The sequence below is a fragment of the Mauremys reevesii genome, linkage group 1 (assembly GCF_016161935.1).
Source record: "Mauremys reevesii isolate NIE-2019 linkage group 1, ASM1616193v1, whole genome shotgun sequence".
Taxonomy (NCBI): domain Eukaryota; kingdom Metazoa; phylum Chordata; order Testudines; family Geoemydidae; genus Mauremys; species Mauremys reevesii.
The window spans coordinates 283426295-283498383 of NC_052623.1; positions in this window are offsets into that span (position 1 = coordinate 283426295).

The following is a 72089-nucleotide window of genomic DNA, read 5'->3' on the forward strand; positions in this document are numbered from 1 at the left end:
TTAAGGATTAGACTCAGTGAGAAACACATGACTATATGGAAAAGGTGTGTGGGGAAGGAGAGGAAATTTGACATTTTCTTTCTAGGAAAGAAACCACGGAGGGGCCTGCAGGAAGGAGCCTGCGCCTAGAACCTCAAAGGAGCCTAAATACTTTTGCGGCTGTGGTTGATGAGGGATAGCTCAGTGGTTCAAGCATTGGCCTACTAAACCCAGGGTTGTGAGTTCAATCCTTGAGGGGGCCATTTAGGGATCTGGGGCAAAAATCTGCCTGGGGATTGGTCCTGCTTTGAGCAGGGGGTTGGATTAGATGTTCTCCTGAGGTCCCTTCTAACCCTGATATTCTATGATAGTGGTATCCTTAAAGTGCAGTCGCAGCAAAGGACTATCCTTAAAGCACTGCCGCAGCAGTGCTTTTACATTGCTGCCCCTTCGCCCTGTCTCCCCACCCCCTCCGTCAGTGGTAAAGACATACAACACATTTCCGCTCTGCACTTCCTGTCGATTTCTGCCAGTGAGTTAGTGAGCAAATCTGTAGCGCTACATAGCAAGTTCCTGTACTGCATGTTAATGAGTCTCATGTGTTAAATAGGTAACACTGGGAGCCATGGTGCTACCACGCATTAAGTGGATTCATGCATAAACGGGTCTGTACTGTACTACTGCTACAATTTTAATTAATATACACAAGCTAAACTAAGAAATACAGGCCTCAACTATAAGTAGAACTTTTTGTACAGGGGTTGGGTGGAATTGGTCAAATAACTTGTGATAGCAGTGTCTGCTGCTCCCTAAACAACTGCTGTTTTTATACTGCTGTAGCTTTCTCTGTTTTGATTTTTTTTTTAGCTTTAATGCTGTGAGTACCTGGTCTTTTTCTGTGCTATCCAGAAGTAATCCTGCCACAGTGCTGCTAATCAACATGCTATAACTATAATGTGCTGGGAATATCCTGCCCAGATCCTTGTTCAGGTATTTGCAACCCCCTCTGTAGTCCCCTCCCCACAGGTGTCCCTAGAGAATCATTCCTAAGTTTTTCACTGTATATAGTGCATGCTGAGATGACACTTCAAGGGATTTGTCCATGACAGGTGAATACCTCAATATGGGAGACAATTTCATTAAGCTTATAATTATAGACCTTGCTACCAAGTCTCAGGCCTTATCTTCATTAGGAAAAAGTGTGGTTATGTGTTAGCTAAAACATGTTAACAAATATCTATTAAAATTCTAATATAGACAAGGCAGCTGTAGTTTTAACTTGTTAAGAACTTCAGAATGTCCATGCTGTAGCAGACCAGTGGTCCATCTAGCCTAGTATGCCATCTTCTGACAGTAGCTAAGGCCAGAACCTTCAGAGGGAATGGAACAGAACAGGGCATTTATTGCGTGATCCATCTTGCCATCCAATTCCAGCAACTAATAGTCAGAGGCTTAGGGACACCCAGAGAATGGGGTTGCATCCCTGACCACTTTCGGCAATAGCCATTAATGGACATATCTTCCATGAATTTATCTAATTCTTTTTTTAACCCAGTTATACTTTTGACCTTCACAACATCACCTGGCAACGAGATCCACAGACAGCTTGACTATGCATTGTGTGAAGAAATACTTCCTTTTGTTTAGTGTCAGAGGGGTAGCCGTGTTAGTCTGGATCTGTAAAAAGTGACAGAGTCCTGTGGCACCTTGTAGACTAACAGACATATTGGAGCATAAGCTTTAGTGGGTGAATACCCACTTCATCAGACGCATCCTTTTGTTTGTTTTAAACCTACTACCTATTAATTTCATTGAGTGACCCCTGGTTCTTGTGTTATGTAAAGGGGTAAATAATACTTCCTTGTTCACTTTCTCCACACCATACATGATTTAATAGACCTCCATCATATCCCCCCTCAGTCATCTCTTTTCTGAGCTGAACTTTCTCAGTCTTTTTAACTTCTCCTCATAAAGAAACTGTTCTATATCCCTAATCATTGTTATTGCCCTTTTCCAATTCTAATATATCTCTTTTGAGGTGAGGTGACCACAACTACACTCTGTATTCAGGCATACAATGTATTTATATATTGGCATTATGCTATTTACTGTCTTATTATCTATCACTTTCCTAATGGTTCCTAACATTGTTAGGTTTTTTGATTGCTGCTGCACATTAAACAGATGTTTTCAGAGAATCATCCACAATGACTCCAATATCTCTTTCTTGAGTGGTAACAGATAATGTAGACCCCCATCATTTTGTATGTATAGGTGGGCTTATGTGTTCCAGTGTGCATTACTTTGCATTTACAAAGTTGAATTTCATCTGACATTTTGTTGCACACTCAGCTCTGTGAGATCCTTTTGTAAGGATCTTCAAAGTCTGCTTTGGACTTAACCATCTTGAGTAATTCTGTATCATCTGCAAACTTTGCCACCTCACTGTTTACCCCATTTTCCAGATAATTTATGAATATGTTGAACAGCACTAGTCCGGGCCCAGATCCCTGGGTGACCCCACTATTTACCACTCTTCAGAAAACTGGCCATTTATTCCTACTCTTTGTTCCCTATCTCTTATCCAATTACTGATCCATGAGAGGATCTTCTCTCTTATCCATGATTGCTTACTTTGCTTAAGAGTCTTTGGTGAGGGATCTTGTCAAAGACTTTCTGAAAGTCCATGTACACTATATCCACTGGATCACACTTGTCCATGTGCATGTTGACCTCCGCAGAAAATTCTAATACATTGCTGAGGTCTGATTTCCCTTTAAAAAGGAATATTGGCTCTTGCCCAGCACATTATGTTCATATATGTGTCTGATAAATCTTTTCTTCACTATAATTTCAAACAAGTTACCTGGTACTGAAATTAGATGTACTGGCCTGTAACTGCCAGGATTGCCCCTAGAACCTTTTAAAAATTGTAGAATAGTTAGAGTGACTCCAGTCATGTGGTACAGAAGCTGATTAAAGTAATAGGTAACATACCACAGCTGGTAGTTCTGCAATTTCATATCTGAGTTCTTTCAGAACTCTTGGGTGAATGCCATCTGGTCCTGGTGATTTATTAATATTAAATGTATCAGTTTGTTCTAAAATCACCTCTATTAACACCTCAGTCCAGGATGGTTCCTCAGATTTGTCACCTAAAAAGAAAGGCTCAGATGTGGGAATCTTCATCTGCAATGAAGACCAATGCAAAGAATTCATTTAACTCTTCCACATTGGCCTTGTCTTCCTTAGGTGCTCCTTTAGCACCTTGATCATACAATGGCCCCACTGATTGTTTGGCAGACTTCCTGCTTCTGATGTACTTACATTTTTTTTGCTGTTTAGTTTTTGTGTCTTTTGCTAGATGCTCTTGAAATTCTTTTTGGCCTGTCTAATTATGCTTTTACACTTGACTTGCCAGAGTTTGTGTTTTTCTATTTTCCTCGGTAGGATTTCACTTCCAATTTTTAAAGGATGCTTTTTTTGCCTTTAACTGCCTCTTTTACTCTGCTGTTTAGCCATGGTGGCAATTTTTTGTTCCTCTTACTAGTTTTTTTTAATTTGGGGTCTATATTTTAATTTGAGTTTCTATTATGGTATTTAAAAAAAAGTTTCAATGGAACTTGCAGGCATTTCACTCTTGTAACTGTTTCTTTTAATTTCCATTCAGCTAGCATCCTTATTTTTGTGTAGTTCCCCTTCTTGAAATAAAATGCTACGGTGGTGTGCTGCTTTTTGGTATTTCCTCCTCCCCACATAAGGATGTTAAATTTAATTACATTCTGGTCGCTATTATACACTGGTTCAACTATATTTACCTCTTGGATCAGATCCTGTGCTCCACTTAGAACAAAGTTGAGAATTGCCCCTCCCCTTGTGCCTTCTAGGACTGTTAGCTGGGCAAGGTATCCCCTAGGATCCTGATAGTTTATTTTGACTAGCTAATGTGTTAAAACCAGAGCTGGGTGAGACTTTTTGGTCAAAACTTTTTTTGGAGAAAAATGCAGATTTGGATATATCAATTTTGCCTAATTGTGTGTCGGGGGGTGATTTTAAAAAATGGAAAAAAGTTAATTTATTTTGAGGATTTTGAAATGAAACATTCCACTCCTTTCCTTTCCTGGAACTGTTATACAGCTGCAGAAATGTAGGAAAAACTTGAAAAAAGGAGGGTCTTTTTGTGTTCTCCTCCAGTTTCTGTCCAACCTGAAACCTGGTAGTGCAGATGTGCTGGGGTTCTTCGATTCCTTCATAAATGGAGATGGAGAAGGTGAAGGCTTAGCAAAAGAGTTTCTTTACTGAGGTATTGATTTTTTTCCTATGTCTTTTTGAAACTCACTGGTTCTACAGTTTCACAAACAGTTACTTTTGTGTGGAGGGGGTAAGGGGATCATTTGTTTGGCAAGAACACAAAAAATATTGGATGATGCTATCACATGGGCAGTAAAAACCAGAGGAATGATCAGGATTATAATACTGTTTGGGGGAGCTTTCTGTATGAGTTTAGTATTTTCATTTTAATTCTCCTACTAACATGGTTTTTACTTACATACCCATGCAATTTATTGGCAGGTCATTGAGGCAAAACTTGATTTCTATCGAGTTTTGCTTGATGAAGAACCACGGAATTTAGCCCAGAGCTATTAAAATCTCATGCTTCAGTGCAGAGGCTAATCACTGCAGAGGTAATGGAAGGAGTTGTTTTCCATCCATGAACAGTATTTCACAATTACCTAGGTGTAGCATGGAGTCATTTCTTTAAAAAATCAAGTACTGGCCGCAGATGTAGGCATGTTGCCAGACTAGATGGATGAATGGTCTGATCACTATGGTTATGTTCCTAAATGGACTAAAACAAGATCAACCACAGTCTTTTTCATTTAGTTGCTACTCCGTCCCATGACAACAGCCTATGGACTGACTCAAGGAAGTAGTTCTAATGCAAAGTGTAGCAGACACAGGGCAATAGGAAAAGAACAAGCCCATTATATCTTCTTGCAGCTGTTGAGATGGGTAGTGTCAGCACACTTTGTTGTTCTCGTTCTGCCTTGCAACATAATCTGGATTTTTAGCAAACTGTTGAGCTATATAATGACTGCCTATGTATTCCCCTTCTTTCTGTAGGTGATGCTTTTTCCCTCTGTGAGCAGAAAAAGAAAATATCACTTCCAAATCAAAAGATATTAGAAAAAAGTCAATTGTAATTGGCTACTCTTTATTGAGAGAAGTGAGCAAACAAGACAATCCAAACACCTCCAAAGCAATATCCTGTTGCAAATTATGAGAGAAGACAATGTCATAGTTTTTATCTGGGTTGTGCATACATGGCACCCAAAAATAAGAACAGACAAGTACAAAGTGTATGATCTTTTGTAACAGCTGTGATGGAAGTGTGAGCTAGCTACTTTTAGCATCTACTATGGTATATATAAAATTTTTGCTTTGTCTGTTGTGGACAAGCTCATTTGTCACACTAGCAAACTTCTAACTCCCTCAATTGGATCTGGATTATAAGAACATAAGAATGTCCATACTGGGTCAGACCAAAGGACCATGTAGCTCAGTATCCAGTCTTCTGACAGTGGCCAATGCCAGGTGCCCCAGAGGGAATGAACAGAACAGGTAATCATCAAGTGATCCATCCCCCGTCGCCCATTCCCAGCTTCTGGCAAACAGAAGCTAGGGACACCATCCCTGCCCATCCTGGATAATAGCCATCGATGGACTATCCTCCATGAAATTATCTAGTTCTTTTTTGGAATACTGTTACTGTCTTGGCCTTCACAACATCCTCTGGCAAAAAGTTCCACAGGTTGACTGTGCATTGCGTAAAGAAATACTTCCTTTTGTTTGTTTTAAACCTGCTGCCTATTAATTTCATTTGGTGACCCCTAGTGCTTGTGTTATGAGAAGGAGTAAATAACACTTCCTTATGTATTTTCTCTGCACCAGTCATTATTTTATAGACCACTATCATATCCCCCTTTAGTCATGTCTTTTTTCCAAGCTGAAAAGTCCCAGTCTTATTAATCTCTCCTCATATGGAAGCTGTTCCATACCTCTAATAATTTTTGTTGCCCTTTTCTGAACCTTTTCTAATTCCAATATATCTTTTTTGAGATGGGGCAACTACATCTGTGTGCAGTATTCAAGATGTAGGTGTACCATAGATTTATATAGCGGCAATATGATATCTTCTGTCTTATTATCTATCCCTTTCTTAATTATTCCCAACCAGGGCCGGCTCCAGGCACCAGATGAGAAAGCACGTGCCTGGGGCAGCACATTGAAAGGGGCGGCATTCCGGCCAATCTTGGAGCAGCCAGCCCAGCCCTGCAGGGACACGGACCCTGGCCCAGGGGGCGGGGCAGGAACTAGTGATCCCCGCCGCTCATCGTGCTGCCGGGCTCCCCGGGATGCACCACTCCCCACTGCCTGCACCAGCCTCTGCCTCCCGCGCCGTTCTGAGCCCAGCCTGGCTGAGCCACCTTTAAAGGCGTGGCTGAGCCACCACCTCCTGCAGCCCCTGGGCACCGGAAGGAGGGAGGATTCTGCAGCGGCCCAGCGGGCAGCGGAGGGAGGGAGGGTTCTGCGGCGGCCGGCTGGCAGCGGAGAGGCAGGCCCCACTGATCCCGGCGCCCGCCGTTTGCACTGTGCCGAGCCCCGCTGCAATGCTGGCCCCACGCGGAGGTTGCAGACCCCAGCCAGTGCTGCCTATGTCAGCCCCCTCGGAGCCTGCCCCCTCTGGCTGGAAGAGGCACCCCAAGGCCAGAGAGGGGAGCCCCTCTTGCCCGGCTGCGAGCGGGCTACAGTGCCTGGCTGCCCACGGGTGGAGGGAGTGGGCGGGTGCTACCCTTCACGAGCTCCCTGCAGCTGCCTTTTTTTTTTTTTTGCCTGGGGCGGCAGAAAAGCTAGAGCTGGCCCTGTTCCCAACACTCTGTTAGCTTTTTTGACTGCTGCTGCACATTGAGTAGATGTTTTAAGAGAACTATCCACTCTGACTTCAAGTGGAGTGGTAACAGCTAATTTAGACCTTATCATTTTATATGTACAGTTGGGTTTATGTTTTCCAATTTGCATGTATCAACACTGAATTTCATTTGCCATTTTTGTGAGATCCCTTTATAGCGCTTTGCAGTCTGCTTTTTTAACTTAACTATCTTGAATAGTTTTATATTATCTACAAATTTTGCCACCTCACTGTTTATCCCTTTTCCCAAATCATTTATGAATATGTTGAACAGTACTGGTCCCAGTACAGACCCCTGGGGGACTCCACTATTATCTCTCTCCATTCTGAAAACTGAGTTTAAGAGCCTTTGGTGAGGGATCTTGTCAATGGCCTTCTGAAAATCTAAGTACACCATATCCACTGGATCCCCCTTGTCCACATGTTTGTTGACCCCCTCAAAGAATTCTAATAGATTGGTGAGGCATGATTTCCCTTTACAAAAACTATGTTGAATCTTCCATGGAGCTTGCAGGATTTCACTTTTGGCACTGTACCTTTTAATTTCTGTTTAACTTCCTCATTTTTGTGTAGTTCCCCTTCCTGAAATTAAATGCTATCGTGTTGGGCTGCTGTGGTGTTTACCCCACCACAGGGATGTTAAATTTAATTATATTATGGTCACTATTACCAAGTGGTCCAGCCATATTCACCTCTTGGACCAGATCCTGTGCTCCACCTAGGACTAGATCAAGAATTGCCTCTTCTCTTGTGGGTTCCAGGACTCGCTATTCCAAGAAGCAGTAATTTAAGGTGTTATTCACTGCCACTCTGACTGATGCCTTTCAACACTGCACTGAAGGAGTAGGCCTGAAGTACAGAACCGATGGGAAACTATTCAATCTGAGGCGACTGCGTGCCATCACCAAGGTAAAGGAAACTGTACTTCGAGACTTTCTCTTTGCCGATGATTGTGCTCTGAATGCTAGTACAGAGCCAGAAATGCAAGCCAGTATGGACAAGTTTTCATCTGCATGCAACAACTTCGGCCTCACCATTAACATCAAGAAGACTGAGGTCATGCACCAGCCAGCTCCCCACACTCTGTACTCAGAACCGTCCATCACTGTAAATGGACAGAGACTTCAGGCAGTGGACCACTTCACGTACCTGGGCAGTACCCTTTCTCGAGCAGTGTCAATCGATGATGAAGTAAAGTGCAGAATTGCTAAAGCCAGCTCTGCATTTGGCCGATTGAGCTCCAACATCTGGGAATGTCGAGGGATCAGCCTACCAACGAGGCTGAAGTTCTACCGAGCACTGGTGCTTCCAACTCTGCTGTATGCCTGCGAGACGTGGACTGTCTATCGGAGTCATGCACGAAGGCTCAATCACTTCCACATTTCCTGTCTGCGAAAGCTTCTAAAAATCAGATGGCAGGACAAAGTGCCCGATACTGAAGTCCTTATCAGAGCCAGTCTGCCGTCAGTTCACACACTGCTGATGAGAGCCCAGACCAGATGGGCCGGACATGTCGTGAGAATGTCAGACGAGCGCATTCCTAAACAGCTCTTCTACGGAGAACTCGCCCAGGGAAAGCGCTCCCATGGAGGACAAAAGAAGCGGTTCAAGGACACGCTGAAGACCTCTCTGTAGTCCTTTGAGATTAACACCGCCACATGGGAAACCCTCGCACTGAACCGTCCAGCATGGCGCAGCCTCATTCACACAGGCAGTAATACCTCTGAGGCGAGGCGTACTGCTGAGGCTGAAAGAAAGCGTGAGCTGCGCAAGTCCAGAGCTGCCCGCACATCATCGACAGTGCCATCACATGTCTGCCCGATGTGTGACAGGACGTTCCATGCCCGAATCGGACTGATCAGTCATCTTCGGACGCACAGAGTCCGGTCATCGAATGACAACGATGGACGAACATCATCATCAATTTAAGGTGTCAAGAAACTTTATCTCTGCATCCCGTCCTGAGGTGATATGTACCCAGTCAATATGAGGATAGTTGAAATCCCCCATTATTATTGAGCTTTTTATTTTATAGCCTCTCTAATCTCCCTGAGCATTTCGCAGTCACTATCACCATCCTGGTCAGGTGGTCAGTAGTATATCCCTATTCCTATATTCTTATTATTTGAGCATGGAATTACTATCCATAGAGATTCTGTGGTACAGTTTGGTTTATTTAAGATTTTTACTTCATTTGATTCTACGCTTTCTTTCACATATAGTGCCATTCCTCACCAACATGACCTTTTCTGTCCTTTCGATATATTTTGTATCCTGGTATTACTGTGTCCCCTTGATTATCCTCATTCCACCAAGTTTCTGTGATGCCTACTATATCAATATCCTAATTTAATACGAGGTACTCTAGCTCACCCATCTTATCATTTAGACTTCTAGCATTTGCATATAAGCGCTTTAAGAACTTGTCACTTGTTAGCTGTCTATCATTACATGATGTAATTGAATGGGACTCTTTTTCATTTGACAGTTTCTCATCAGATCCTACCCATATTTTATCGTCTTCCATCCTCTCCTCCTTACTAGAGCATCGAAAATTTCCACTAATAGATGTTCCCCTAAGGGATGTCTCTGCCCAAACTATGTGCTCTTCAGCACCTGTCGGCTTTCCCTCAGTCCTTAGTTTAAAAACTGCTCTATGAATTTTTTAATTTTAAGTGCCAGCGATTTGGTCCATTTTGGTTCTATCTCCTCTCCTCCCAGTGTCACTTGTTTAAGAGACCCCTTAAAAAGTAAACTTATTTAAAAAAAATTCCCATGCTTCTGAATCCTTATTCATACACAGTGTTCATTATATTTAAGAGAGACAGAAAATATTTTTTCTCAATTTTATTCTCCAGTTCCTTGAAGTTGCCAACAACTAACGGAGGATCAGGAGAAAACTTGCCACATTTCCTAATTTAATAATCTGAAATTAGATAAAATCACAAAAATAACTGTTTTCATAGCTAGAAAATCACCTTAATTTACTGCATTTCCCAGGCATAGGGTTAGCCAAAGTTTCAGATAGTTGAAGGAATTTTCAGTGTAATAATAGAGGTTTAGAGAGCCTGTCTTGATGTGGGATCAAGGAATTTACCCTAGAGAGTGAGAGCAGAGGATGCAGGGTCTGGAGTTGCAGTAGGAAGGAGGAGAAACATTAATTCAAATTCCAATTGTGGGAATTAACAGTAGAAGCATTGAGGAACAATGGGATCTGGTGACATAGAGCAGAGGTTCTTAGATAGGAAACTGTAATCCTCAAGTGGTTTGTGAAAACTTTCTAGGGAGCCACCAAATACCGAGATTTTTCATGTGAGCACGGGATGTATTTGACAAAGGAATGCATGGATTTTTCAAAAAAACTGGAGAGGTCCTTTGCTTTAGAATTCTTAAAATTAACTGGCATAAGCCTTGTATGGGTAGCTTTTTAATACCAAACTTAACAATGAATAAAGGATTTGTTGTTGTTTTGTTTTAAATACAGAGGAGAGCTAAGAAGGGTCACAAATTAGTGGGAAGTACACATCACCAGTTTTATCCTTAAGACAACTAATGACATTGTACAGAGCATTTGCTGGTAGTCCCATTGTCAGATTAGCAAAGGTAAGATACTGCATACTGACAGTCAAGCTAAGAATGGTATATGAAGTCTTAAGTACATCATCTGATCCTGCCACCAACCAGCTGGAAGAGCAGTACCTTGCTCCATAGGTAGTCCCATTGAAACCAATTATGAGGAGAATTTTATTGTATAATGGAGAGCAAATTCATGCTTTTGAAGTTAATAGGAGTTCTTTCTGAGTAAGGACTAGAGGTTTTTGGCCAGATATTGTAGATTTTCAGTGGCTATCTGCGGGAAAGCAACTGAGATAACTGAAGACAATTGGGGAAGAACAAGTGACAATTAACTGTCTGTCCCTCTGCAAGTAAGCAAACAGCTTCCAGAATCTGCTGTTAGAATTATTACACAAACCCACAGGTTATAAAATGAAGGTACAGCCATTCTGCATTACTTTGTCATGTCCTTTGTGAGGCTGGAATGCCACTGAGCTAGACTGATGGCTCCACTGAGAATCTTTTCAAAGCATATTGCCCTGCTGCATGTATATTGCCAGTATTTTGACAGATGTGTAGGAAATTGCAGCACAGTAGCGGTGGCAAATTTATGGGTGAGATCAAGGGAATCTGAGTATCTCTGAGGGTTTTTATTTTTTTATTTTTTGAAGGAATAGTTTGGTTTCATGGTAACCCTGTAGTAGGGACTTATATTAGTTAGTTGTATTCCCCTGAAGAGTAGAATGGTCTCTGTACTGTGCTGAAGAGCATTAGAGAAGTAAATGAATATACCTAATGCTTCGACTTCACTGCTGGCTGATGAAGATTTTGAACACTTTGAAACAAGCTGAGAATACATTATGGGGTTTTGTTTTGATTTTGCTGTGTGCAGTATATCACCAAGGACTAAAGAGAAATGACAAGAAGAAAAGAGGAGGATTTTGTATAAAGCCATATGAAATATGCTTCCCTGGTTTTAGATCTATATAATTGCTTGCAATATACTTGTATCATTTTAGGCACATAGTATCATCTTCAGGGGCCTTACCGATTCCGGGGCCAGACTGTGTCAGTTTGCCACTTGCCTGAGCAAAGTGCAAAGCAAAGTTGCATCACCTCATAGGGAATTTAAGGCAAGATTGTGCATAGCAGAGGTACAATCCCTCCTGGAGTTCAGTGGGAGCTGAGCAAGTTGCATCTTTCTTTATAACGATGCAGCCTGTTTTCTTTCTTTACAAGCCCTCTTTGTGTATTGTGGTCCACTGAGCAAGCAGTCCCTGCACTTATGAAGCACAAGGACTGCAACTGAGAGAAGCCCTACCACAGTGCACACAAAAGAGAAAGGACCTTGCATACTCACCTTGCTTTGCATACTACTGCAATGGCATTATCATATCATGACTGACCAACAGGCACTAGAAAACCATGATACAGATGTTCACAGGTAATATGGCCTCAACTTGGTCTCTATTTGTATACACAACACTGAGCATGTTATTACTTGTGTGCACAAATGATAATATTTATATGCATAAAAATATATACTCTGTTCATGTATCTCTGAATTCTACCTCTTTGTATATATAAACACAAAGGATTGCATGTATACAGAGAAGCATGTTTTGAAAAATTAGCCTTTCAAAAAGCAATTTCAGCACAATCTTATGGTGTCTGTGGTAGGTGGTGGGGTTTTGGTTTTTTTGTGGTCTTCTAATAGTGGATGGCAGTGATCCTAACTGATGCATCAGGTGCCATTGGCAGAGCAGCTAAAGGTGCTTTAGAAGTGCCATTCCTTCTCTATATCACTAAGCAAATATATGTACCTCTTTTAAACGATGAGTACAGCTCAATATCTTTTATATGCAACAATAATCTTCATTTAAATTTTTAAGTTATCACCTGTGCAGTGGCTTATAAAATGTTAAAGTTAATGTGATATCGAACTCAAATAATGATATAGGAAATACTCTGCTGGAGCCACATATCTTGCATTTTAAGAGGCAGCAGTTGCATGTATGAAAAAGTGAGCGTGTACTGGCCCTGATATGCCTGATCCTTCTTGATTATAAAAGAAAAACTAGACTGGACTTGGTCAGTATTTGGATGGGAGAGAACTTCCAAGGGAAAAAGGGATCTGTAAAACATGTGTCTGTATTGTGTACTTGACTACATCTTGTAATGTTCAGACAAAGGAATACATTGTCAAAGAGTTGAAGTACAATTGGGATTTTATGCATACGTACAAAAGTACAACAAAGTCTATGCCGGCAGGGCATTTTCAAAGGAGTAGGAAACCAGGGTGCAAGTGAGGGTAGTTATATTGCTGCAAATGAAGACAGAGCTGTTTCTTACAATAGTACAGTAAGTTTTTTTTAGCTTTGCAAATACCTCCTACACATAATATTTCTGGTGAGCTTGTGGGCAGAACTCAGGTGCAAGTCAGAGCAAATTAATATTATACTTAGGAAGGGAAAATAAATTGCACAAATACAAAATGGGGAATAATCGGGTAAGCAGTAGTACTGCTGAAAATGATCTAGGGTTATAGTGGATCACAAATTGAATCTGAGCCAACAGTGTGGTGCAGTTGTGAGAAAGGCTAATATAATTCTGAGGTGTATTAACAGGAATGTCATATGTAAGACATGGGAGGTCATTGTGCCACTCTACTCAACATTGGTGAGGCCTCAACTGGAGTACTATGTCCAATTTGTTCTACACGTTAGGAAAGATGTGAACAAATTGGAGAGAGTCCAGAGGAGAGTAACAAAAATTATAAAAGGTTTAGTGAAGCTGACCTATGAGGAAAGGTTAAAAAATGGGCATGTTTAGTCTTGAAAAAAGAAGTCAGAAGAAGGACCTGATAACACTCTTCAAATATGTTAAGGGCTGTTATAAAGAGGATGGTGATCAATTGTTCCCCATGTCCACTGAAGGTAGTGCAAGAAGTAAGGGGCTCAATCTGCAGCAAGGGAGATTTAGGTTAGATATTAGGAAAAACTTTCTAACTATAAGGGTAGTTAAGCTCTGGAATAGACTTCCAAGGGAGGTTGTGGAATCCCTGTCACTGGAGGTTTTTAAGAACAGGTTGGACAAACACCTGTCAGGGATGGTCTAGGTATATTTGGTCCTGCCTCAGCATGAGGAGATGAACTAGATGACCTCTTGAGGTCCCTTCCAGCTGTACATTTCTATGATTCTATACTTACAATCAAGTTACATGTTTTCTTAATTTGCCAGTAAAAAATAGTGCCGCTAGCAGATGAAAACCAGAAGTTAAGATCTTGTGCATGTAACCCACTGCTGCCCAAGTTTAATGCACTTGATTTTGTGCCTCGTTATAATATCTGTGCCAGTGTTTTCTGGAAGGCACCATACTTGATTAAGGAACATTTTCAACCCTTCCAGTTTGTTCTTGAAAATGAATAAGTGATCAATCCACACACAGATCTCTGCTACTGTGTGTATGTCTGTCCTATGTAAATTTAAGCCAAATACTACTTTAGGTCAATAGTGGTTTTGGTATGCAAACCCCTATGCATGTGTAGTTTTTGCACATGCTCACTTGTACATATAAACAATTAAATTTACAAGCAAAAACTCCCCCTGTGTACAACTTGTTATTCTATAAGATACACAGGTCTCAAATTGTGTCCTGTTCCTCTGCAGGTACACAGAGTAGGGAGAGGTAAGAATGGGGAAGCTAGAGGATTCCAAAACCTCATTCTTCATACCAGCCTTGTGCAACAGTGGAACTTAATTGAAGTCCCTGTATTCCATGGAACATATACCTTACTCTTTCCATGTGCAGCCAGGGGCCCAAGATACCCAAAGTGGAGGAGGAGAGCCAAGAAGACGGGGGACTATAGTCCTATCCCCATTATTTCTACAGAATATGCAGAAGGAGATGTATGCATGCTAGGGAACTCAGGGTCAGAATTCCTCTAATCTTTTTCTTGGGGTTGCATAGCACTACACTGTGTGCAATGCAGGGCTGGGCTATAAATCACTATTGAGCCCAAAACTGTCCTTTACTTGATGTCAGGAAATGGGGAGTTAAGGTCTCTAAAAGAACTGTAGCTCTGCCCTCTTGCCCTATACATACAAGTTACATTACTGCATGGTCTTATTAATTCTAACATAACATACAATTACTATCAAATGCTATAGCCTCTCAACCTAAAGACATATAAACTACTTTTATATGTTTATCATTTCAACTTCATTAATACTCGTATAGTACCAACTGTGTGCTGAATACTTAAAGTTGCAATAAAGATAATTTCATTTTCACACCATATACTGTAGGTGTGCATTGGGAGATAGCAGCTGTATCTCGAGATATTATGAAAGTTAACCATCCAGATAAGAATGTGATGAAAAAGATTTTGGTCCCAATTCTTAGCTGCATTAGGGTTGCTTTGCACCACTCAACTAATGCAAAATACCCTAAAGCAATTCTGCAGTGGCCTAAAACACCCAGTGTAGGATGTGGTTGGGGAAAATGAGGCACCGCGGGTGCTTCCCTGTATGCTAGTGGTCCCTGACTGCCATAGAAATTCCTTGGGGCTATTGACAGCTGGTGTAATTTAGAGCAGCACTGGAGCTGCTTTGTTATATGGGAGACACAATTTGCAAAGCAGAACTGGTGGTGAACATCAGCATTTTAAATCGAATTTTGAGTCCTCCCCTTCTAGCACATTGTGTTGTTTCCTCCTCCACAATAGAAGAGGCTCAAGCCACTGAGTCCAATAAAACATTGCATATAACTGAATTTAAGTTTGGGATCTGTACCGTGGGTTTCATCTCCCCGAAGCTAGACAAATTTGAAAAGGGAAACCAATCTAGAAGCCACTGAAGTCACTTCTGGGGGAAAAAATGGCTTTACATGTCCCTTAAAATAAATTGATTTGATGTTTTCTTTACATCCTGAGAACCAAAATGTGCCAGGCTTTTACATTGCTTTGACAGGGCCACCCAGAGGATTCAGGGGGCCTGGAGCAAAGCAATTTTTGGGGCCCCTTCCATTAAGAAAATTGCAATACTATACAATACTATATTCTCGTGGGGGCCCCTGTGGGGCCCGCGGCAAATTGCACCACTTGCTTCCCCCCCTCCCCCACGGGCGGCCCTGCGAAAAATAAAACTTCCGCATCTCGGCACAAACCCCGTTTTGAGAAAACTTCTTTACAAGGTATCACTGGTTCTCAGCATCAGCTAGTGCTAAAAGGCACTAAAGCTCATTAAAAGGGTTGGACAAATATTTTCCGTCAAAACTTTTTTTGGATCGAAAGCTAGGGGTTTTTAAAAAGCAGAAAAAAATCACAGACAATGTCTGCTTTTCTTCAAAATTTGTTGTGGTTTTTTTTTAATTGAAAAGCTGAAATTAGTCTGCCAAAACCTGAATATGGTTTGGGGTTTCAGAAGTGTGTGGCCAAATATTTGCTGCTTGCTGTGTTTGATTGTTTAAAGAAATAATAAAAAAATTCTGCTTAAAAAAAATCCAAAACTTTTGAACCACCTCAGCTTGTGACCAAACGCCTGAGCTCATCCAGTCCAAGATTTTTCCAGGTTTCTGATGCTCTGCTGGCTTCCTTGACTCATATCTGTCTCCATAACTTTGGGTTCATTTAGCTTAGAACATAAGAATGGCCATACTGGGTCAGACCAAAGGTCCATCCGGCCCAGTATCCTGTCAGCCGACAATGGCCAATGCCAAGTGCCCCAGCGGGAGTGAACCTAACAGGTAATGATCAAATGATCTCTCTCCTGTCATCCATCTCCACCCTCTGACAAACAGGGCTAGGGACACCATTCCTTACCCATCCTGGCTAATAGCCATTAATGGACTTAACCTCCATGAATGTATCTGTTTCCTAGAGACTGGCTCCATGGGGGTCCCTCACAAACTGGAGATGGTTACTGTGGGTTTATCTTTAGTATAGCTTATGTACATACTCCATGAACTGAGCATTTAAGCTTGTTCCAGAATCTGTTGTGAAAACTGAAATGCTCAAAATAGCACATGCATGTGAATGGACACAGTGTGCTAAAATTAAATTAACCTAGGGGTTCTCAAACAGGGTCAGGACCCCTCAGGTGGTCACGAGGTTATTACTGGGAGTCTCGAGCCGTGAGCCTCCACCTCAAACCCCGCTTTGCCTCCAGCATTTATAATAGTGTTAAATATATAAAAAAGTGTTTTTAATTTATAAGGGGGGTGGTTGCACTCAGAGGTTTGCTAAGTGAAAGGGGTCACCAGTACAAAAGTTTGAGAACTACCGAATTAACCCCTCTGAAGCCTCAGGGAATGCAGGGGAGGGGGGTCTCCCTTGGTAGGGTTGGGAAGGAGGTAGGTGGTGTAGGATATTGCTCTTCTCATGTGATCCCTCCCCCAGTGGCTAATTTTAAATGAAGCTACCCTCCCCTGACATGAATCTCCCTATGGCACTGAAATTAAATATAGACTATAATTTGGCATTTGAGAAGTGAAAGGGATGGTAGCCCTAATGGAAAAGCTAACAGCTTTGCTCTTCTGCAAGCCTCAAACTGCTGAATGAGCTTCAGGGTAGGGAAGGCTGTGCCTCCCAAATAGCCTGGCCCTGCCCCCTATCCAACCCCCATCCACTTCCTGCCCCCCGACCAAGGGCGGCTCCAGGCCCCAGCATGCCAAAGTGCGTGCTTGGGGCGGCAAGCTGTGGGGGGCGCTCTGCCGGCGCTGCGAGGGCAGCAGGCAGGCTGCCTTCGGTGGCTTGCCTGTGGAGGGGCCACTGGTCCCGTGGCTTCGGAGGACCTCCCGCAGGCACCAGTGGACCCTCCTCAGGCAAGCCGCTGAAGGCAGCCTGCCTGCCATGCTTGGGGCGGCAAAATGCCTAGAGCCGCCCCTGCCCCCGACTTCCTGCCTCCCTCAGAATCCCCAACCCATCCTACTCCTTGTCCCCTCACCACCCCCAGAGGCCCTCCCAACCACCACCTTGGGACCCCACCCCTGCTCCCTGTCCCCTGACTGCCCCAACCCCTATCCACCCTCCCGCTGAGTCCTGACAGACCCCCAGAATGCCAACGATTCAATCCCCCCATTCCCTGTCCCCTGACCACCCCCCCAACCTCTGCCCCCTCCCTGCCCCTTATCCAACCCCCCCGGCCCTGGCCTCTTACCTCCTGCTCCCCCCTCACCCGGACCCTCAGCGCGCCGCATCCAGGAGTGTCCCTGAACAGCGCTGCAGTGTGGCTCAGGCGGGGCCTGAGCTCCTCCCCGCTCAGAGCCGTGTGGTAAGTGGGCGGGGCTGTGAGTTCCAGGCCGAGCGGAGGGAGAGGGGCAGAGGCAGGGTCGGAGCCCCAGCCGTTCTTGTGGGGGCCCCAGCGGAGCCTGGGGCAAATTGCCCCACTTGCCCCCCCCCCTCTGGGCGGCCCTGTGCTTTGACGCTAATAAATGATTAGGTTCTTTTTTAATTAAGATACCATTATTTTGTTCAGGAAGAGTGGAATTGAGTGGACCTGTTAGATGCTAATTGAGGGTCCCATCAAACTGACAAACAGCATGTTATTAAATTAAAGACAGTCAAAATGATCAGCCATCTCTGAGATTATAATAGGCAGTAACTGACTCTGGTGACATAACACATTTCATTAACTAGCAGCATGGCAAGCAAAGGCTCATTATTCTGTCCCTGAAAATCCCCTCAGTAATGGGATTAGAGTTATGATGGCAGTCAAACCAGCCGATAAATCAAATCCATTCTGTAATCCTGTCTCAAACTATGTTGCATTTTACGGCATGAGCATGCAGACTAATTTAAAAAACCTTCTAGGCACAATGTTGTATTAGAAGTTAGCTTATGAATCTGATTTCTTGTCTGCTGAAGAAAGTGTGAAGTTCAGTATTCTGCCCTTTCAAAAACACAATATTGTGTTCAATTTTGTAGTAGTGATTACCTGAACCAATGCTGTAGAACCAAACATTCTACCCTATAGTGCAGTTCAAATGAAGGTTTAAACTTTACAACTGGCCTATATCTCACTAATGGGCCAAGCCAAAACCTTATATTCAAATGCCTCAGCTCTGAGAAAGTTTGGATACATATCATGTGATCTCATATCCCTAAAATTTGACTTTTCACTAAAATTCCAGGATGCTGCGTGTTTCTCATATTGAAACATGCAAAACCACTTCTTTGCTGTCAAAATGTGAAGAACATGTTTCTTTTCATTATACAGTATATAGAATTCACAAAAAAATCAAGTTGGACGTCTGCCGAGAAGGATGTTCCTAAACTTCTGTCCAGTGTGCACTACATTGTCCCTCTTGGCCAAAGTGAAGATCCAAAGCTGGTCAATCACTCATTTATTGCTTCATCTCCCTTAGATTTTGCAACAGACCATGTAATATGTGTTTATGGAAGTCGTACATACACATTGTGGCATTAAGCTGGGTATTCCTGCTAGAAAAACTTTTTCTCTCTGAATTTCCATACTCCAGAGATGACTGAAAGGGGCAGACCTGTGTACGCTGTTAGTAGAGCTGGGCAGGGAAATGATTTCCTGTTCTGTTAAATGTTTTGAGATTTTTTAAAATGTTCTCATTTTGCGCTGGGATGAATCAAGGCATTTTGATGTTTTTTTGCTGAGGGGGAGAGGAAGGAGGGGGAGAGAAAGAAATCACAGGTGCGTATGCATGCTCCTGTTATCCGGTAGTCTGATGTTTTGGGCACCTGCCTGGGTTGTGGGAGATGCAGGTTTAAGTCTCCACTCTGCCAGATTCAGACCAGGGACTTGAACCTGGGTCTCTTACAGTCCAGCTGAGTGCCCTGACAATCTGGTTATTGGCTTTTTTCGGGGCAGGTGCCTCCCTATTTTTCCTGTTGGAGTTATTTATAAAGAAATATCATTGGAGCAGGGATTTGAACCTGAGTCTCCCCAGTGCCCTATTTGCTGGGCTATAGTCAGTCTTTCTCTATGACACCATGAAATGGGACAGCTCCAATGGATGGACTGAGGGAGAGCCATTCTAGAGTAGCCCAATCATTAGGGCAATCACCTGGGATGTGGGAGTGCCTGCATTCAGGTCCCTGCTCTCAATGGGGCAGATGAGGGCCTTGAACCCAGGTCTCCTACAGCCCAAGTGAGTGCCCTGACTGCAAGGCTATTCTGGTCTTTCCCTGTAGTTTTAGCCAGAATCCATCCTGAACCTGAGAAGCCTTTTTTGATGAAAGTTTGTCAAACCTGCTATGATCCTGCAAAATGCTGGTTTTGATCAGTTTCTAATGTCTGACAAAAAAGGCTTGCCACAAAATTCCTGACTAGCTCTAGTTATTAGTGGTCTGGTAGTTGGTTCACAGGTCTGTCGTGATTATGAATTTAAAGGTCTTTCCCACTTGGCTTTCCAAGTCAACAAAGGAATGAGTTCCAACACTTTTGTCGATAGAATTTTGGCAGAATGGAGATACCAGCACAGGGCCGCCCAGAGGATTCAGGGGGCCTGGGGCAAAGCGGGGGAGCTGCGGTGCTTGTACTCACCCGGTGGCAGTCCAGGTCTTTGGTGGCATTTTGGTGGCGGGGGGGCCTTTGGTCGCTCTGCGTTTTCGGCAGCACTGAAGGGCCCCCCGCCGCCGAAATGCCACCAAAGACCTGGACAGCTGCCAGGCCAGGGCTCACAGGGCCCGGGGCCTGGGGCAAGTTGCCCCACTTGCCCCACCCTCTGGGCAGCCCTGTACCAGCATAACTCTTTTGAAGACAGAAACAGCACCAAGAATGGGCTAAAATTAGATGAGAAAGTAGAAGCACAATTATACCCACAGAATAAGTGACACATCTGGGGGAAGAGGATATGCCTCTGTCACAGGGAGGACACTGGCTGCTGGTTACTGCTGGAAGCAGGCAGTGCTCCACCCCTACTCAAAACCTACCTACCATAATGATGAACACTTATGCTGCCCTGGCAATGAGCGATGAGCAGGAGGAGGAGAAAGCCATGTACCCCCAAGGCTGGGAGAATTGCAGCCATCACTCCCAGGAGGACACATAGGGTACTGGTGGTTGGTGACGCTCTTTTGAGGGGGACGGAGTCACCCATCTGTCAGCCTGATATGACATCCCAGGAGGTATGCTGCCTGCCAGGGGCCTGTATCTGAGATATTACGGAGGGATTGTTGAGGATCATCTGGCCCTCTGACTACCCCATGCTACTCATCCATGTGGGTGCTAATGACACTACAAGGTATGACCCTCAGCAGATCAGAAGTGACTACAGGGCTCTGGGAGAAAGGGCGAGGGAGTTGGGAGTGCAGGTGGTGGTCTCTTCGATCCTTCGGGTCAAGAGTAGGGGGTCCAGGCAGAGACAGATGCATCCTGGAGGTGAATGCCTGGTTACAAGGGTGGTGTTGCCAGGAGGGATTTGCTTCCTTGAGCAAGGGATGCTGTTCTGGGAAGAAGTACCGCTAGGCAGAGATGGGATCCACCTATCAAGGAAGGAGAAAAAGATATCTGGATGCAGACTGGCTAACTTAGAGAGGAAGCTTTAAACTAGGTTCAATGGGGTAGGAGACAAAAGCCCACATGTAACATGGAGATCAGGAAGAAGGGTCAGGAGTTTAGGAGGAGCATGGGCCATTATAGCAGGGATAAATGAGAGACAAGAGAGAACATGGGGCAGTGTATATTAGATGCCAAATACTAATATGAGAAGTATGGGGAACAAGCAGGAAGAACTAGAAATGCTAGTAAATAAACACAACTATGACACTGTTGGCATCACAGATGACTTGGTGGGATAATATGCATGACTGGAATATTGCATTAGAAGGGTACAGTTTGCTCAGGAAGGACAGGCAGGGAAAAAACGGGGGAGGTGTTGCCTTATATATCAAAAAATGTATACACTTGGACTGAAGTTGAGATGGAAATAGGAGACAGACTTGTTGAAAGTCTCTGGGTAAGGATAAGAGGGGAAAAACAAGGGTGATGTCATGATAGGGGTCTACTACAGACCACCTAACCAGGAAGAAGTGGATAAGACTTTATATAAACAACTAACAAAATCATCCAAAGCACAGGACTTGGTGGTGATGGGGGACTTTAACTAGCAAGACATCAGTTGGGGAAAATAACACAGCATGGCATAGATAATCCAAAAAGTTCTTGGAATGTATTGGAAACAATTTTTCATTTCAAAAGTTGAGAAAGCTACTAGGGGAGAGGCTGTTCTAGATTTGATTTTGACAAATAAGGAGGAACTGGTTGAGAATTTGGAAGTGGAAGGCAGCTTGAGTGAAAGTGATCATGACATGTTAGAGTTCATGATTCTAAGGAATGATAGGAGGGAAAACAGCACAGTAAAGATAATGGATTTCAAGAAGGCAGACGTCAGCAAACTGAGGAAGCTGGTAGGTCAGATCTCACGGGATGCAAGTCTAAGGGGGAAAACAGTCCAGGAGAGCTGGCAGATTTTCAAAGAGACATTATTAAGGGACATTATTTCCAGTGCATAGGAAAGATAGGAAGTATGGCAAGAGACCACCCTGGCTTAACCCAGGAGATCTTCAATGATCTGAAAAAGAGTCCTACAAAAAGTGGAAACTAGGTCAAATTACAAAGGATGGATATAAACAAATAACACAAGTCTGTAGGTACAAAATTAGAAAGGCCAAGCACAAAATGATATTAAACTAGCTAAAGACATAAAGGGTAACAAGAAAACATTCTACAAATATATTAAGCAAGAGGAAGTCTAAGGACGGGTAGACCCATTACTTAATGTGGGGAGGGGAAAGAGGAAGAGACAATAACAGAAAATGTGGAAATGGCAGAGGTGTTAAATAACTTTTTTGTTTCAGTTTTCACCAAAAGGTTTGGACATCTAACTTAATGAACGCCACTGAAAGTGAGGTAGGATCAGTGGTTAAAATAGGGAAAGAACAAGTTAAAAATTACTTTGACAAGTTAGATGTCTTCAAATCACCTGGGCCTGATGAAATGCTCAAAGAGCTGACAGAGGAGATATCTGATCCATTAGCAATTATCTTTGAAAAGTCATGGAAGATGGGAGAGATTCCAGAAGACTGGAAAAGGGCAAATATAGTGCCCATCTATAAAAAAGGGGAATAAGGACAAACCAGGGGATTACAGACCAGTCAGCTTAACTTTAGTACCCGGAAAGATAATGAAGCAAATAATTAAGTATCAGAGGGGTAGCCGTGTTAGTCTGGTTCTGTAGAAGCAGCAAAGAATCCTGTGGCTAGATATAGAGATGCAGGTTTTTAGCAGCAGCTTTTTCTGTGTGGATTACTTCTTTCTTTGCAATGCATCAAAAGAAGTGGGTATTCACTGCTGCAATGTGCTGCTATATGTTCTAGTCTATGCCACAGCTCTGCTTGCTAATAATAATTAAGGAATCAACATGGCTTTGTCAAGAACAAATCGTGTCAAACCAACCTGACAGCTTTCTTTGACAGGGTAACAAGCCTTGGGGATAAGGAGGAAGCGGTAGATGTGGTATATCTTGACTTTAGTAAGTCTTTTGATACTGTCTCTTATGACCTTCTCATAAACAAATTAGGGAAATATAACCTAGAGGGAGCTACTATAAGGTGGGTGCATAACTGGTTGGAAAACCATTTCCAGAGAGTAGTTATCAGTGGTTCACAGTCATGCTGGAAGGGCATAGCAAGTAGGGCCTGCAGGGATCAGTCCTGGGTCTGGTTCTGGTCAATAACTCCATCAGTGATTTAGATAATGGCATAGAGATACACTTATAATGGTTGTGGATGATACTTAGCTGGGAGGGGTTGCAAGTACTTTGGAGGATAGGATTAAAATTCAAAATGATCTGGACAAACTGGAGAAGTGGTCTGAAGTAAAGAGGATGAAATTCATGAAGACAAAAAAAAAAGTCTCCACAAAATGGGGAATAACTGCCTAGGAAGGAGTACTGCAGAAAGAAATCCAGGGGTCATAGTGGATCACAAGCTAAATATGAGTGAACAGTATAACACCGTTGCAAAAAAAGCAAACATCATTCTGGGATGTATTAGCAGGAGTGTTAGCAAGACATGAAAAGTAATTCTTCTGCTCTACTCTCTGCTGATTAGGACTCAGCTAGGGAATTGTATCCCGTTCTGGGTGCCACATTTCAGGAAAGATGTGGACTAATTGGGGAAAGTCCAGAGAAAAGCAACAAAAATTATTAAATGTCTAGAAAATGTGACCTATGATGGAAGATTGAAAAAATGTGGTTTGTTTAGTTTGGAGAGGAGAAGACTGAGAGGGGACATAAGTTTTCAAGTACATAAAAGGTTGTTACAAGGAGAGGTTGTGGAGGTTTTTAAGAGGAGGTTAGACAAACACCTGTCAGGGATGATAGATAATACTTAGTCCTGCCTTGAATGCAGGGGACTGGACTAGAATATCTCTCAAGGTTCCTTCCAGACCTACACTTGTATGATTCTGTGAATATCAGAATTAGACCCTTATCCTTGCCTACAAGCAGTATCAAGCTCTTAATGTAAGAAATAGTGATTCTGACCTGGGTACTGCTCACAGTCAGTGGACTGAAGGTGACTGTACATCCTGTCTGATGCCACAGTGGCTTTAAGCTTCCATAACTCAGATCAACTCTCTGGTGAGGAATGTGCACCCACCGACCATGCCAAGTCCTGCACCAAGCAGAGCTGAGCCAGTGTCAAGGATATGGGCCCTAGCATGGGATATTTTCTGTGTCTGTTATAGTCAGTAGTTAAAGTATGTTGGAACAGGAGTGGGAACTCTTGCCACAGCAGCCAAGGAGGAAGGGGAGCCATGGTGGAGCTCTGATGCCCCAAACTAGTTAGATGAGTGGGAACTCAGTCTGGCTTTTCAGTGAGGGAGAAGGGGTGGATGGACCTGTTGTTCCTCTCGCTCATCATTACATACCCACAGGGCCGACAAGAGCAGGGGGGAGCCGGTACAAATTACCGGGGCCCGGCGGTCTGGAAGGGGGCTCAGGGCCCAGCTTCCTCAGCTTCATCGGCCCTGTTGAGCCGGTTCGCTCTTGCTGGGGGGCCCGAAAATTTTTTTTCACTGGGGCCTGAACCCGCTCTCGGCGGCCCTGCATACCCATTGCATAGTATTTTCTCACGCAGTATATCGTCATCAAAATCTGTTTGGGGTGAACGCTAAATGGAGGTGCGGTATTAAAAAATGGTGTCTGGGATTTCTCCATAGTTGTTTTTTGTTGAAACCTACACTTATCATTTGGGCACTTTCTCCTACTTTATAGTTATTAGGGCCACAAGTAACTGGTTTAGATTATATTTTTAAACCCTCCAATCCCAGGTGGATTCTAGCTATGTAGCTGTCTGCACGATGTGCTGAAGAAGTCAAATACAGTATGATTTTGGTAATTCAAATGTCATTTAAATTTAAAAATAATATTTTTTACATGCAAACAGTTCTGCTTGAAGTAAAATTGAAGGTTTGTGATAAATTCAGTTTTAGAGATATTTAATTTTGTAGTTTTGCAGCATGGACTGTTACATAGCTTGATACTATAGCTCAATGTATATCTGAACAAAATTACCTTGAAAAATCAATAGCAAGTGTCCCTTTTTGAAGCAATAAGTTGACGTATAGCTTGAAAATACATTTCAAGTCTTTCCTGAGCTCATTATAGGCATGCAGTTACTATTTGTTACATCAGCTTTTTACCCATAAAGATAAATGGAATGTTACACTTAGAAAGCATCACAAAGGAAAGGAAACTAAAAATGTATGGATTCTGTCTCTCTGTCATCTCACCAGCAATAACTTAAGTCCTGACAAATTAATTTTAAAAGGCAGGCCTATGGAGTGCAGCAGTATCTCAAAACATCTTTGCTTGCTTTTCAGGCACTTTCATTCAAAGGATCCACCATTATCATTGGCAATATTAAAATAGTGTTGACTTTGGAGCTGTGTGAAAGAAAGCTTTTTATAGACAGCTCAGATAGCGACATCTATAGTATCCAAAAACATTCTATTATAAGACCTTGTTTTTTAGTTGCTTATAACTTTGCTGAACTTTAACCATTTGGGCTGAGATTTTACATGGTGGGTGTCTACCTCAGTCTTTGTACTTTATTTCCCCCCCAGCAAAAATGGTCCAGCCATTTCTTAGAACAAGGTTAAGGAAAAATATTTTTTGCTCATATTAAAAAAAATCAAACCCAACAAACTTACAATCATTTTGTCAATGTCTAGTTCCTCTGTGCTTTGGAGCAGGGACTTAATGCTTAACACTTCGGCTGCCTTCCGTTGAGCCTGTGGGGGAAAACATTTTAAGTTGGCAAAGTTATTAGCCTCTGAAAATTGCAGTTCACATGATCTCAGTAGAGACTTATACAATTTTGGCCACTAAATTGTCTGAGTAGTCAATCTATACTGAGCATGCTCCATATAGGCACTACAGAGTCTTAGCAGGACTCTTCCTGTAATTGTTATTCTCAGCATCCAGAGACCAGGCTGTGAGGCCAGGCACAGGAAATGAGAGCAGAGGGACTGTCTCTAGTTTGGAAAGTTGCAAAGCAGTTTAACACACAAGAGGTCTCTCTGGCTTTTCTTTCCACAGAAGTTGGTGCAAAAAATAATAATAATAAAAATCCCTAAATCAATATAAACGAGTAAGTGCTTTTTTAAATAAAGCTACACAAACATGATTTTCATGCTTGTTGCCAACAGTAAGAATTCTTTCACACAGCTCAAATTATAGTATATTATGCATTCAAATGGATGACTCTAGCATACTTATATAGGGAAAAGAGACTTATGAAGATAAATTGGGAAAAATAATCAAAATATAATTATGGAAAACAATTCAAGTTTGAAGCAAAACCATGATCACAGACTTTCTTTAGTTATCTTTAAGCGCAGGTGGAAATATTTTCTACTTAATTCAAATTTATCACAACATAGTTCTAGTAAAATATTTATAATTTGTTGTTTTCTGATGTTTGAGGTGGGGTTGGGGATTTTGTGTTCTAGGTTTAAACATTCTGAAAAGTGTTAATGTTTCAAAGAACAAAATTTCTGAAAAGAAGACAAAGTAAAGAAAAAAACCTTTATTTTTATAGCTCCGTCTGGAAATGTTTTACAGAGTTAAATTGTAGTTACACAGTTAAATGCAAAATAATAACATAGGAAGAAAGATAAGCAAGGAAGTATATGCAGAAATGCATGCACACAGTGAGCAAAGAAGTGAAGCTTCTTTAATACGTAACATCCACATTGCTTTCTTTTGCTGATGTATAGTCTTCTGAATGGTCTGGGGTTATGTGAACAGCTAACAGTGGAGCTCCAGTAGAAGATTTTAAGTGGGAGCTTTTGGGGGGATTTTTCTCCTCCCCGTCCTTTTCTTTTCCATAGAGACTAGGAAGAGAAGATGATGGCTACTGAGATAGCATTATAAGTGATCAAGGAGTAGAGGAGACAAAAGATGGGGGGTTCAGAAGCTGTGGGATGTACATCATCTTTGAGTGGGCATCTGATGGAAGTTACTTATGCATTAAATGTCACCTGATAGAGCTCATCACAGGGAAGATTCAAGGATTAGCAATGCAGCTGGAGACGGCGATTGAATTCAGACAGGGATTTGAAGGTATAATGCAGGAGAGGAGGTAGTACAGACAACTCAAGATGTGTGGACACCTTCTTAACAAAGGGACCTAGAAGGTGGACTGCCAGAAGAGGAGTGCGATCCTTGAAAGTATGTGATCATGAAGACAAGGCAGAGTAAAAGACCAGCTAGTAGTGGTGAAATTGAGTTGAGTAACAGACTAGCTGCATTGGAGAATGAGGAGGAGAAAGAGGCAGAAAATCGGATGGAGAGGAGGGAAAGAAGGAAAGCAAGTCCCTGCAGAAGAGAGGAGAAAATGATGTAGATAGCCAGGAACTGAAGCTTAAGGAAAAATGAGGATGATGTACAGGGCACTGCACCAGGGCACAAAACTGATTCATACCAACATCTAGATGAGACAGGTCTATGTGACCGGGAACCCCATACTCAAGAATATGTTGTCTGCCAGCAGTAAGAACATGAGATGTGGATGTGAAGCTGAAAATGATCCTCATGGGATCGAGGAAGAATCCACTGATTGTGCTGCATGTTGAGATGAATGACACTGTTAGATTCCCCCTGGAATGGATCAAAGGTGACTACATTCAGCGAGGTCAGATGCTTAAAGAAATGGAAGCTCAGGTGATTTTCAGCAGAATACTTCCAGTCCCTTGAGAAGAAGGGAGAAGGCATGGCAAGATAATCAAGATTAACAGATGGCTCAAGGATTGGTGCTATGAGGAAAAATTTTGGGACGATCAACCAGTGGTATGCATTCACAGAAAGAAGACTCTTGACTGATGGACTCTACTTGAGTACCTGGGGTATTAATATTCTGGGATCAAGCCTGGCATGATTGATAAGAAGGGTATTAAACTAGGAAATAAGAGTAGAAAGTTGGGAGAGACTTGTGTATTGAAGCCAGGCATGGAGATTTCAGAGGAGGAGGAAAATCTGCTAAATGAAGATACAGTAAGAATTAACCGAACACAAGAAACTAGAAAACTGAGTGAGGTCTGAGGGCAGCAACTGACATGCTTGTACACAAGTGCAAGGAGTTTGGGCAATAAAATGGAGGAACTGGAATTGCTGGTGCAGGAAGTAAAATAAGATATTACAGAAACATGGTTGAATAGCACTCCTGGCTGGAATACAGGTATTGAAGAGTATGTGCTCTTTAGGGGAGCGAGAAATAAAAGTAAAGGTGGTGGGGTAGCATTGTATATTAATGAAGTGGTTACCTGTAAATTAAATGAGAAATGACAGTCTGCACAAAACAGAATGTGTTTTGAGTCAAAATCACTTTAGGGAAGGATTGTAAAAGAGGTTCTGTTGGGGTCTGCTATAGGCCCCCCCCACAAGGATCAGACTCAGGCCTGGTCTACACTGGGGAGGGGGGTCGAACTAAGGTACGCAACTTCAGCTACGCGAATAGCGTAGCTGAAGTCGAACTACCTTAGTTCGAACTACTTACCCGTCCTCACGGCGCGGGATCGATGTCCGCGGCTCCCCTGTCGACTCCGCCACCGCCATTCGCGGTGGTGGAGTTCCGGAGTCGACGGGAGCGCGTTCGGAGTTCGATATATCGCGTCTAGATGAGACGCGATATATCGAACTCCGAGAAGTCGATTGCTACCCGCCGATCCGGGCGGGTAGTATGGACGTACTCTCAGATATGGACAGTGATCTCTTCAATATGATTGAACAGATGCATACACTTGGGAATTGTGTCATAATGGGAGATTCAAACTTGCTAGATATAGATTGGCAAATAAATGCTACTAATACTGGTGGGAACCCAGTTTATTCCTGGATGTGATAGAAGATAGTTTTCTTCATCAAATTGTCATTAAATCACAAGGATGATGTAGTTTTAGACTTGTTTTTGGTAAGTAGAAAGGACATTATAGAAGAGCTGCTCATAACAAATAACTTTGGATCAAATGATTGTCAGCTGATTCAGTTTAAATTAAATGGAAGAATATTCAAAATCAAGTTATCAGCTATGATTTTTTATTTCAATAAGGCAAACTCTTTGTGAAATTAAGGGAATTAATTCAAAAAGTCACCTGAACTGAAGAGTTCAAACACTTAAATGCTTGGAATTTATTCAAATCACTGATACAGAACTGTCAGAAATTTGCATCCCAAGCAAGGGGAAAAAACATGTAGGGAAAAGCTCCAGACCAGACTCGATGAATAACCACTGTAGGAGGTTATAAGAAGTAAGTAGAGAGCCTCCAGAGACTGGAAAAATGGGTTGATCAGCAAAGAAAGCTACATTGTGGAGGTTAGAAAATGTAGGAACAAAGTGGGAGTTGCTAAAAGTCAAGCTTAATTAGTTCTTGCAAAGGAAATTAAAATAAATAATAAGAGGAGTTTTAGTTATATAAATATAAAGACAATAAGGAAGGATGAGGTTGGGCCTCAATACAGCATGCATGAGGAGGAGATTAAAAATTAGGTGAATAGTTTGTTTCAGTTTTTACTAAAGATGATAATATGGAGGGTGGGCATGAAGGCAGATGCTGGTTGAAAATGACTGTATAGAAATGGAAATTAGAGGTGAAAGAAAAACTCAGTGCTTAATGAGCTCAAATGGTGGGGAGTAACTGGATAATTTCAATTCCAGAATGTTGTAAGAACTGGCACATGAGATTGCTAGACTAGTAGCAAGGATTTTTTTTAAATCTATATATTCAGGCATAGTACATGTGACTAGAGAATAGTTAATGTTGTACCAATATTTAAGAAAGGGGGAGGAAGCAATTCATGCAATCACAGACCTGTTAGTCTGACCTGAATAGCATGCAAGGCTTTAGAACAAATTGAAAAGGAAAGAATAATTAAATTCATGGAGTTAAAGGGAAAACGGGATGTAATGCAACATGGATTTTCCAAAGGCAGATTGTGCCAGACTAACCTGATTTCTTTTGAGAAAATAACTGTTTTTTGTTTTGGTTTTGGGTTTTTTTAATAAGGGAAATGCAGAATATCTAATACACTTGGACTTCAGTAAAACTTTTGACATAGTTAAATTAGGGAAGATGGGGATCAGAACAAGATCGTTAAGGTGGATAAGGAACTGGCTAAAGGGCAGACGTTAATGGGGTTATGCTGAAAAGTGAATGATCAGACTGGAGGGAGGTTACTATTGGAGTTCCTCATGGATTGGTCTTGGGGCCAATCTTAGCAATATTTTTATTTATGACCTTTGCACAAAAAGTAGGAATGTGCTAATGAAATTTGCTGATGATGCAAAGTTGAGATACATCATCAATACAGAGGAGGATCAGAATGTTATATAGGAAGATCTGGATGACCCTGAAGACTGGGGTGACAGAAATGGAGTGAATTTCAGTAGTATAAAGTGCAAGGCCATGCACCTAAGGCCTAATATAAATATCTGCTACAAACTGAGGGTGCATCAATTAGAAGTAACAGAGGAAGAGAGAGACCCGGTATGCTGGTTAATTGCAGGATGATGATGAGCCACCATTGTGATGTGGCTATGAAAATGACAAATGTGATACCAGGGTGTATCAGGCAAGGCATTTTCAATAGAGACAAAGAAGTGTTAATTCCATTGTGCAAGGCACCAGTAAGACCTCATTTGGAATACTGTGTAGCATTCTCGTCACCCCTATTCAAGAAAGATGAATTTAAACTAGAACAGCTGCAGAGAAGAGCTACTAGGATGAACAGGGAAGCAAAGGGGGGGAGGGATAGCTCAGTGGTTTGAGCATTGGCCTGCTAAACCCAGGGTTGTGAGTTCAATCCATGAGGGGGCCACTTAGGGATCTGGGGCAAAAATTGGTCCTGCTAGTGAAGGCAGGGGGCTGGACTCAATGACCTTTCAAGGTCCCTTCCAGTTCTAGGAGATTGGTATATCTCCAATTATTACCTATTTTTTTATGATAGCAGTCTGGAAGAGTCTGGCTTGTTGAGTGTATCAAAAAAGGGCCGAAGGGGGAATGTGATTATTCTCTCTATAAATACCTTGGTGTATGTGGGGGAGTAAATATCAGGGAGGGTGAAGAGCTATTTAAGCTAAAGAACAATGTTGGCACAAGAACAAATGGATATCAACTGGCCATGAACAAATTCCGGCTGAAAATTACAAGGTTTCTAACCATCATAAGGGTGAGGGTTTTTGGAGGCAAACAAATAATTTTAAGAGGGAACTGGACAAATTTATGAGTGGGATTGTATGATGGGGTTACTTCTGATGGGGGAGGGCAGAGCCTAATAGCCCTAGGGCTCACTTGCAGTTTGTTATATATTCCTAAAAGCTCACATTTCAGGTTTCATCCAATCACCTGCAGGAGTCCGGAAGGGATTCTTCCACCCCAATATATTCAATTTTTTTTTAAAAAATCTCCTTCCTCTGAAGTTTCAGGGAAGGGACACAGGTTGGGGAGGGCCAGGGCTCTGAGGTGGCATGAAGCATTCTTTCGCTCTCAGATTGTTGACTAGTTGGATCTTGCTCACATGTTCAGGGTCTAACTGATCACCACGTGAGAGGATGGGATGGAATTTTTCCCCAGGTCAGATTGGCAATGACTTTGGATAAAACCGATGACACATTGCCCTCTTTTGAGGACTCCAGAACTACCCTTGGGGGATGGGAGATGTACACACTGGTGCTGCAGATGCACTGCCATCCAACATTAGCAGCAATATCGCCTCCAGCACATGTTTTCTCAGCCTGTCCCTCCTCTGAAGCAATGGGACTACCCCAGAAAGAGGGATAGATCCTGCAGGAGTAAGCAGTGGGGCTTACAGATTGGCCAATTCACACACCCTCTCCCAGTGCTGTCTAAGTGCCCATTTTGACTCTGTGGACCAGAGCACTGTTCCAATTGTTGCTCCTCCCTCCTCATCCCCCCGCCCTTTTGAGGACAGGCTGGCCCAGTTTCACAATGCTTGGAGCTTGAGCACTTCTGACAACTAGGTCCTAGACACTGTCCTATGGGGTTATGCCATCTAGTTCTTCTCCACACTTCCTTCCCACCTTCCCTCCCTGTCCCTTTTCAGGTACCCCTCTCATGAGATACTGCTCCTTGAGCAGGTCAGCTCTCTGTTGGCTTTGGGAGTGGTGGAAGAGGTTCCACGGGGATACCAGGGGCATAGTTTTTACTTCCGGTACTTCCTGATACCCCAAACCAAGGGAGGGATGAGACCAATCCTCAACCTTATTGTCCTCAACAAATATATGAAGTATATGCGTTCCAAATGGTCATTCTATTGACTATACTTCCCACATTGTCTCAGAACGAGTGGTTTGCTGCTCTGGACCTTCAGGACACCTATGTTCATGTGATGATTGTACTGAGCCACAGAAAGTTCCTTCACTTCATCATGGGAGAATGCCACTTTCTATACACAATTCTCCCATTCAGCCTCTGATCTTCCACCATGCCCCCAATTTGCACCAAATGCATGGTCGTGATTACAGCATATCTCAGAAAAAAGGGACTCCACATCTTTCCATACTTTGACCACTGGTTACTGAGGGGCAGAATGAAGGAGTAAGTTCTCACTCATGTCACCACATTGCGCTTGCTCAACTGTCTGGGTCTCATACGATCTTGGCTCCCACTCAAAAAATCAAATTTATTGAGGCCCTGTTAGAGTCCACAAGATTCAGAGCATTCCTGCTCTCTGACCATTTTCAAACAATTCGACAACTTTACGCCAGTCTGCAATCTCAGTGTTTCATGACAGTTCAAATGTGTTTGAGACTGTTTGGGCTGCATTTCCACTTTTCCACTTTTATGCCCAAATATATGTGTTAGTCTCTAAGGTGCCACAAGTTCTCCTAATTGTTTTTGCTAATACAGACTAACATGGCTACCATTCTGAAACTTTTACACGGGTAGCCCAGTTTGCAAGGTTGCACCTTTTCTCCCTTCAAATGTGGCTCAGGGTGGTCTACAATCCTATCCTTAATCCTCTGGTTTGTCTCCCTCCAATGGTCATAGACTTCTTGCAGTGGTGGACGTGTCCACAGAAAATTTGCCAGTGTGTTCCCTTTGTCCAGCCCTCACCAATCAAGTCAGTTGTTACTGATCCTCACTTTTGGATTGGGGGAATGCACCTCGGGTCGCTGAACGAACAGGGACTGTGGTAAGTGCAGAAGGCCTCACTGCATGTTAATTTACTGGAGCTTTGGGCCATCTAAAATGCATCTTGTGCCTTTTGGACAATATTAGATACTCAATGATTCACATACTTACTGACAAAACCACCATGATGTACCATGTGAACAAGAACAAACAAGGGGGAGCACACTCCAGGGTGCTCTACCTAGAGAAGATCAATCTGTGGCACTTTTGCATTGAGGAGAATATTACTCTGATAACCATCCACTTGCCTGGGGTACAGAATCATCTCTCTGACCATCTCCGCAGGCATTTTTTCCTGAATCATGAGTCGCCCCTGAAGACAAATGTCCTCCTGATCCTCTTCCTTTCTCTTCTTGTCTCTGAGAAATTCCTCTCCCAACAACCTTTGGCTGCTTCAATTCCTGAGGGTGATTTCTCCTTTTCCTCCCCTAATATAGCTGTGCTCCTTTGTGGGGACAGTTAGGCTGACTCCTCCTGTTTGTTTGTCTGCTTTTACAGACCACCATCTTTGGAATGAAGAACCTGATCCCAAATTCCTAATGCAATAAACAGATTATCAGAAGGAATAGGCAAAATACTAGCATAGTTTTGGATTAGTTTGGACATAATAAATGTGTGCACTGAAAGAGATGAATTGTACTTTTCTAATTGACCTAATTATACCTCCATGGAGTCTAAAATATGACCTGTGCTTCACACTGATCCCCTTTCCTTAGTTAATCCTTTCTGGGGAGGGTGTGTGTGGGGGGAGGTAGAGGCAGAAACAACTTTTTATATTGTAGACAGCAGTATCCTGTAGATTAGGAAGATCCAAATCAAAATATGTAGAGACAAAAAAACCAACCAAACAAAAACAACAACAAAAAACCAGTCCTCACAACTGCGTGACTGACCAAGGCAAAGTGTTATTAAGTGACTGCATTGAATGTAATGGGCAGTGTGCTGCTGCTGAAGCAACTGAATCTCTGAGGAAATGGAAGAGTTTTGCCTTTGAGACAACATGTTTTCCTAAAATTATAATGCTGTGCTTGGTGCTCTGTTGCATGGAAACCTATGTACAGTATAGATAGTTTCATATGCTCACATCTGTTAACCACTTAAAATTTCATTCATTCTTTTTTGCCGAATCTTTCTGTAAGTTACCTAAACATTAAGGAAATAAACCCTAAACAAGAGAACCTCCCCTCTGCTAACATTTGATTTATCTGGGAGGATTATAGGGTAGAATATAGTGCAGTCTTGAAAAGATGCTCAGGAGACAAATATAATATAAGTTTTTTTTCTCTTATCACTCAGCAACATAGAACTAGTGAACGGAGGGAAAAATAACAGCAGATATCGTTTCTGATCGTGGCTTAGTCTTCAGAAAAGTGTGTTGTTAATGTTCTGGGTCAGTCTGATTTTGCCCCAGTGGATTTGTGCTGCAATGAAAAATGTAAAGGTTCAGGAGTGTTCATGGATCTCAGCTGTTCAGGCTGTCTGATGCATTGTGTTTGTGGAAGTGAGTGGGGAGGGAGTAACAGGTGCCAAATTGGGTACATGTCTAGGTAGCTGGGTATGCAATGACATTGCTATCTTGAAGGAAATTGTATGCGTTCCCACCAGAGATTATATGATCATAGCTGTTGATATTGCTTCTGGGAACTGCAGTGACATTTACCAAGAAAAATGTGAATGAAGTGGATAAAAACATATATAAACTCCTCTCAACCCAGCTTGTATCATGCATAGTCCATACTTCAGAAAATTGAGATTCCTTGGTGTATACCTTTTTTTTCAACCTGTTCCATTCTCAGTCAATTTGATTTAAATAGACTGATTATATTGTTCTGTTTTTAAGTGCTTGAGTTTTGTAAACAGTGTGTGATAGGTAGCTACATGTACGCTTAGCAACTTTGTGCATGAAATTGTTTTGTTTTGGAATCTTGTAAGTACCAGTATATAAATCCCCCCTTATCCCTGAAATCCTGTATAGCAGGTAACATAGAGTGGGTCACTAATGTACTAAAAAAAGGTGAATCCCTAATCTGTTGTACATGTGAGGCAATCTGTGAAGGGTGCTTTGTCCTGCTTGTGCTGCTGCTAGTCCCCTGACTCAGAAATTCCAGAAGTAGTCTCTGGTGGGTAAATTGGGACCTATTGATGTAATGTGTGAATGCGAGTGGGGGGACGGGGAAGAAAAGAAACTTACCATTAAATTACAAAATATTTCTCCACTAAAAGCAACTTTATAGTCTATAGTCACTGCTCACTGAAAAGCAGCTAATACCATGTACTCCTCTACAAATTACCAATCCATTAGCAGAGCATATGGTTATATGCTAGGATGTTCTGACAGCAGTGAATTGTCATAAAGTCAGTGTAAATCCCAAAGATGGATTTGGCAGATGCAAATTCTTTTTGGAGAGAGGTGATAAAAACATTATCTATGCATTAATTGGTGTGAAAAAACTACAGCAACCAATGTATTGGTTTGACTTAGTGTCACTGAAAGAAATTAATCCCAGATTTGTATGCGGGTAGGAAAAAAGAAAATACTTGCTAGGGATAAACCAGTGAGTAAACTTGTCAGGAAATCAGCGTTTTTTTCCCTTTAATCCTATGGATTATAGATGTGTCAGGATTAACATTTCAGACCTGGGGAACTAGTCACAGCTATTTGACAGAGATGATAGTGATTTACATACTAGTAAATGATTACTGCAAAACTACATCAGCAGACTATGCCATCTGGCATTTTTCCTCGAAGTCTGGAGTCTGTCAAAAGTGAGGCTGCCCATACATAGTTCAGCGAGGTTAACAACACTTACTCTGTCCTTCAGCTCCTTCACAGTGGAAGGGCAGTTTCAGATAAATTACATAGTCTGTCTTCACTTTTAAAAGAACCCAAAGCTCTACACTAGTAGAAATAGTGTAGGGACAAATGGTGGGTGTTGGCTATTTACATAGCAGACTATGGGGAGGATGTGAACAGTTTGCAATAGGAGAATGTTGCCAGTCAGAGTGGAGAGACCTACTTGGATGAGCCAAGCAACTGAAATACTGTTTCAGGGCACGCAAACCACTCAACTGTCTTGCCTCTGAATCATGTCAGTGTGTTACAAAGGCATAATTGTGAAATCTTCAACATTTATTCAAATGCTTTTTTGTATGCATCAAGTTGCATTAATTTTTTAGTGACAAAGTCTAACCAGTTGTAAAATGATATCAGATATAAATACTCTTATTTTAAAGGGAGGAATAACTTGGGGGAAATATGGAGAAAAGATAGGGAACACTGAAGGGTGGGTTAGGAGACCCCTAGTTTATTGAACAAAACACCAGAGAAAATATTGTAGGGGAACAGTGGAGAACTGTATCACCTAATACTTCATCTCTAGCTTTTGTGACTGTGTTTTAGGAGATCCTGCAATCTCTTGGTTAGTAGATGGGTCTCTCTGGAAATAGCTTTATGTGGAGGGTATGTGTAAGAGATTTATACTTCCTTCACTAACATTGACTTATAATACTCTTTAGCAACTTCACAGAGCGATAGTAATTGCGGCTGGATTTGTTAAAGATGTAACCTCAGTGAGTTCAAGAGAAGTTAAACAAGGGATAGTTCATTCTGCACTGTTTGTTAGAGAAAAAGAAATGACTTGCGGTCACTAGCAAACAGGGATTGAAGAACAATGTTAATAGAAAATCCATTGGTTCTAATTCTGCTTGAAGAAGTATACAATGAAAAATCTCTATTGGCAAAAAAAGGTTTATTTAATTATTTATTTTTTAAAATGTGAGTTTACACGAGTTTCCTGGGAGGCATTAACGGGAGTTGTCTTTAGGCTGTGGGTACTTTCAAAGGAACCTCAGGCTTGGTCTACACTACGCGTTTAAACCGGTTTTAGGAGCATAAAACCGATTTAACGCTGCACCCGTCCACACCAAGAGGCCCTTTATATCGATATAAAGGGCTCTTTAAACCGGTTTCTGTACTCCTCCCTAACGAGAGGAGTAGCGCTAGTATCGGAATTGCCATATCGGATTAGGGTTAGTGTGGCCGCAAACCGACGGTATTGGCCTCCTGGAGCTATCCCACAGTGCACCACTGACCGCTCTGGACCGCAATCTGAACTCGGATGCAGTGGTCAGGTAGACAGGAAAAGCCCCGCAAACTTTTGAATATTTCCTGTTTGCCCAGCGTGGAGCTCCGATCAGCATGGGTGGCGATGCAGTCCGAAATCAAAATAAAAAAAGAGCTCCAGCATGGACCATGCGGATGTGATCGCAGTAAGGGCAGGCAAATCCGTTCTATCAGCGCTCCATTATAGAAGACGAAATTCAGAATCATTTTTAAAAATTCTCCAGACAGATGCCATAGCAGGGACTCAGCGCACTGCAGCGTGACAAGCGTAACGGAAAGCCAAAGAATCAAATGGACGCTCATGGACTGGAGGACTCAAGCTATCCCACAGTTCCTGCAGTCTCCGAAAAGCATTTGCATTCTTGGCTGAGCTCCAAGTGCCTCTAGGGTCAAACAAACAGTGTCCATGGTGGTTCAGGGCATAGCTCGGCAATGTACACCCCCCCACCCACCCCAGAAGTAAAAGGGAAAAAATCCTCTCGTGACTATTTAACATGTCACCCTATCTTTACTGAATGCTGCAGATAGACGCAATGCTGCAGCAGTCAACACCAACATCCTTGCTCCCACCTCCCCCGCTATGGGTGGCTGATGGTGCAATATGACTGGTATCCGTCCTCATCATCATGAGCTTTTTGGCACGTGGTGCAGTGCAAAAGGACTGGTAACCATGCAGACTAGCATCTGTCAGGTCCCCCAATGTCATGTGCACCTAATTTTTCATGGTAGATGGTGCAGTATGGTTGATAACCGTCTTCATCATAGCAACAGGGGGCTGAGCTTCATGTGTAAAGAAAAGATTCAATTGCCCCTGGACTAGCAGAGGGATGCTGGGCTCCTCTCCTCCACACTCCTTAATGTCCTGTCTGGACTATCATAGCAGCTGGAGGCTGCCTTCCACTCATTTATCACTAACAAGTGACTGTGTCTTATTCCTGCATTCTTTATTACTTCATCACACAAGTGGGGGGACACTGCTATGGTAGCCCAGGAAGGCTGTGGGAAGAACGGAATCAACAGGTGGGGTTGTTGCAGGAGCACCCCCTGTGAATAGCATACAGCTCATCATTCCTGCAGGATCTGACACAGAGCAGCTGTGCTCTCTGGTTCTATGATACAGTGGTTCTCTAGTACACTTGCCCATATTCTAGGCAGGACTGATTCTGTTTTTTGATACCATAAAGGAGGGATTGACTCAGGGAGTAATTCCCAATTTTGGCTTTTGCGCCCCTGGCTAAGAGCAGCCAGGGGCACTTATGACAGCAACAGATGGCGCAGTGCAAAAGGACTGGTAGCCATGCTCATCTTTTTACCAATTTATGGATTGGTAGATGGTACAGTATGGTTGGTAACCATCTCTGCTGTCATGCAAAAGCAAAAGCATGCTGCTGTGTAGCGCTGCTGAATCGCCTCTGTCAGCGGCATCTAGCACACATACGGTGACAGTCACAAAAGGCAAAACAGGCTCCATGATTGCCAGGGCAATCCAGGGAAAAAAGCCGCGAAATGCTTGTCTGCCGTTGCTTTCCCGGAGGAAGGAGTGACTGACGACATTTACCCAGAACCACCCGCGACAATGATTTTTGCCCCATCAGGCACTGGGATCTCAACCCGGAAATTGCAAGGGGCGGGGGAGGCTGCGGGAACTATGGGATAGCTAGGGAATAGCTACCCACAGTGCAACGCTCCAGAAATCGACGCTAGCCTCGGACCGCGGACGCACACCACCGAATTAATGTGCTTAGTGTGGCCGCGCGCACTCGATTTTATAAAATCTGTTTTACAAAACCGGTTTATGCAAATTCGGCATAGTCCCGTAGTGTAGACGTACCCTCAGACTATGTGAAGCCTCTTTGGTTTGGGGTATTGTTATAGTCTCAAAACTCAGAGCAGATTTATGAAAAAAATGTCTGAAATGAAACTACTAAAATTGAAATTAAGCAAAAAGTAATTTCACATTGTCTGAACATGGTGCCAGCTGAAACTGGGACACTGAATTAGTTTTACTTTGACATTTTGAATTTGTTTATCTCTGAAACTGAAGGATCCAAACACCACCTAAAGCTGGTATTTTTTAAAGCTGACGTTTCAACAAGTTTTTTTTAATGTAAAATTCTTTTACCAGCTCTACCCCTACAAAAACAAATAAAAAAGATTATGGATTACATCATTACAATTACCTGGATTACAATTATGGAAATATGGATTGCTCACAAAACCCTACATTAAAAGGACATTATTAATGTTGCAAAGTCAAGCACTAAAAAGTTAGAGAGTGGTAATTACCATTTCATATGCAACTGTTATTTGGTCCCTGTGTGTATGCATTATTATACAGTCCTTAAGTACATGTTCACATAATACTTTGCCTGTAGGACCCCTGCTTCAGTTAGTGCACAGGATGGACCTGCTCAGGGGACAGTGCACAGACACCCTTAATGCTGGCATTTCTTAATTTTTGAGTGCTTTTTCCAACCTTAATCATATTATTTTAACATAGTTTATTTGTGCATCATGCTCTAGGTTTTTATAAAAGCAGACTGAAAAAATAGAAATTCCATCATCTGACATTGTATTGTCAGACCTCTATCACTTGAGCTAATGGAGTAACTGATAGCAGTAGTAGATTGTCACGCTCCATGTGGACCAGCACCAAGGGGCAATGAAGCAGAAACTATGCAAGTGGGTTTCATAAATATCTGTTGACAACAGAAGAATGGTGAAACTCAGGAATCTTGGATTCCATTACAAGCGCTGGTGAGGACTGGCTATCCAGTGGCCACAGACTGTTCTGCACATTTCCCCCCCAAGTTTGACCCTTTTTGCCTTGACCCCTCCAACAGGTACCTCTCAGTCCTGTTTGTTCCTCACCACTGACTCCTTGTCCTTGTTCCAGTCTCATTCTCTTTCCCTACTCAATCCCAGTCTCTACTTCTCAGGCTTCTCACCTGGACCTAGTTTCTTTGTCCAGCCATTACCACTTTCCCCTTCTAGCCCATCCTATGACTTGTCTCCTCCTCCCGACAGGATCACAATCCTAATCTCCCTCCATGGGTTTCTCATCCAATCTCAGCCCACCCTCAACTCCCTTCCTGGCTACTTGTTCCAGTCTTTTGTCCCAACAGTCCTTATCTCCACTTATCTCCTTATCAAGGTCACTACACAGCCAACTTTCCCTCCGGGTGGCCTTCCAACCTGCTTTCCTACAATATTTCCATGGTTTTGCTTCCTTTTGGGCCTCTCACAGATCTGGAAATGTGGTTGTAGTGCTATTTGGAGAGGAATAGAACATCTGTTAAGTTAGAGATAAGTATAGAGGAGTAAACTAAGAACAAGGATCCCTTGGTCCAGGGTGGGCAGAAGATATGAAATTTGCCTGAATACTAATTATGCTTAGGAGGGAAGGCTTGGTGATCAGTTTGGAAAAGTATGGGAGAGGGAAGGATGAAAAACAATGAACCTGAACCTTTTAAGCTTGAAGACAATCAAATTCAGTCACTAGGTCTTGTGAGGTTTGGCCATCACTAGTCACTACTATAGTAAATTTGCCTGGTAAGATTTGTACAGTTAAGTCATTATCCAATTTTTCCGTCTGAGTTTCCATATTGTAAATAATTAATTTGTATGTATCGCATACAGACTGAAAACAGAATAGGCCCGGAACCTCCATTCCATTCAGATGGTGTTGATTGGGAATGTGACAATTTCCCATCATGGTCACTAAAACTCCTGGTGTTTAATTCTTGTGCTATATAGTACACAATCCCTGCCTGAGATCTAGAATTCAGTTACAGCAGCAAATTTCTAAATGAGAGTAAAGTTGATCAGGCTTACTAAACTAGACTTGATTTACGCACTGCTTTCAGTGTATCATTTCAGAATGTAAAACAATGTAGTAGGTGCAGAATTATTTCTGTATAATTGTATAGGTTAGTATCAAAGATGTAACACTGACCAATGAAACAGCTAGTGTATTTGTTGTTTCATCTTTATATAGATAAAAATATAAAACCACCAATAATTTAATGAATCATACCATAATACAATGAGTCATACATACAATCACAATATGTCTCTTATATCTGATCACTGGTATGCATTAGACCAGGGGTTCTCACCACAGTTTTTTTGGTGGCCTCAGAGTGCAGCCACCAACTCTGGCTGGTGGCCACACTGGCGCTTTTTCCTAAAATACTTTACAGAAGCCCCCCGGGTTACGCAAACCCGATGTACGCAAATCCGCACTTATGGAAAATGTTCCGTCAGCTAGAAATAGGAGTTTTTTTATTTTTTGCATAATGGTCAGGTATACGTTTCTGACTTACGCAAAATTCGGGTTGTGCAAGGCGTTCCAGACCGGAACGCTTGTGTAAGTCGGGGAGCGTCTATATTAACTATAGGAAAAGAAATAAATATGTATATATTCATGTCCAAATCAGTGTAATTTATTCACGTAAGGTTTCTTTTTGCAGACTCAATAATAAAAATACTGCAAAAAGTGATATTTGTATGTTAATATCATTTTTCACAGGACACTTAATAGCTACCTGGGAGTGATAAGTGATATTAACAAACATACAAGTATCACTTTTTACAGCCTCCCAGCTAGCTAGTAAGTCTGCTCTGAAAAGTGAGGCATGCATGTTTCTTAATATCACATTTCTCAGCAAGCCCCAGGACAATTTAAGTCCGGGATGGGGGGTTGGAGGGAGAGTCAGTGGGGGTCAGGGGTGATGGTTGGATGGATACAGGCTGGGGGAGGCAGCGGGGGCCCAGGGGATGGATGCAGGGCTGGGGGAGGCAGCAGGGGCTATGGCTGGAACTGGGGGTAGGCACCCAGGGTGAGAGCCTGCTGCCGTACAGCCAGAACCCAGGACCAGCGTCTGTCACTGCGCAGCCAGAGCTGGCACTGGCTGCTATGCAGACAGGGCCAGGAGTCGGTGCCCGGGGCCAGCGTACACCAGATCCCAGGGTGGGCACCTGGTGCTGCATGGCCAGGGCTGGGGATCAGCAACTCGGGCCAGTGGCTACTGCTGGATGGCTAGCATCCAGGGTCGGCATCCAGGGTCAGCGCTCGGGGTCAGCGTCCAGGGGTCAGAGCCCGTTGCCACGCGGCTGGGGTTCGGCACCTGCTGCCAGGAATCTGCACCCGCTGCTGCGCAGCTGGGACCAAGGATCTGCACCTGGGTTTGGCACCTGCTGCCAAATGGCTGGGGCCAGGAGTCAGCAGCTGTGGCCAGGGGTGGGGATCAGTGCATGGTGTCAGTGGTTGCTGCTGCCTGGCCAGCATCTAGGGTTGGCATCCAGAGCCAGGGGTTGGAGCCCGCTGGCAGGGATCTGCACCTTCTGCTGCGTGGCCAGCATCCAGGATCTGCACCCAGGTCTGGCGCCTGCCAAATGGCCAGGACCAGGGGTCGGCGGCCATATTCAGCGGCCAGGGTTGGGTATCAGCACGCACCACTGGCAGCTGGGCCTGGAGGTCGGTAGCTGGGGATTGGTGCCTGCTTCCATCCTGCCAAGACTAGGGATTGGTGCCCAGGGCCAGCACCTGCTGCCATGCCGTCAGAGATCAGTGCCCGGGGCCAGCACCCGCCAGAGCCCAGGGTCGGTGCCCGCTGCCGCATGGCCTGGGGTGGGGGTCAACATCCAGGGCTAGCACCTGGCGTCAGCGGCCGGGGCTGGGGGTTGGAGTGCACAGCTGGTGGTCAGCGGCCACCACCAACAGTTGGCGCTGCGTGCCCAGAGCCAGGGATTGGAGTCCACCGCCACGTGACCAAGGGTTGGAGCCTGAAGCTGCATGGCTGAAGGACGTGGATACATGGCCAGAGCTGGGAGGTCAGTGCCCAAAACAATGCAGCTGGAGCTGGGTGTTAATGCCCAAAGCCTCATGGTTGAAGCCCTGGTCCATGCAGCCAGGCTCCCTAAGTCCCACTGCCTGAGCCTGCTGCCCAACCAATCCAGGGCTGAAGCCTGAGGGCTGCCCCCGGGTAGGTTGAGAACTCACCTTGCTCCTGAAGCTTGTGCCCCACCGTCTCCAGAGGTTGTGCAGGGTGGCGCATCCAGGAGCAACAGGGAAGGAGGAGGAGGGAGCGATGCTTTGCTCCCCCTAATCATCACCCAGAATGTTTGTGGCCGCACAAAAAGCCGCTGGTGGCCGCATTTGAGAAATGCTGCATTAGACCATGCTATTGTCCTATCTGTAGAGTGTACATAACAAATACATTTGAGTTATGGAAAAATGTTTTCCCACTACCTGTTCCAAAAATATAATATGCCAAACTCCAGTAGATTTGCACCGTGAGTAACCTAACTCCATTCCATGTACAAAATTCTCTCTTTAAAATCACTCTGTCAAGCACAGCTGATTATGCTAAGAGCTTAAGCCATTCTTAGCACAAGTCCCCTTGTGGAATCTTTTAATTCTAGAGGACTGTTCTTTGGGATGAGAGGGAATCTTGACTACATGATTTCTGTTGCACTGCTCTCAATACTTCCAGTGGGCTTGAATTCCCAAACAGCATAAAGGCAAAGTGAATAGTTAACTGGTTTCTGTCATCCCTTCAGTGTTCAAAATTTATGCACGAAAGGATTTTATTCATGGACAAAAGAGAGTTGATAAAAGGGAGCTTCAAAGGGGAAAAGCAATTATACCCAGAAAATAACTTTGCAGTCTATGCATTTTTGTTAAACTCTCTCTTTCAGTTTGTCAGCAATATATTACTCTGTATTTGATTCAAATACAAAAGATTTCACCTTTTTCCTGTTTTATTCCTTCCATTCCTTTCATAATATGCTCTCCAGCATTCTCTTCTCTAATTCTGGAAGCCCATCTGTGACTGTCCTTGTTGGTATATGCCTCTACATGACCTGAAGTCTGTAAACAACAAGTGGAAAAGGAAGCCAAAGAGTTGGTCTTAGTTTAGACATAACTGATCAAAATTCCCCAAATACTGAAAGATCTCTAAGAAAAATAAAGGAAACAAATGAATTCTGAAAGGTAAGTCTAATTATGCATATCGCACAGCCATGTAAGAAAATTAAATTTGTGACTCTGCACCATGTGCTATGTGTGTAACATTTTTATTCAAATATATTAAACTTGGCCACAGTCTCCTTTTGCTATTATGTTTATATTAAAGTGTATGAGAGTTAACTTAGGCCTATATTTCTAATTTAAGCATTACTGTGAAAGTTGTCACAGGCAAGTGACACACCACCAGCATTAGACACTTACCACAGTTACACTTCTTTTAAACCTGCTGCAGCACATCTAAATTAATGGCTGCCTTTGAAATTAAATGTAGGTTAGCCAGATTTTGTTGTACAGAGCTGTTAATTTTCATGGTTATTTTTCTGACCATAGTAATTAAAGCTTGCTACACGTCAGAATGAGGACACAAATTTTTGAAACTTTATGCATAATGTGTTCTGTTTCAATCATTAAATATGTTGTGGTGATTTCCAGAAAGCATTGATTTGTTCATGTTACAGGTGTATGTGAGACTCACTTTCTAGCAGTCATATTTAGATTCCTATATGAAAATTTTCCTTATTGATACACATTGAAATAAAGTTCAGCAAACTATATAGGAAAGGGGGGAGGGATGCTGTAGTGATTGATCAATATGTTTGCCAGAAGCTGGGAATGAGGGGCAGGGGATGGATCACTTGATGATTACCTGTTCTGTTCATTCCCTCTGGGGCACCTGGCACTGGCCACTGTCGGTAGACAGGATACTGGGCTAGATGGACCTTTAGTCTGACCCAGTAGGGCCGTTCTTATGTTTATATGAGATTTTAAAATAAATCATTTTGCCCCTCTATGGTGATGTACAGTAGTTGGCGAGGTGAAACTTAAATGGTTGAGACACTTTTGGAAAAACTGAGGCCATTCCATTCCCCTGGTGCCAGATATATATTTCTCCCATCAATGAAACAGACAAGTGTCCACAGCTGAGCATGTAGGAGTTGCCATTTTTGTTCAAGCTGTGATTGTACTACCATGAAACCAATCTCATTCTTTATAAAGCATTTTGTGGATATGTAAGTATAATATTAAAGGTGCTTCAGTATTAAATTTATCTGAAGTCTGATTAACTGCATCTTAGTTAATAAAATAAGCCATGTGTTCCAATAGTTATGCACCATGCATCGCAGTCTGCTTATCCAAACCATTGTTTTTCTGAAGGCTCCAAATGTCTACTGAACCTTTTGATATATTGGAATCATCCAAAGTATGATATCCATATTCCCTTTTATTGTAGGTTGTTCTGGCAATTGACAATTATTTTGTTTCAAAGAATTACTAACTTAATGTCATATTGGCAACTCTTCTCTCAACAGCAATAATAGAATCCTAGAAATGTAGGCATGGAAGGGAACTTGGGAGGTCATCTAGTCCACCCCTCTGTGCTGAGGCAGGACCAAGTATATCTAGAATATCCCTGACAGGTGTTTGTCTACCTGTTCTTAAAGACTTCCAGTGAGGGGTATGACCAGTTGCTCTACTCACTGCTGGACAGTGCCACCTCCTGGAGATTCTGGGGATTAGCTTGGTCACATCTACAACCCTTCCAGTAGTTACATCTGTTCAGTTTCACTCTGCAGCCCCTCTCTCACTCTCAGGAGCAGCAGCTGTCCTCTTTGTGACTCAACCCTTTTGCCAGGTCACTATTGTGGTTTCCCCTTCCTGGGGGAGAGAAGAGGGGAATGGAAGTGAATCAGGGTTCCCGCTCTTCAGCAGTCTCAGGCAGTCTTCCACTTTACTGCCTCACAGTGCCACTCCCACAGTGACTGGCAGGGGAACCCAGGCCCACCCCCTACTCCAGGTTCCAGCTCAAGGACCCTCTACACAACAGCCAAGGTCCAGCCCCTGCACCTTGCTGCCTTTCCCTGAGTTGCTTCTATTCCTCCTGCCCCTCCCCTCTCCTCTGGGTTTGCCAGTCTCTTCTCTCCGTCTTTCCAGAGAGTAACATTAGGCAACTTGTCTCTCTCCGCACCCCACCCCCCACATCTCCCCTTCCCCTAGGAGTGACTGCAGATTCCTTCCCTGCAGGCCCTTCTGCTTCCAATATCCTGTCTTTTGTAGAAGCCTCACCTGTCCCTCACAAGTGAGCTTCTCTTTAAATATCTGCCTCCAGCCTAAATGTCCTCTCTTTGCAGCCTAATTAGCTGATTGGGCCCACCTGGCCTAATTCAACTCTTGCAGAACCAGTGTGGGGAGCACACCCCATCACAGGGGGATTCCACAAACTCTCTTGGTAAACTACTCTAGTACTCAACTATCCTTATAGTTAGAAAGTTTTTCCTAATATCCAACCTAAATCTCCCTTGCTGCAGATTAAGCCAATTACTTCTTGTGCTTGCGTTTATTGAATTTCACCTGTTGATTTCAGACCAATTCTCCAATGTATCCAGGCCATTTTGAATTATCTTCTTGTCTTCCAAAGTGCTTGCAACCCTTTTCAGCTTGGTGTCATCAGTAGATTTTATACTGGACCCTGCGAGACCCTCACTAGATACATCCTCCCAGTTTCACAGCAAACCATTAATAACTACTCTTTGAGTTTGTCCTTCATAGCTTGGTGGAACTGTATATAATGTCTAGTAAGAATAAATTTAGCAAATGTGGAGGAAATATTTATATTAAGAACATAAGAAACTCAATACTTAGTCAGACCAATAGTCCATCTAGCCCAGCAATCCTGTCTTCTGACAGTGGCCAGTGCCAGATGCTTCAGAGGGAATGAACAGAACAGGACAATTTCGAGTGATCTATCTCCTGTCATACAGTTTCCAGCTTCCAAAGTCAAACACTTAGAGATACAGAAGCATGGGGTTGCATCCCTGACCATCTTGGCTAATCGTCGTTGATGGATCTATCACCCACAGGGGCCGGCTCCAGGGACCAGCCAAGCAAGTTCGTGTTTGGGGCGGCAGATTCTAAGGGGCAGCATTCCGTCCAATCCGAGGGCTGCACTTTTTTTTTTGTTCGCTGCTCTGGCTGCCATGTAGGGGGTGGCGGTGTGGAGGAGGGGAGCGCCCTGCTGGGAGCCAGCTGTGCGCTTCATCTGCCCCAGCCGGTGCCACGTCTGCAGCAAGCCTGGCAGCCCACATCCTTCCCTCCCTGCCAACCAGAGCAGCGCGGAGCCCTCCCGGCAGGCAGCGTGGCAGGAGGGGCCGAGTGGTGAGCGCCCTGGCTGAAGGAAGCCCTGGCCACCCCCCTTTTATCTCTCCCTCCTCCTCCCACTTGCTAGCCGGGGCATGCACTCCACTGCCCAGGGCACATCTGCAGTGCAGGGAGTCCTGCTAGCTGAAAGTTTGCACCCTGGCTCCAGCCGCCCTGCAGGTTTTTTTTTTTTGTTGCTTTTGGTGGCAAAAAAGCCAGAGCCGGCCCTGATCATCCATGAACCTCTTTTTTGAACCCACTGACTTTCCGAACATCCCCTGGTAATGACTTCCATAGGTAGCCTGTGTGTTGTGTGAAGAAGTACTTCCTTTTGTTTGTTTTAAATCTGCTGCCTAATAATTTCATTGGGTAACCCTTGGTTCTTGTGTTATGTGAAGGGGTAAATAATACTTGTTCACTTTCTCTGCAGCATTCATGATTTTACAGACCTCGGTCATCTCTCCCCTTAGGGATCTCTTTTCCAAGAGAAACACTCCCAGTCTTTTTAATCTCTTCTCATATGGAAGATGTTCCATACCCCTAATCATTTTTGTTGTCCTCCTCTGTAATTTTTCCAATTATAATATATCTTTTCGGAGATAGGGCAACCAGAACTGCACACAGTATTCAAAGTGTGGGTGTACCTTGGATTTTTATAGTGGTATTTTGTTCATCAATGTGTCTGATAATTCTGTTCTTGACTATAGTTTCAACCAATTTGCCTGGTACTGAAGTTAGGCTTAGCAACCTGTAATTTCCAGGTTCACCTCTGAAGCCTTTTTTCAAAAATCTTAGTTACATTAGCTATCTTCCAGTCATCTGATAAAGAAGCTGATTTAGGCAGTTGTTAGTTCTTCATTTCACATTTCAGTTCCTTCGGAAATCTTGGGTGAATACCATCTGGTCTTGGTGACTTATTATGTTTAATTGATCAATTTGGTCCAAAGCCTTCTATGTTGACATCTCAGTATTAGTATGATGTAAAGGTAAATCACTTGGAAGTTTTACTTATGACCGTGTACTGCATTTAATTGTCTATAAACTACAGTATAGATTTACAAATGGAATCGTATCTGATTTCATATTTTGTTCTGTCTTACCTGTTGTATATATAGTAGCTTCTTTGCCATTCAATTTGATGACTATACTAATTACAATGAAGATAGGATGTTTCAAGCACTAGTGTTTTACTTTCTTATCTAAACATAGTAAATGATTCAAAGAAATGCTGAATGACACTTGGAAACTGGCAACGCAATATCTAAGCTGCTTTACTTTGTTTTAACATGAATGTCAGAAACAAAGAAGAGAACAGAGGAAAGATGCTACTGCTAATCTATTTGATATTGAAATTATTCCAGATGGTTTCAATATGTGATTATGGCCAGCATAATACCAGAGGGTTCTTGAATACAAGCCCACAATGCCCATGACTCCTGATAAAGTAGGTATTTACCCTGATTTCCACCAAGTAAGACACATCTTGTTACTTTGTACATATCCTAACATTGTCAGTCAGTAACTGTCCTCAAAATTTATTAAGACTCCTTAGAAAAGTAGCAAAGTTTACATGTTACGTTTACTACCACTCAGACAGCATGGGGAAAGGGAATGGAAGATGACACTCAGGAGAATGAAGACCTTTAAAGCAGTAGAATCACAACTTTAATTTTAAGGGCTGCTAGTTGACCTCTTCCTGAACTACCAGGTTTTAACTGGGTACAGTGAAGGGTTAAATGGCCACATGGGATCCAACTAAGGAATGAAGGTTGGTCCCCTTAACCAAACCACCACTTCTGATTTATGATTTAGCCCACTGCTACATCCCACCACTCTCTCCCTGTTAGGAGGAGTGAGAATACAGATGAGGGGAGCTCAGACTGTGCAGACTTAAGGCTTTGGAGGCCAGGGTGGCGGAACTGGAGGAGATAAGGGAGGCGGAGAGGTATGTTGATGAGGCTTTCCAGGACACTGTAGATTTGTCCCACCTGCGGTCAGACAGCCCCTGCACTGTTAAGGAGGATGAAAGGCTCAGAGAAGGGGAGCAGAGGGAAACCTTCCCATAGTTGGGACTCTTCTTCCAGATCATGATGGGGTATCCTCTCACACTGAGATTACCTCTCCAGGGAAGGGAACTCATCAGGAAAAGGCAGGTGTTAGTAATGGGAGACTCAATCATTAGAAACATAGATAGCTGGGTTTGTGATGATTGGGAGATCCGTATGGTGACTTGTCTGCCTGGTGTGAAGGTTGTGGATCTCTCGAGGCATCTAGACAGACTTATGTGTAGTGCTGGGGAAGGAGCTGGTGGTTGCGGTACATGTAGGTACCAATAACATAGGGAAGGATAGGAGAGACATCCTGGAGGCCAAATTTAGACTGCTAGGAAAGAGACTGAAATCCAGGATCTCTATCATAGAGTTCTTAGAAATTCTTCCAATTCCACACGCAGGGCCAGGTACGCAGGCAGAGCTTCAGAGTCTCAATGTGTGGATGAGATGATAGTGTAGAGAGGAGGGGTTTAGATTAATTAGGAACTGGGGAAACTTTTGGGATGGGGGAACCTATACAGGAAGGATGGGCTCCACCTAAACCAAAGTGGATCCAGACTGCTGGCACTTAACATTAAAAAGGTTGCAGAGCAGTTTTTAAACTCGGAGATGGGGGAAAGCCGACTTCTGCGGAGGAGCATGTGGATAGGACAAAGACTTCTCTTAGAGGAGAGTCTATTGACAGAGACTCTCCAGGTTATAGTTAGGAGCAGAGGATGAAAGAGGATAAATTATGGGCCAGATCAGATGAGAAACATTCACATCAGAAAAGGGCAGACAAATAAACAGTGACAAGTTTTTAAAGTGATTGTACACAAATGCTAGAAGTCTAAATAATAAGATGGGTGAACTAGAGTGCCTTGTGATAAAGGAGGATATTGATATAATAGGCATCACAGAAACCTGGTGGAGTGGGGACAATCAATGGGACACAATTATTCCGGGGTACAAAATATATCAGAAGGACAGAACAGGGGGTGGAGGTGGAGGTGTAGCACTATATGTGAAAGAAAATGTAGAATCAAATGAAGTAAAAATCTTAAATGAATCCACATGTTCCATAGAATCTCTATGGATAGTAATTTCATGCTCTAATAAGAATATAACAGTAGGGATCTATTATTGACCACCTGACCAGGACAGTGATGGTGACAATGAAATGCTAAGGGAGATTAGAGAGGCTATAAGAACATAAACATAAGAACATAAGAGAGGCCGTACCGGGTCAGACCAAAGGTCCATCTAGCCCAGTATCTGTCTACCGACAGTGGCCAATGCCAGGTGCCCCTGAGGGAGTGAACCTAACAGGCAATGATCAAGTGATCTCTCTCCTGCCATCCATCTCCATCCTCTGACGAACAGAGGCTAGGGACACCATTCTTACCCATCCTGGCTAATAGCCATTTATGGACTTAGCCACCATGAATTTATCCAGTCTCCTTTTAAAACATTGTTATAGTCCTAGCCCTCACAACCTCCTCAGGTAAGGAGTTCCACAAGTTGACTGTGCGCTGCGTGAAGAAGAACTTCCTTTTATTTGTTTTAAACCTGCTGCCTATTAATTTCATTTGGTGACCCCTAGTTCTTATATTATGGGAATAAGTAAATAACTTTTCCTTATCCACTTTCTCAACATCACTCATGATTTTATATACCTCTATCATGTCCCCCCTTAGTCTTCTCTTTTCCAAACTGAAGAGTCCTAGCCTCTTTAATCTTTCCTCATATGGGACCCTCTCTAAACCCCTAATCATTTTAGTTGCTCTTTTCTGAACCTTTTCTAGTGCTAGAATATCTTTTTTGAGGTGAGGAGACCACATCTGTACACAGTATTCGAGATGAGGGCGTACCATGGATTTATATAAGGGCAATAATATATTCTCTGAACCTTTTCTAGTGCTAGAATATCTTTTTTGAAGTGAGGAGACCACATCTGTACACAGTATTCGAGATGTGGGCGTACCATGGATTTATATAAGGGCAATAATATATTCTCTATCCCCTTTTTAATGATTCCTAACATCCTGTTTGCTTTTGTCCTGGTCTGAACCCTCACTTGAAACTGGGGGGTTTCAAAGTGAGGACCAGCATGTCTTCCCCCACCCCCAAATCCTAGGGTAGGTCTCCCCTTCGGCTGCCACCATGTCCTGGGTCTACCCTCACTTGAAACTGGGGGGTTTCAAGGTGAGGACCCGCATGCCACCATGTCAAAGGTCTCACCCCCACTTGGAACTGTTGGGCTCCAATGTGGGGACCTGACTTGGTTTCCCTCTAAACTAAAATCCTAGTTTAGATCTAGTAAAGCTGCCACCACTCAATCAGGAAATTGTGGATTGAGACACAGTCCTTCCCCAAAATCCTAGGGGATTCCAAGAGCCCCAAATCCATGGAGTTCTTACACCCAGGAGAAATAAACCATTCCCCCTGCTTCCTCCCCACTCCCTTTTCCTAGGAGAGACACCAGGATCTACCTACAGAGGGATACCTCCCCCTTCTCTTTCCCTGAGAATCCACCCAAGGCAAGACCAAACAAGTCCTTAATAGAAAAGAAAAGAATTTATTAAAGAATAAAAAGAGAAAATACAGAATCTCTATGAGCCCAAGCTGGACACTCATAGGGAATAACCTTATCAATCTCTGGAGAGAATCCCCCCTCCCCCTTTCTCAGTAAAAAGCAAAATCAGCAAACAGGAATAAAGCATTTCCTTTAGCAAACACACAATTGCAAATGTAGAAAACAAATCATAAGACTAATTCGCCTTTCTAATTAATACTCACTATTAATTAGTAGAAACTACTCCAGGAGAACTTGGAGACATGACTGTCTCTCTTAGATTCAAAAAGAGTTCTAACAAAGAACACAGACAAAGGCTTCCCTCCACAGAGATTTGAAATTATCTCGTCTCTGATTGGTCCTTTGGTCAGGTGGTCACCAGGTACTGCATGTTAACCCTTTACAGGTAAAACAGACTTTAACCCTTGCTATCTGTTTATGACACGCCCCCCAAATCGCCAACAGTGGGAACTACTGGTGGTGATTTCCTCCTAGAACTGTAAAATAAACAGATAACCAAAACACATGCACTATTACATATACTACTAAGTATGTAAACAACAAGGTATGTGACATTGAACAACACTTTGTATGCATTTGACCGGACATACTTGGCAACGTCCTTGCCCATTCCCTCCCAGTGGAAGGAATGTTTTTAACCTGTTTTTGCTTTGTTGACCCCAGAATGCCCACTGGGATGTCAGGGCCCAAGCTTAAGAGCTTGTCCCAGTACTTAGTTGGAACTACCAACTGTCTTTGAGGGTGCTGGCCTTCCTGGTGTCCACCAGAAGGAATGTCCTTATATAAAAGTCCTTGTTTTACAACAACCTGGAATTGGGTAGAAGAGCTGAGAGGCGGTGGGTTGCTGCGTGCCGCCACCCAAGCTGTCTTAAGGCTGTCATCGGCTTCCTGCTCAGTCTGGAACTGTTCCCTTGAGGCGGGAGACACCAGTTCCTCTGGGAGCGATGTAGGTGATGAGGTTGTTTCCATTGACTGTGGACCGCTCTCCGCTGGTGCACAAGGTGATATTTCAGGCTCTGGCTGAGCCTCTTGGGTAGAGTTGTCTGCTGCTTCTGCCAGTTTAGGCCCATTGGCGCCCTCTGGCGGTGGAGTTGTAAGCGCTGGCGTCAGTGCTGGCGCTGGTTCTGCCGCTGGTTGCTTTTCCAGTTCCAGTCCTGGGACTGGATGTACTATGGCTGCTGTAGTTGTTGTCATGAGATCCGGTTCCACCACCTCTGTCTGGGTCTGTGGTAACACAGACAGGGTCCTGGTGGATGGCTCAGGAACAGGGATGGGAGTGCCTGCTTGTTCGGCCTGGCTGCGGGTGACCACTCCCCCCCTCTTGGCCAGCTGCACATGGTTGGCCAAGTCTTCCCCCAGTAGCATGGGGATGGAATAATTGTTATAGACAGCAAAAGTTCACTTTCCTGACCAGTCCTTGTACTGGTCTTCAGGGATGCTGTACCCATGGCAGGTTCTTTTAAAACTTTTCAAGAAGGCCTCAGTGTTCTCACCTGCCATGTAGGTGGGAAATTTCTTGGGATGGGGAACAGTGCCTTCTGGTGCTGGCCACACCCCTCTGCAGTCAGTGAATTTTATGTGTGGCTTGCTGGTGTTGCTATTTGGTGCTGGCCACACCCCTCTGCAGTCAGTGAACTGGTTTCCCCAATTCCTAACCCTTTCTATTCACGAAGAGACTGAATAGAAAAAAAAACAAAACTTTTCATTTGCAAATGTGTAGTTGCTGTTTGCTGATATACTGAGAAGACCAAAAAAAACCAAACTGGTTTGTCCTGTTTCTAGCACTTGCTAAGTACCTCACAGTGGGGGTCCTTTCTAACAAGCCTCCTAGAAAAACTTGCACCTCTTTCCTAGCTGTTTTTAAGCGGACAGAAAGAAAAAAGAAAAGAAGAAGAAAAAAAATTCTTTTCTAACACAGCCCGTTAGAAAACCTTATTTACTCCAGCCAAACCCAGCTGAAAATCTGTTTCCAAAAAAACAATCTTCCTCTCCTTCTGAGCTGTGGTACTAATACCTGTGAGAAAAGCCTGGTCTATTTCCCTCAGGGATCTGTGTTCTCCTGCCTTTTGAGCATTTCAAAAGACACAGGAAAAAACTGGCTTCAGGAGCTTTCTCTCCTCACCAAACCTGTTTTCCCTGTTGGACGGGGTGAGCTCCCAGGAGCACCTCCCCCCACCCAAGGAATCCTGATCACACAAAGGAGGGACACACCTCCTTGCAACCAGAGCTAAAATTGTTACTAGCTCTGAACTGTTAAAAACCTCTGGCTTGAGAATCCTTATCTCCCCAGCAAACCTGTGAGGGAACTTCCCCCCACCTAAGGAATGCACACACCTCCTTTTCCTCCAAGGTGCTTTTCTATGCCACCCGAAAGAAAACTGCTTTCAACAAAGCCTGCTGGAAAACTTAATTCCCTCCAGCCAAACTGCTGAAACTCCTTCTAACAATGGGTTTGAAACTCCGCTGCCACCACCCGATTATTCGGTGAATCGGGACACCCCTCTGTTCCCCCCTGTCTCCCTTCAGACACTCCCTGGGAACACAGATCAATTCACAGAGGAGGAACCTTCCCCCTCCCTCTCCCCTTCCCCTGAATTTCCCCAAGGGAAGGAATTAACCAAGTCCAAAGAAAAGAAAAAATGTATTAAGAGAACCAAAGGAAAATACAGAATCTCTATGAGTCCAAGCTGGACACTCATAGGGTATAACCTTGCTAAGTTCTGGAGAGAATCCTCTCTCCTTCTCAGTACAACCAGTATAAGCAATATCAGCAAACAGGAATAAAGCATTTCCTTTAGCAAACACCCAATTGCAAATATAGAAATCAAATCATAAGACTAATTCGCCTTTCTAATTAATACTCACTATTAATTAGTAGAAACTACTCCAGGAGAACTTGGAGACATGACTGTCTCTCTTAGATTCAAAAAGAGTTCTAACAAAGAACACAGACAAAGGCTTCCCTCCACAGAGATTTGAAATTATCTCGTCTCTGATTGGTCCTTTGGTCAGGTGGTCACCAGGTACTGCATGTTAACCCTTTACAGGTAAAACAGACTTTAACCCTTGCTATCTGTTTATGACAGCTTTTTTGACCGCCTCTGCACACTGCGTGGACATCTTCAGAGAACTATCCACGATAACTCCAAGATCTTTTTCCTGACTCGTTGTAGCTAAATTAGCCCCCATCATGTTGTATGTATAGTTGGGGTTATTTTTTCCAATGTGCATTACTTTACATTTATCCACATTAAATTTCATTTGCCATTTTGTTGCCCAATCACTTAGTTTTGTGAGATCTTTTTGAAGTTCTTCACAATCTGCTTTGGTCTTAACTATCTTGAGTAGTTTAGTATCATCTGCAAACTTTGCCACCTCACTGTTTACCCCTTTCTCCAGATCATTTATGAATAAATTGAATAGGATTGGTCCCAGGACTGACCCTTGGGGAACACCACTAGTTACCCCTCTCCATTCTGAGAATTTACCATTAATTCCTACCCTTTGTTCCCTGTCCTTTAACCAGTTCTCAATCCATGAAAGGACCTTTCCTTTTATCCCATGACAGCTTAATTTACGTAAGAGCCTTTGGTGAGGGACCTTGTCAAAGGCTTTCTGGAAATCTAAGTACACTATGTCCACCGGATCCCCCTTGTCCACATGTTTGTTGACCCCTTCAAAGAACTCTAATAGATTAGTAAGACACGATTTCCCTTTAGAGAAACCATGTTGACTATTGCTCAAGAGTTTATGTTTTTCTATGTGTCTGACAATTTTATTCTTTACTATTGTTTCAACTAATTTGCCCGGTACCGACGTTAGACTTACTGGTCTGTAATTGCTGGGATCACCCCTAGAGCCCTTTTTAAATATTGGCGTTATATTAGCTAACTTCCAGTCATTGGGTACCAAAGCCGATTTAAAGGACAGGTTACAAACCTTAGTTAATAGTTCCGCAACTTCACATTTGAGTTCTTTCATAACTCTTGGGTGAATGCCATCTGGTCCCGGTGACTTGTTAATGTTGAGTTTATCAATTAATTCCAAAACCTCCTCTAGTGATACTTCAATCTGTGACAGTTCCTCAGATTTGTCACCTACAAAAGCCAGCTCAGGTTTGGGAATCTCCCTAACATCCTCAGCCGTGAAGACTGAAGCAAAGAATCCATTTAGTTTCTCCGCAATGACTTTATCATCTTTAAGCGCTCCTTTTGTATTTTCATCGTCAAGGGGCCCCACTGGTTGTTTAGCAGGCTTCCTGCTTCTGATGTACTTAAAAAACATTTTGTTATTACCTTTGGGGTTTTTGGCTAGCCGTTCTTCAAACTCCTCTTTGGCTTTTCTTATTACACTCTTGCACTTAAGTTGGCAGTGTTTGTGCTCCTTTCTATTTGCCTCACTAGGATTTGACTTCCACTTTTTAAAGGAAGTCTTTTTATCTCTCACTGCTTCTTTTACATGGTTGTTAAGTCACGGTGGCTCTTTTTTAGTTCTTTTACTGTTTTTCTTAATTTGGGGTATACATTGAAGTTGGGCCTCTATTATGGTGTCTTTAAAAAGGGCCCATGCAACTTGCAGGGATTTCACTTTAGTCACTGTACCTTGTAACTTTTGTCTAACTAACCCCCTCATTTTTGTATAGTTCTCCTTTTTGAAATTAAATGCCACAGTGTTGGGCAGTTGAGATGTTCTTCCCACCACAGGGATGTTGAATGCTATTGTATTATGGTCACTATTTCCAAGCGGTCCTGCTATAGTTACCTCTTGGACCAGCTCCTGCGCTCCACTCAGGATTAAATCTAGAGTCGCCTCTCCCCTTGTGGGTTCCCGTACCAACTGCTCCATGAAGCAGTCATTTAAAGTATCGAGAAATTTTATCTCTGCATTTCGTCCTGAAGTGAAATGTTCCCAGTCAATATGGGGATAATTGAAATCCCCCACTATTATTGGGTTCTTAATTTTGATAGCCTCTCTAATTTCCCTTAGCATTTCATCATCACTATTACTGTCCTGGTCAGGTGGTCGATAATAGATCTCTACTGTTATATTTTTACTAGAGCATGAAATTTCTATCCATAGAGACTCTATGGAACCTGTGGATTCGCTTAAGATTTTTACTTCATTTGAATCTACACTTTCTTTAACATATAGTGCCACTCCTCCCCCTGCACGGCCTGTCCTGTCCTTCCGATATATTTTGTACCCCGGAATGATTGTGTCCCATTGATTGCTCTCAGTCCACCAGGTTTCTGTGATGCCTATTATATCTATATCCTCCTTTATCACAAGGCACTCTAGTTCACCTATCTTATTATTTAGACTTCTGGCATTTGTGTACAAGCACTTTAAAAACTTGTCCCTGTTTTTTAGCCTGCCTTTTTCTGATGTGCCAGATTCTTTTTTATGTGACTGTTTATCATCTGATCCGGCCCTTACATTATACTTCTCATTCCTCTGCTCCTGACTATAACCTGGAGATTCTCTATCATCAGACTCTCCCCTAAGAGAAGTCTGTGTCTGATCCACACGCTCCTCTGCAGCAGTCGGCTTTCCCCCATCTCCTAGTTTAAAAACTGCTCTACAACCTTTTTAATGTTTAGTGCCAGCAGTCTGGTTCCACTTTGGTTTAGGTGGAGCCCATCTCTCCTGTATAGGCCCCTCCCATCCCAGAAGTTTCCCCTATCAAAATAAAGAACTCAGTAATAGTGGGGGATTTCAATTATCCCCATATGTCACCTTAGGATGAAATGCAGAGACAAAATTTCTCGATACTTTAAATGACTGCTTCTTGGAGCAGCTGGTACAGGAACCCACAAGGGAAGAGGCAATTCTCGATTTAGTCCTGAGTGGCGCGCAGGATCTGGTCCAAGAGGTAACTATAAAAGGACATATTGGAAATAGTGACCATAATAAAATAACATTTTAACATTCCTGTGGTGGGAAGAACACCTCAACAGCCTCACACTGTGGCATTTAATTTCAGAAAGGGGAACTGTGCAAAAATGAGGTGGTTAGTTAAACAAAAATTAAAAGGTACAACGACTAGAGTGAAATCCCTGCAAGCTGCATGGACACTTTTCAAACACAACATAATAGAGGCCCAACTTAAATGTATACCCCAAATTAAAAAAACACAGTAAAAGAACTAAAAAAGAGCCTCCATGACATAACAATCATGTAAAAGAAGCAGTGAGAGATAAAAAGGCATCTTTTAAAAAGTGGAAGTCAAATCCTAGTGCAGTAAATAGAAAGGAGCATAAACACTGCCAAATTAAGTATAGAAATGTAATACGAAAAGTCAAAAAGGAGTTTGAAGAACAGCTAGCCAAAAACTCAGAAGTTAATAACAAAATGTTTTTTAAGTACATCAGAAGCAGGAAGCCTGCTAAACAACCAGTGGGACCCCTGGACGATTGAGATACAAAAGGAGCACTTAAAGACGATAAAGTAATTGCGGAGAAATGAAATTAATTCTTTGCTTGTCTTCACGGCTGAGGATGTTAGGGAGATTCCCAAGCCTGAGCTGTTCTTTGCAGGTGACAAATCTGAGGAATTGTCACAGATTGAAGGGTCACTAGAGGAGGTTTTGGAATTAATTGATTAACTTAAGAGTAACAAGTCACCGGGACCAGATGGCATTCACCCAAGAGTTATGAAAGAACTCAAATGTGAAGTTGCGGAACTATTAACTATGGTTTGTAAACTGTCCTTTAAATTAGCTTCTGTACTCAATTACTGGAAGATAGCTGATGTAACGCCAATATTTAAAAACAGCTCTAGAGGTGATCCTGGCAATTACAGACCGGTAAGTCTAAGGTCAGTACCAGGCAAATTAGTTGAAACAATAGTAAAGAATAAAATCATCAGACACATAGAAGAACATAAATTGTTGGGCAAAAGTCAACATGGTTTCTGTAAAGGGAAATCATGTCTTACTAATCTGTTAGAGTTCTTTGAAGGGGTCAACAAACGTGGACAAGGGGGATCCAGTGGACATAGTGTACTTAGATTTCCAGAAAGCCTTTGACAAGGTCCCTCACCAAAGGCTCTTACGTAAATTAAGCTGTCATGGGATAAGAGGGAAGATCCTTTCATGGATTGAGAACTGGTTAATAGACAGGGAACAAACGGTAGGAATTAATGGTAAATTCTCAGAATGGAGAGGGGTAACTAGTGGTGTTCCCCAAGGATCAGTCCTAGGACCAATCCTATTCAACTTATTCATAAATGATCAGGGGAAAGGGGTAAACAGTGAGGTGGCAAAGTTTGTAGATGATAGTAAACTGCTCAAGATAGTTAAGACCAAAGCAGATTGTGAAGAACTTCAAAAAGGTCTCACAAAACTAAATGATTGGGCAACAAAATGGCAAATAAAATTTAATGTGGATAAATGTAAAGTAATGCACATTGGAAAAAATAACCCCAACTATACATACAACATGATGGGGGTGTGGCAGAGCTCTGATCTTGCTCCTGTGGGTCCTGCGCTTCTAGGCGGTTTATGCTAGCCTCAGTGGCTCACTGTGACCCTCCACGTAGCCCTTCTCTCTCTAGGGCCAGGGTTACAGTCTACTGAGCCCTTTTCATCATAGGCCTGCAAAGAGGTTGGTGAGAGATCTCCCACAGTCTCTGTTCAGCCTCCTGTCCTGACAGGGACCTGACTTCCCCTTCCAGGAGATGTTCCTGTAGTGGTGGGTTGGGGGGAACCCGGGCCCGCCCTCTACTCCGGGTTCCAGCCCAGGGACCCTAATGGTAGCAGTTGTTGGCAGCCAACCTTTCACTGCCAGAGTTGCTACATTTCCCTGGGCCACTTCCCCACAGCTCTCCTGCTTCTCCCTTCTTCACCCTTACCTTAGGGCTCCTTTAACTATGTTTTAGGGTGTAACCAGCCTGTGACGGGGCTGTTCTGGCGGGACCCAACTGAGAGTGCCAAATCAGGACCAATTGCTCAAACAGGGCAGTCACAGCCCTAGGCTGGGGTTTTTCCACCTCTAAGGCAAACCAAACCAGCCAGACAAAAAGGACTTTGGTCTCACCCACTGGGCTACCACAACACACACAGCAATTTCCTTAGACACTCCAGTCTCCCAGTATCACCACCAGTCACTCGTCCCTGGGGATAAATGAAATATAAACCAACACCCCCAAAAAAAAAAAGAAAAAAAGGCCTCCAAGCCCCAGACCCAACCCAATCAATATACATCAGATCTATCAGATCTACACGCAAATCACGCTGTTTTTAGATCTAAAAAAAATCTAAAATTTAAGGTTAAAGGGAAAAGGGTAAGGAGAGAGATAGAGAATTAGATTTATGAATGGAATACATTACAGTATGTAAAGGTTCTTAGTTCAGGCTGCAGTTGTGCTGGAGTAAACTGCAGGTTCAGATTAAGTCTCTGGAATACATCCCCGCTGGGATGGTCCTCAGTCCCTTGTGTAAAGCTTCAGTTTGTAGCAAAAGTCCAGAGGTCAGAAAGCAGATTTGAAGAGAAAGATGAGACGAAGCATCAGGCTTATATAGACTTTTCCAGTGTAAAGTCCTTTGTCTCACTGTGGAATTTTACAGCAAAATGGAGCCTTGAGTCACATGAGCCAGTCCCCTGCATACTTTGCTGTCACAAGGTCACGTGTGCCTCTCCTCCTCCATTGTGTCCTTAATGGTGTCCTTAATGGGCCATCAAACAGGCTAGGCAGAGCTAACACCAGCTTGTCTGGGAGGCTTACAGCACAAACTTGAAATACTGACAGCATAGAGCCAACATTCATAACTTCAACTAAAAATGATACAGACATACAGACAGCATAATTATAACCAGCAACCCGGAACCTGGTCTTAGACACCTTATATGACCCCCTTTACTTAGGATTTGGTGCCACTACAGGACCTTGGTTGCAACCCATGTTCTATATGGTCCCCATTTATATCAATAACGTCACACAGCCCTTCAGCCGCACTTCCTCTCCTCTGGCTCCCTGACTCCCCTGCCTGACTGGAGTGAGCCCTTTGTATAGTATCAGCAGGGCCTTAATTAGAGTCAGGTGGTCACATTAACTAAATGGCCTCATCTGACTCTTTACAGGTTAATTAGAGTCAGGTATTCTCATTAGCCTGGAGCAGCCCCTGCTCTGGTCAGTCAGGGAACAGAAAACTGTTAATCCAGTGGCCAGTATATCTGACTTCTGTTATTCTGCTGTACCCAACTGGCCTGGGTCTATCACAGGGGCTAATTTAGCTACAACTAATCAGGAAAGAGATCTTGGAGTCATTGTGGATAGTTCTCTGAAGAAAGCAAACAGGATGTTAGGAATCATTAAAAAAGGATAGAGAATAAGATGGAGAATATCTTATTGTCCTTATATAAATCCATGGTATGCCCACATCTTAAATACTGCGTACAGATGTGGTCTCATCTCAAAAAAGATATACTGGCATTAGAAAAGGTTCAGAGAAGGGCAACTAAAATGATTAGGGGTTTTCAATGGGGAGAGAGACATTAAAGGAGAGATTAAAGAAGCTAGGACTTTTCAGTTTGGAAAAGAGGAGACTAAGGGGGGATATGATAGAATATATAAAATATAAAATCATGAGTGGTGTGAAGAAAGTGAAAAAGATTATTTATTTACTTATATAATATAATATAAGAAAAACTTGAATGAAAATTAATAAAAGAAGGTTTAAAAAAAAAAAAAAGAAAGACTCTTCTTCTTCAACAGCACACAGTGTGGAACTGGGAACTCCTTGGAGGAGGGAGTGGGGGAGGGACTAACTATAACTTTAAAGAGAAGAGAAGATAAATTCATCATGGAGGTTAAGTCCAGCTATTAGCTAGAATGGGGTAAGGTAATGTGGTGTCCTCCTGTTTGTCAGAGGGTGAGGGAGGAGATGGATGGAGAGAGAGAGATCATTGACTGTTAGTTTTTTTTCCTTCAGGACACAGGTTACCTTGGTATGGTTTGGTGTTGGTAGGGCTGGGGCTGGATGGACTCTGGTCTGACCCAGATGGTGGTTTGTTCTTTCTTCTCTCTCTCAGTCACCTCACAGTCTTAACAGGGTTTAGTCCCTCCATAGTTGGGTTTACCCCAGGGACCTGGCTCCTTTAGGCCTCTTACCATCACTGGACGTTGACAACTGTCAGTGACATTATATTTACTGGCATTTATTCCCTGCTCCCCTCTATTTATTTTGAAAGAAATCCTTTATCCTTATTATCCTCACCTACCAGGCTTCCAGGATCCTGGGAGGAAAGTGTGTGTGTGGGGGACCCACTGGCCATCTTGCCAGTCTTTTCCAGAGGGAAACATTTGTTCCTGATTCCAGAAATGATCTGGTTAGACCCACAGCAAGTCTGGAAACACCCAGCACTGAGAAACAGAGCAACTCTAGGGCATAGCAGTTATAGTAGGGAAGATGACTGCTGCATGTCCAGGAATGATTAAACAAATGGAGGTGTGGAGAGTATTGGAGCCAATGAGCTTCCTCACTCGTCTAAATTAGCCAGTAGGTGACTGCAGTGAGCAGGGGTGGGCACGCCTGCTGATGCTCCACCGAAGCCGCAGAACCAGCGGACCCTCCGCAGGCACGTCTGCGGGAGGTCCACCGGAGCCGCCTGCCGCGCTCCCGCGGGACGCCGCCCCAAGCGCGCGCTTGATGCGCTGGGGTCTGGAGCCAGCCCTGGGAGTGAGGCACACACTCCACTACCCTGTCCCTACCCACGTGTCATCTCCATGCATGTTCTGGGGATGAGCAGAGGAAAGTGTATGTGTGCCCTCCATCATACCAATACCCTAGGTGATGGCCATTCTTCTGACAATCTGATCAACCACCGGCCCCTTCTAAAGTTACATTTGTCCCTCCCAGAAGGGAGAAGGACAGTCTGATGAAATACTGGTGATCTGCCACAACCTAGACACTTTTTATATCATGAGAGGGTTGCTTGATCTTGAAGTTAAGGCACTTGACTAGGGTGCAGGAAATCTGGGTTCAATTCTCAGGTCTTCCCCTGTCTTCATATGTGACTTTGGACACGTCACTTAATCTCTCTGTTGCTCAGTTACCCATGTATCAATTGGCAACGATGCTTGCTTTGACTGTTTTCCATTTAAATTCTGAAGTTCCTGTGTAGGGACTCTTAGTATGTGTTTGTATGGCACTTAGCACAGTGAGGTCCCAATCTTAATTATCATATTCAAACACTGCTATAATACAAATAATAACTGAGTGTTGTAGACAGAAGTGGTACACATACAGTGGTGATTATGTAAAGGTTTCCACTTTCCAAGTTGGGCTTGCATTCTATGTTGAAAAGACCATGGGAGTCAGGAGTGGGGAGGAGAGAGGAGGAGAGAGAAATTCCAACGAAGACAGAGTTACACACATATACCAGCTTTTCCTGTGTTGTGTACTCTGTAAAGTGGGCCCTATCCCCAGATGACATTAACTGGCATAGCTTCATTGACTGAAATGGAGTAATGTCTATTTAAAGAAATTGAGGATATATGACACAGTAAATATAGTGTATTACATAAAAAAACACAAACAAAAAGCCCCACTCTGTATTAAAAGAATGTTAAGGTTGAAAAGTCAAACACTCAAGTTAAGAAATGCCAAATTAAAGTTGCCTGTGCAACCTTAATTTGACCTCCTTGTGCACATGATGAAAGTCTTTTTAATTATATGGCCACAGACAGTTTTTCCTATCCCTAATAATAACTCAGATTTCCCTCTAGCTAGAAACACTTTTAAAACCGATTCAATCATTAAAATTAAAAAGTTTAAATTAAACATCAAGAAGGTTTGTAAACTTGTACTAATATTGCAAACCAAAAATATTTCTTATATTTATGAAAACTCAAGGGTTTATTAGGCTTTTTTTCATTTCTACTTAATGATAGTAAAATAGTTAATGCAATTATTACTGAAGGATAAAGTTATAGAGGATGAGTTGGGTCTCATACATTGAATTCTACAAAAAATATTTGATTTAAAATGCAAATATGTTGATTACAATTAAGAATGTCCTTCTTAAGCAAAGAACCTCTCTTGTATACATTAACTATGCTACGCATTGGGAGCTCTCCCTATTGTCCTTTAGAAGAAACCTGGCTAAATTTAAACCTCTGATACTTTTTTTATTTTTGACTATCCTGATTGCATACTGATTTCTTTTTGAAGTAAAACCAGTTGATTGGGTTGGCTCTTAATGCATTTCAGGCTGATCCAGCTGTTATAGATTGAATTATATTCACTATGCTAATCTTATCGTTCTAAATTACCATAACAAACTGATCAGTTATTTTTCACTTCAATCATAAAGTCTTTAGGGCTGGTAACCACAATATAATAGTCTCATTTTTGCATAGTTACCGGTTCTTTACTATACATGCTACTGAACAAAGAAATATCATCTTGTTCTTGAATGTCATGGTGCTGAAAATATGGAAAAAATACTCAGCTGCATGGATGATGCTTCATATTTAATTTTCTTGACCTTTTCTAGTAATACCCATAAAATGGTTACTTTTATGTATCTCCTTTTGTTCTGCATTTTATAATGATCTGGGTTTAATTATAATTTAGCTTTTCTATTAATTTTTTGTTTAAAAATACCAAATATACCATCATATTCATTAGCATTACAGGGCCTTTTAAAAAAGTAATATTCTGATTTAAAATAAATCAATATTAATATATTTCATTTTTATGAAGTCTGTCAGGGACAAAGCATAAGATTTTAATAATGCTTGAAAATGTGTAAACATTGCATTCAAGGAGAGAGACACTTATGCTATGTCATTCGGTATACTACACAAGCACTAGATCAGATCTATTCAATTACATTTCAGAAGAAAGGCAACATTACAGAAATTCCTTTGACAAAAGAGATCACTTAATGCTGTTGAAACCTAGTCTGTAGATGAGGTGGTTAGCTCATAGCATGTCTCCCCCTTCTAAGATAAAGGGCCATATTCTAATTTTTCTTGCTCCATGCAAATCAGGAGTAACTCCATTAAAGTCAATCACGTCTCAGGGGTGTCAGACCACAAAACAGCTAATATAATACAAGATACTATTTGAATTTTCCATAACTTTCAAGCATTAAATTAGGGAAATATACAATCCTTGCAATTTATGCACTAGTGATGACATTCTGAAGTTCTTGCAGCATTACTAAAAATTACTTAATGTTAAAGTGGTGCCTTTCACCAATTTTAGAATAGCAGCTGTGAAACAACGCACACTCCTGGTCCCACCCCTTACAATTTATGGTCAAGTTCCATTTTGGAGGGTCGTCAGTCTGGGGTTTTGGTACCACCTCTTTTGTATCCCATGGGAGGGGTAAGGAGTGAGGTTGTGTTTTGACAAAGCCAGTCCTTTTTTTGACATTTAGTGTTTCTTATACTCCCCCCCCCCCGCCCCATGCCCCTTGCCCCTCCTAAGTGGTTGCTTGACCTTGGCTTGAGAGGAGAGTGCATGCTGGTATATTAAACTCCCACTTTGCTCAGCAATGGTTTTAACTCTATCCCTTATCTTTTCTCATTGTACTATAAGCACCATCTCATTGTCAGAAATGCAACATTCAGTATCTTTGTTCTTTGTTCACACATATTAGTAAGGATATAAGAGTATCAAAAGTCAAACCCAAAATTCTATCCCAGTCTAACAAACAGGTGAATGTTCTAACTTTGAATAACAATAAATATGCTAATAATAACTAGGTGTTGTCTAGTGCTTTTCATTAGTGGATATCAAAGTGAGGTAGGTATAGTTTACAAAGGAGGTCAGTATCATCCCCATTTTAAAGTTGAGGAAACAGAGACACAGAGGTGAAGTGACATGCCATAATCACCCAGCAGGCCCGAAGCCAGTGGGAATACAGTTCAAGTCTCCTGAGTTCCAGTCCCTTGCTCTATCCACTAGACAACACTGCCTCAAGAATTTCTTATCTCTTCTTCCCCCTGCAGTGATATTGAATATTTTGCAATAAGATTTAGCACTAATGGACTCAGGGTATTATGATTTAGGACTTGAGTGCATTGATAGAGCTGTGCTGAGAAGCTTTCACAACTCACTGAAGTACGTCTGCCTTACACTGCCCCTATTTCATGAGTATGTAATTGATTTACCTGTGTAAACAATTAAGCACATCTAAGGAATCTTGTCCATTAAAAAAAAATCTTAATAAACCTGTTTCTTTACTCAAAGGAGAAAAACACTGGCCCGTGCCCTCAAATTATGTAAATTAGTGAAACTCCACTGAAGTAAATGGAGCTAAGCAGAATTACATTGGATTAGACTCTGCCCCAATGTTTAAAATCTCAAATCTTTGATCAAATATGGATTTATTTGATTTATTATTTTAAGTCCCAACAATATGCTTGAGTGCTGTACAAGTCATAATAGTTACGTGGTCCCTTCCCCAAACAGTTTATAATTAGGTCCTTTGATCTTGTAAAGAGTTAAATATCTGGCATGTAGAGAATTCAAGATAGCATCGTATGATATGAACATTTTATCTAGAAATTCCAAATGCATACCAATAAAATCTTTATATTAGACCACACCACACCATACAATCATGTTTTCTCTCTTGATGGATGAAAATCCCTAAGAAATTCCAATTTGGTTTTGTCTATAACCTCCTCCTTTTCTGCCCCCTCCAAAAGAAAGGGATTAGAATTCCTAGTCTTGAGTTTAATTAAAAAAATTTGTGGTGAGAGGGGACAAATCTGAATTGCCAAAGTCTTTTTAGGTGCAAAACAGTGATCCTAGGCTAAGCCTTTCCTGGAGTGCTTATACACCTGTGTAGTTTCGACAAAAAAAGTTCAGCCATTTGATTGTGTGAAGTAAGTAGAAAAAGAGTCTTGAAACTCTTTTACTGAATCTGCTCTAGGCATCCATACCTATGAAATGGCGCTTAAGTGCAGAGATGCAGTTCTCTGTTTGAAAATGTAGGAAATGCAAAGAACTTCTCAGTTGCTGGCCTAAGTTTTCACAAGTGATGACTGATTTTTCAGAAAGTGTTGAGCACAAACTTTCTAAAATTTAGCTCTCTTTAAGGTGTCTCAAATTTAACTTTCAAAATAACTAGTTATGTTTCAAAATATAGACTGTTTTATTTTTAGAAGTTGAATAATTTTGGATAACCATTCTTAAATTAACTAAATTAAAATTAATATAGAATTTATCATGACAGTTTTGAAAATCCATACCTTTACCATACTTTCCACTGGTAAAACTGTGTTGTGTCTCTCCAGTCAAGATGAAAGTTTCATTAGTGATGTAGTTATTGTCATGTTTCTTATATTATAGTGCTGTTTCCCTTAAAACAGAACACGGATTTAGAATTCTATTTCCCTTAACATTCCAGTCAATCTAAGTTCTCAGGTCTAAACTACTTTTATTTTGTCTTGGCATCTTTACAGAAGCCTCTAAATAATTTACCATGACAATGGCTAAGTGAGAGAGAGAAAATTTGCCAGGATTTATTATTGAAGTCTCTCTCTGTGTGTATAACATTCTGCCAAGAGTTAACAAAATATATATTGTCTGTGACCTATTCTCAATTAATGTTAACCAGTTTAATAAAATATTGGTAAAGCTTATTTTTATGTAGCACTATTAGAGCTGATCCAATTAGACCATGCAATGGGAGTTGCTAGCATGGATCCCTGATATAGTTGGGACTCTAATGGGATATGATAGTGAATGTCAATTTAGGATTGAGGACAGTAAGCACATATATAGGCAGGTCAGAAGTGCTGAATGCATATCCGTCCATAAGTTCCATCAGCAGTGTAAGCCTACTACATAAGTCACTTCAGTTAGTATTTGTGCTGTTGTCTGAACTCCTTTCTCAAAGCCCAAAGGTACTAGTCTAAAGTTAACTCTTCATTGAAAGTATGAATACAATGCAGGTAGATGTTCACGCAAGCAAATATCTTTATTACACTTTGACAGAAAAGGAGTCTGTGATGGCCAATTTGTACAGAAAAAAAATCTCACAAAAAAACTCTAATTTTGATTTTTTTTCAAAGTTGGCATTAGAAATAAGTGAAAAGTGTCTCTGCCTATCTCCCAGCATAACCCCTACCATGACTTTGTGTGGTTTCAAAACAAAACAGCACAACTATGTTACGTACAAGCTATTTTTCTGCCTTTTGACTAATATGCACCGCATTTTAATTGGGGGCGTGAATAAAGGGAATAGGACGGATCAGAACAAGCATTAATTTAGACTGAGAAGTTCTACATGGATGAGACTATAGTGCATATAATAATTGTAGCACAGTAATGTCCTGTTATTGGCACCTGCAGCCACTATCCAAATGCTTAGAGGGCTGATTTTGAGGAAGGGGTTTGATTTTGATTTTGGCTGTGGGACAGGCTCATAGACATTTGCCTTCCTATTAGAATACAATATTTCCTCTTCCATAGTGAGGGATCAGACAGGTTATGTGCTCTATTCATGCCTAGAATCTGATCTGGTTGGCTGAGCGAGGGGAGCCCTGTCCTTCTTTACTTTACAAGACTCCTGATTTAAGCTTAAATGGAACAACAGCCCGGAGTTTTTCCAGACTCCTGGAACCCTGGGACTGCTTGCTCTCTATGTGGCTGACACTGTCCTTCCTTGGGTCTTTGTCTGCAGCAGAATTTCTAATGCAAGCTAGTCTGGCCTCCAAACCTTCCCAGTCTGGTCTTAACTGGACAATACGTCCAGTTACATTGTGAGAGTCTAACAGATTTTTCTATTATGAAGACTGCATGTTGAGAATTGCAGATGTAGGGAGAAAGGCAATGCATTGATAATATCATGCTGTAATATATTTGCAATATTAAGTACAATCATCTTAAGTGAGTTTTGTTACCCATAGCACATGAATATAAAACCTAAATCGTCTCCAAAATTATATTGTGTCCAGTTCTGTATTGGTCTGTGTATTAGCTATTTTTTCCTGTATGTACTGATGAGAGATATCAGCCCCATAGAAATTGTATGGGGTCACCTGAAACACTGTGTTCAATAGTTCAGCTAGTCATTGCAGTGAACTTGATGAACACAACTACTGAACTAAGGCAAAACTAATAAGGAAAGAGGGACAAGGTGTGTGAGGTAATATTTTATTGGCCCAATTTCTGTTGGTGAAAGAGACAAAAGTTGGTCCAATAAAAGATATTACCTCACCCCTGTGTCTCTCTCTCATATCCTGGGACCAACATGGTTCCAGTAACACTGCAAACAACTAAGGAAAGAGGGACATATCTGTTCTATGATATAGCATTTTGGTATAACTTTTAACAGCAGGAAAGTGCATGGCACATAGTGGCATCCTCAAAAACGTACAGCTAACCATGGTTGAAAGGCAAGGGACTTTTAGTACTATGTAGGAGAGCAAACCCTATTTTGTTTCACGTAGTGACACAATACTACACACGTTCCATTGTTTCTGCCCAGCAATTTTTTCCCTTTATATTTGAGGGATGGAATTCCTACCTGCCTACAAGTATCAAAGGAGTAGCCATGTTAGTCTGGATCTGTAAAAAGCGACAAAGAGTCCTGTGGCACCTTATAGACTAGCAGACGTATTGGAGCATAAGCTTTCGTGGGTGAATACCCACTTTGTCAGATGCATGTGGTGGAAATTTCCAGAGGCAGATATAAATATGCAGGCAAGAATCAGTCTAGAGATAACGAGGATAGTTCAATCAGGGAGGATGAGGCCTTCTTCTAGCAGATGAGGTGTGAACACCAAGGGAGGAGAAACTGCTTTTGTAGTTGGCTAGCCATTCACAGTCTTTGTTTAATCCTGAGGTGATGGTGTCAAATTTGCAAATGAACTGAAGTTCAGCAGTTTCTCTTTGAAGTCTGGTCCTGAATTTTTTTGCTGCAGGATGGCTACCTTTAAATCTGCTATTGTGTGTCCAGGGAGGTTGAAGTGTTCTCCTACAGGTTTTTGTATATTGGCATTCCTAATATCTGACTTGTGTCCATTTATCCTTTTATGTAGGGATTGTCCAGTTTGGCCGATATACATAGAAGAGGGGCATTGCTGGCACATGATGGCGTATATTACATTGGTGAATGTGCAGGTGAATGAACCGGTGATGATGTGGCTGATCTGGTTAGGTCCTGTGATGGTGTCGCTGGTGTAAATATGTGGGCAGAGTTGGCATCAAGGTTTGTTGCATGGGTTGGTTCCTGAGTTAGAGTTACTATGGTGTGGTGTGTGGTTGCTGGTGAGAATGTGCTTAAGGTTGGCGAGTTGTCTGTGGGAGAGGACTGGCCTGCCACCCAAGGCCTGTGAAAGCGAGAGATCGTTGTCCAGGATGGTTTGTAGATCCCTGATGATGCGTTGGAGAGGTTTTAGCTGAGGACTGTAGGTGATGGCCGGTGAAGTTCTGTTGGTTTCTTTCTTGGGCTTGTCTTGCAGCAGGAGGCTTCTGGGTACACATCTGGCTCTGTTGATTTGTTTCCTTATTTCCTTGTGTGGATATCGCAGTTTTGAGAATCTTTGGTGAAGATCTTGTAGGTTTTGGTCTCTGTCTGAGGGGTTGGAGCAAATGCAGTTGTACCCCAGTGCTTGGCTTTAGATGATGGATCGTGTGATGTGTCCGGGATGGAAGCTGGAGGCATGAAGGTAGGCATAGCGATCGGTGGGTTTTTGGTATAGGGTGGTGTTAACGTGACTCACTTATTTGTTCTGGGATGTCTAGGAAATGGACCTCCCGTGTAGATTGGTCCAGGCTGTTGAAATCGTGATGGAATTCTTCCAGAGTCTCCTTCCCGTGGCTCCAGATGATGAAGATGTCATCAGTATAGCATAGGTAGAGAAGGGGCATGAGTGGATGAGAGCTGAGGAAGCGTTGTTCCAGGTCAGCCATAAAAATGTTGGTATATTGTGGGGCCATGTGGGTGCCCATAGCGGTGCCACTGGTCTGGAGGTATATATTGTCAGCAAATTTGAAATAATTGTGTATGAGGATAAAGTCACAGAGCTCAGCAACCAGTTGTGCTGTGACATCATCAGGGATACTGTTTCTGACAGCTTGTATTCCATCTGTGTGTGGGATGTTTGTGTAGAGACCCTCCACATCCATGGTGGCTAGGATGGTTTTCTTGGAGATCACCAATGCATTGTAGTTTTCTCAGGAAATCAGTGGAGTCATGGAGGTAGCTGGGAGTGCTGGTGGCATAGGGTCTGAGTAGAGAGTCCATATATCCAGACAGTCCTTCAATGAGAGTGCCAATTCCAGAGATGACGGGGCATCCGGGATTTCCAGGTTTGTGGATTTTGGGTAGTAGATAGAATAACCCTGGTCGGAGCTCTAAGGGTATGTTGATTTGTTCCTGTGTTAGTGTAGGGAGTGTCCTGATTAGACGGTGCAGTTTCTTAGTATATTCCTCAGTGGGATCTGAGGAAAGTGCCTACAGTGCTTTCAGTATAACTACTCCCTACGTATAATATTACAGAGCATTTGCAAAAGGGGAAAATGCAAGCTCTTTTCCTGGGCTATCACTTCTCAAATCCAGGAACAAAAAAAGAGAGAGCAGTCCTTATGGGGAGAAAGGCTCCTATTTTGACTTCATAAAATGAACCTGCCATCCCCTCCTATCATCTTGGCCCCTGAAAGGAAAGTGAAAAAGTGATATGGTTTGCACACTCACATCTCCATGATACACTCAGATAATTAAGCCCAGAGCCTAAGTGTATTGTATAAAAGCACAGCCATTCCTAAACCTGCAAAAGTGTTCATGTGCAGTGCTGGGTTATATAAAAGAATATAAATAAATTATTGAATAGAAACTCTTTGCATCTTCACTAGTTGGTGTAGGGAGTTGTCAATGTTTCTCTTTTCATTTTGTGTTTGCCTTCTGAGGAAGTGATATCAAAGGCCTAACAGGAAGCTTTGTAAAAGTAGAAAATAATAAATTAGTGGATTTCATGCAGCTATCTACTGTCTTCACTAAGAATGGCAAGGA